Genomic DNA, 72,089 nt, shown 5'->3' with positions numbered 1-72,089 from the left:
AGTATTAGAAACAATTGTTGAAAATGTTTATTGCACATAATCAGGAGATAAGAACTACAGGGAATGGGGTATACACATTTATCTTGCCCTACAAGAAAAGAAAGATAGGGATAAGGGAAGGATGGGGTGTGAGTGAAGGGAGGGTACATTGAGGGAAGGAATAATCAGAATGCAAGGTATTAGGAAGAGGGAGAAGGGGAGTGATGGGGAGAAAAATTGGACATGTTCCAAAGTGAGGTAAAGCAATTAGTATTAAAACAATTGACTGAATAAATAACTGATAATAAATCAATGACATCTTTAGTTTGGGGAAAAGAATTTCAGTCTAAATTTCTTAGAGGAAAGTAACCTAGGGTAAAATTTGGCATAGATGGAAAAGTCAAAGTTTTAATGATAAATTTGATTTTATGATTGCTATTTAATCAGGAACTAGAACATGTATTGAAAGATATGTAAGCCACTTAAGACTTGCCTCAAAGCCAAAGTGAAATTATAATCATATTTGAAACCTGGTTTTTGGAACTTGCCATTTTTAGATGCTGTAGTTAAGTGTAGTTAAGTTAAGTGACTGTTCTTCTGACTCTAACTCCAGGTATGGGTGGCAAGAAACGCGATCTGAGCCTCCAATCCATGATGCCAGTAAGCTGGAGAGATGCTGGTGTGAACTGCAAAAGGTGATCTCATTGGAAAGGTTGGAGAGCTACTGTTCAGCCTGGGCTGAGGTAGGATTCTCCTGGCTCAATTTCCCCACTGACACCTGGCAAACCTTAAGCTTGACTGAATGCAAGTGGACAATCTAATCCTGCCTGGAATTGACATGAAGCTGAGGACATATAGCATCCCTGTTATGTCCCTACTCTTGGTGACAATTTCCTATAGTTTGTAAGCTTAATACCAGATCTATTAAACTATAGATTTTTGATAGGGGAATATCCAAGGTTAAGTCTAAAATTAAGCTATTAGGCATAGGACTTTAGATCAGCAACAATAAGTTAGGTTCCTTTAATTCTTAGTAACACTGTGGATACAATTAGGTCAAGAGCTTGTGAAGTTAGCAACATAAATACTATTTGTGTCTCAGTTGGTTAATATTAAAAAACAACTCTTTTGTTGCCCATATTGTAAATGCTTTAAAAAGAAGTATCACCTGACCAAAAGTTTGAATTGTTTTATCTGTTACAAACTGTGTTAAAAATGAAAAATTAAAATTAAAAAAATTTTAATAACTTCGTTTAAAATTTTTTAATATTAAAAATGTTTAATTAACAGTATCAAAAATGAAAAGGGGGAATTCATCACCAATGTACAGGAAATTAAAACAATAGTTAAGATCTATTTTACCCAACTGCATGCCAATAAATTCGAAAATTTTAATTAAATAGATGAACTTTCAGGAATATGTACATTGCCGAGATTAGTAGAAGAGGACATAAAAAACCTAAATAGCCTCATTTCAGAAAAAAGAAATTGAACAAGTCATCAATGAGCTCCCTGTGAAAAAATCTCCATGGACAGATGGATTTACAAGGGAATTCTATAAAACTTTTAAAGAACATATATGTGAGATTTATTGAGAACTGGAGAATTTATGACCAAACAAGAGATAAAGAACTAAGAAATTAAATCTATCTAAAGTTATATGAAAATGTACTTTAAGTCATTGTTGATTAGAGAAATATAAACCAAAACAACTCTGAGCTAACACATCAAACCTATCAGCTTGGTTAACATGACAAAATAGGAAAAGGATAAATGGTGAAGAAGATGTGGGAAAATTGGAACACTAATACATTGTTGATGGAGTTGTAAACTGATTCAACTATTCTGGAGAACAGTTTGGAACTATGCTCAAAGGGCTATCAAACTGTTCATACCCTCTGACCCAGCAATACCACTGTTAGGTTTGTATCACAAAGAGATCATAAAAACAAGAAAAGAACACACAAGTTCAAAAATATTTATACTGACTCTTCTTCTAGTGGCCAATATTTATAAACTGAAGGGATCCTCATCAGTTGGGGAATGACTGTGGTAAATGTTGGGGTAAATGAATTGTGATCTAGTACTACTGCTCCCTAAGAAATTATGAAGTGGGCGGAGGTAAGATGGCAGAGTAGAAGCATGGCTCTCTCCCTACAGCCTACAAAATACCTGTAAAAAATATCTCTAATTCTAGAACAGCAGAAGTCACAAAATGAGAGATGAACAAGATTTCCAGCCCAAGACAGCCTGGAAGACCAACATGAAATGTCTGTCACACCAGCTCTGGAGTGGAGAGCAGCCCACAGAGCACAACCCAGTCTTGGATGTGTGGCATGGCAGGAATAGGACTGGAGCAGGTCTCAGGGAATTGAATCTCTGGCAGCAGCTCTGGTTCCCAGATTATTCAACCCCAAAATGCCAAAAACAATCTCAAAAATCAGTGAGAAAGGTCTTCCCTCTGAGTGACAAGGGAATGTGGTCTGGTCCCCATCTTCAGGTGACAGCAGCATCGACCTTTGGAGCCCTCAGGATTAGGATCCTGGGAGAATCAAGGAGCTGATCTGGAACTCATCCCTGAGTGGCAGTCCTTGGGGGAGAAGGAGTGCTGACTGGTGTGGTGGAGCTGGTGGAGGCTATGAAAAGGGAATTCTACTTGCAGATCCTGGGTAGAAAAGCTTGTGATTGCTTCAGGACCAGAGCACAGGCTAGGAGAGGAGCAAACTCCACTCCCCTGATTGTGCCACCTTGGAGGAACTGAGAAATTACAGGTCCCTAAAGTATACCCTCCACTTGACAAAGGACTCGAAAGTCAAGTTACTGACTGGGAAAGTGCCCAAAAAAGTGGGAAAATGAAGATTATAGAAGAATACTTTCTTGATCAACAAGAAGAACAATGCATACCTTCAGAGGCAGGCATAACAGACAAAGCTTCTGCCTCCAAAACCTTGAAAATAAATATGAAGTAGTCTCAGGCCACAGAAGAGCTCAAAAAGAATTTAGAAAATCAAGTAAAAGAGGTAGAGAAAAAATTGGGAAGGGAAATTAGATCAATGCAAGAAAACTATGAAAAGCAAGTCAATAGCTTGCTAAAGGAAACCCAGGAAAATGCTGAAGAAAATAACAACTTTAGGGTGGAGCCAAAATGGCAGAGTAGAAAGACACACATACACATACCTCCAAACCCACAACCCATAGAACGACTACAAGGAAGTAACTCATGGTGAATTCTGTACCCAGAGGCCACGGAATATTGGAGCGAGGGAGATTTCTGTTCCAGAGGGACCTGCAAACCTCTCGCGGGGGGTCCTTTGCTCTGCAGACTGGGCACCGGGACTGGGAGCTGAGTGCAGCCCTGCCGCGGTCGTGGCACCGAGAGGAAAAGATCGGAGCGGGCTTCAGGGACGGGATTTCCAGTCGCCACGCGGGTTCCTCCACCCACAGAGGGACTTGCAAACCTCTCGCAAAAGGTCAGTCGCGCTGCAGACGTGGAGCCCAGCCCAGACCTGCAGTGGCCGCGGCACCAAGAAAAACAGATCCGAGCAGGCTTCAGGGACGGGATCTCCAGTGGCTGCACAAGTCCCTCCACCCACAGGTGACGGGGGTCGGTGAGAGAGTCTCTTTGGCGGGTTGAGAGGGGAGTAGGGTGCCTCCATAACTCAGCCCCCCCCCCCGGGAGGTAGAAGCTGAGAGGCGGCTGCAGACCAGGGCTCCCCAAGGGGGCAGGAGCCTGGATCCATTGTGGAAGGTCTGTGCAAAAACCTCCTGAGGGAACTGAGCCTGAGAGGCGGCCCTGCCCAGACCTGACCACCTGAACTTAATCTCACACTGAATAGCAGCCCTGCCCCCGCCAAAAGGCCTAAGGCTGGAAGCAGCATTTGAATCTCAGACCCCAAATGCTGGCTGGGAGGATCAGGAGGTGAGATGGTGTGAGGAGAATATTCAGAGGTCAAGTCACTACTGGGAAAATGCCCAGAAAAGGGAAAAGAAATAAGACTATAGAAGGCTACTTTCTTGGTGAACAGGCATTTCCTCCCTTCCTTTCTGATGAGGAAGAACAATGCTTGCCATCAGGCAAAGACACAGAAATCAAGGCTTCTGTGTACCAGCCCACCCAATGGGCTCAGGCCATGGAAGAGCTCAAAAAGAATTTTGAAAATCAAGTTAGAGAGGTAGAGGAAAAGCTGGGAAGAGAAATGAGAGACATGAAGTCAAAGCATGAACAGCAGATCAGCTCCCTGCTAAAGGAGACCCAAAAAAATGTTGAAGAAATTAACACCTTGAAAACTAGCCTAACTCAATTGGCAAAAGAGGTTCAAAAAGCCAATGAGGAGAAGAATGCTTTCCAAAGCAGAATTAGCCAAATGGAAACGGAGATTCAAAAGCTCACTGAAGAAAATAGTTCTTTCAAAATTAGAATGGAACAGATGGAGGCTAAGGACGTTATGAGAAAGCAAGAAATCACAGAACAAAGCCAAAAGAATGGAAAAATGGAAGATAATGTGAAATATCTCATTGGAAAAACAACAGACCTGGAAAATAGATCCAGGAGAGACAATTTAAAAATTATGAGACTACCTGAAAGCCATGATCAAAAGAAGAGCCTAGACATCATCTTTCATGAAATTATCAAGGAAAACTGCCCTGACCTTCTAGAACCAGAGGGCAAAATAAATATTCAAGGAATCCACAGAACACCACCTGAAAGAGATCCAAAAAGAGAACCTCCTAGGAACATTGTGGCCAAATTCCAGAGTTCCCAGGTGAAGGAGAAAATATTGCAAGCAGCTAGAAAGAAACAATTCAAGTACTGTGGAAATACAATCAGGATAACACAAGATCTAGCAGCTTCTACATTAAGGGATTGAAGGGCGTGGAATAGGATATTCCAGAAGTCAAAGGAACTAGGACTAAAACCCAGAATCACCTACCCAGCAAAACTGAGTATAATACTTCAGGGGAAAAATTGGTCTTTCAATGAAATAGAGGATTTTCAAGCATTCTTGATGAAAAGACCAGAGCTGAAAAGAAAATTTGACTTTCAAACACAAGAATGAAGAGAACCATGAAAAGGTGAACAGCAAAGAGAAGTCATAAGGGACTTACTAAAGTTGAACTGTTTACATTCCTACATGGAAAGACAATATTTGTAACTCTTGAAACATTTCAGTATCTGGGTACTGGGTGTGATTACACACACACACATGCACACATGCACACATACATAGAGACAGAGTGCACAGAGTGAATTGAAGAGGATGGGATCATATCTTAAAAAAAAATGAAATCAAGCAGTGAGAGAGAAATATATTGGGAGGAGAAAGGGAGAAATTGAATGGGGCAAATTATCTCTCATAAAAGAGGCTAGCAAAAGACTCATTAGTGAAGGGATAAAGAGGGGATGTGACAGAAAAACATGAAGTCTACTCTCATCACATTCCACTAAAGGAAAGAATAAAATGCACACTCATTTTGGTAGGGAAACCTACCTCACAATACAGGAAAGTGGGGGATAAGGGGACAAGCAGGGTGGGGGGGATGATAGAAGGGAGGGCATGGGGAGGAGAGTGCAATTCGAGGTCGACACTCATGGGGAGGGATAGGATCAAAAGAGAATGGAAGTAATGGGGGACAGGATAGGATGGAGGGAAATATAGTTAGTCCTATACAACACAACTATTATGGAAGTCATTTGCAAAACTACACAGATTTGGCCTATATTGAATTGCTTGCCTTCCAAAGGGAAGGGGTGGAGAGGGAGGGAGGTAAAGAAGTTGGAACTCAAAGTGTTAGGATCAACTGTCGAGTAATGTTCTTGCCACTAGGAAATAAGAAATACAGGTAAAGGGGTGTAGAAAGCTATCTGGCCCTACAGGACAAAAGAGAAGACAGAGACAAGGGCAGAGAGGGATGATAGAAGAGAGAGCAGATTGGTCATAGGGGCAATTAGAATGCTTGGTGTTTGGGGGGGGGGATAAAATGGGAGAAAATTTGTAACCCAAAATTTTGTGAAAATGAATGTTAAAAGTTAAATAAATAAATTTAATTTTAAAAAAAAGAAAATAACGACTTTAAAAATAGACTAACTCAAATGGCAAAAGAGATCCAAAAAGCCAATGAGGAGAAGAATGCTATAAAAAGTAGAATTAGTCAAGTGGAAAAGGAGTCTAAAGCTCACTGAAGAAAATAGTTCTTTAAAAATCAGAATGGAGCAGATGCAAACTAGTGACTTTATGAGAAAACAAGAAATTACAAAAGAAAGCCAAAAGAATGAAAAAATAGAAGACAATGTGAAGTATCACATTGGCCAAACAACTGATCTAGAAAAGAGATCCAGGAGAGACAATTTAAAAATTATGGGACTACCTGAAAGCCATGATCAAAAAAAAAGAGCCTACACATCATCTTTCATGAAATCATTAAGGAAACCTGTCCTGATATTCTAGAATCAGAGGACAAAATAAAAATTGAAAGAATCCACCAATCACCTCCTAAAAGAAATCTGAAAATAAAATCTCCTAGGAATTTTGTAGCCAAACTCCAGAGTTCCCAGGTGAAGGAGAAAATATTGCATGCAGCTAGAAAGAAACAATTCCAGTACTGTGGAAATACAATCAGGATAACACAAGATCTAGCAGCTTCTACATTGAGGGATCAAAGGGCTTAGAACATGATATTCTAAAATGCAAAGGAACTAGGATGAAAACCAAGAATCACCTGCCCAGAAAAACTGAGTATATAATACTTCAGGGGGAAAAATGGTCATTCAATGAAATCAAGCACTTTCAAGAATTCTTGGTGAAAAGACAGGAGCTGAATAGAAAATTTGACTTTCAAACGCAAGAATGAAGAGAAGCATGAAAAGGTAAACAGGAAAGAGAAATCATAAGGGATTTACAAAAGTTGAACTGTTTACATTCCTACATGGAAAGATAATATTTGTAACTCTTGAAACTTTGCTCAGCATTTGGGTAGTTGTAGGGATTATATACATACATATAGACAGAGGACATAGGGGGAGTTGAATAGGAACGGATGATATCTAAAAAAAATTAAAATTAAGAAGTGAGAGAGGAATATATTGGAAAGAGAAAGAGAGAAATGGAATGGGGCAAATTATCTTTCATAAAGAGGCAAGAAAAAGCTTTTTCAGTAGAGGGGAAAAGTGGTGAGGTGAAAGGGAAAAAGTGAAGCTTACTCTCATCACATTTGACTTAAGGCAGGAATAACATGCACACTCAATTTGGTATGAAAATCTGTCTTACATTACAGGAAAGTGGGGGAAAAAGGGATAAGTGGGGTGGGGGGATGTTAGAAGGGAAGACAATGGGAGAAGGAAGCAATTAGAAGTAAACACTTTAGGGGAGGGACAAGTTTAAAAAAGAGAATGGAATAAATGGAGGGCAGGATAAGATGGAGGGAAATATAGTTAGTCTTTCACAACATGACTATTATGGAAGTCTTTTGCATAACTACACATGTATAGACTATATTGAATTGCATGCCTTCTCAGTAGGGATGGGGGGGAGGGAGGAAAGGAAAGAAGTTGGAACTCAGGGTTTTAGGAATGAAAGTTGAGAATTGTTTTTACATGCAACTGAAAAATAAGAACTACAGATAAGAGGAGATGGGGATAAAGGAAGAGAGGAGTGTGATAGAAGGGAGGGTAGATTGTGGAAAGGGGTAATCAGAATGTATAGTGTTTTGGGATAGAGGAGAGGCAAAATGGGGAGAAAGTTTGGAACTCAAAATCTTTTGGAAATGAATGTTGAAAAGTAAAAATCAATCAATCCAGAACAAAAGAATGAATGAATAAATTTTTAAAAAACAAAGAAATGATGGACATGTGAACTTCAGAAAAACCTGGAAATACTTACATGAACTGATGTCAAGAGAATTAAGAAGAACCAGGAGAAATGTTGCACATAGTAACAACAATATTGTGCAATGACTCACTTTGATAGGTTTAGATCTTCTCATCTGAATGCAGATTGAAGCATACTATTTGCTCTCTCTTTCTCTCTTCCTCTCTCTCTCTCCCTCTCTCTCTCTCTTTCCTTCTCTGTTTCTCTTTTCTTGTGGTTTCTCCTCCTGGTGTTAGTTCTTTCTTAAAACATGACTAATAAGAAAATAATCTTGGGGAGGGAAGATGTGTTGGAAGGGGGAGAAACTTTAGGACTCAAAATTATATGGAAGTGTATGTTGAAAACTGAAAATGACATTTTTTTAACTGGGGGAATAACAAAGAAATTAGTAATAAAGATAAAAATCTTCTAGGAAAATAAACATTACAAGATATCAGAATCTTCCAGATTTTATAGTTTTTGTGATTAGTGTATATAATGGATCCAGTGAAGTTGTCCTACACATTTGAATTCACTCTATATGAAGGTATAATTTTGTAAAATATCGTATTTGGTTCCAATTCAATAAAAATATATGCAGGAAATTCAAACAATCCAACATTTCAGGGGATGCATTGTTTGTACTAATCAGGATTGAACTTTATTTTCTCTCATTAAAGAAACTATACTTATATTCACAGTATTCACAAAATTAAACTGGTGATAATATTTTCTAATCTTTTTGTGGTCTAATTCATAGTTGCTTATCTTATAAAATTCATCATAATTTAAATCTAAAGGTTTTTTTTTTACTTCTTGAGGTGTATTTTGTACTGCAAATAATTATTTTGCGTTTGACTAGCATTATTATCCAAACTAATCTACTTCTTGATCCTTAGGGCAATTATCATTATAAGAATGAGTGTCCATTTTCAACTTCCCTGAAATTAAATTTCAATTAAATCAGATCTTAAATTAAGAATAACCTCTAAATTATACTTAGAATATGTAGTCAGGATCCCAGAGACTCCCAATTTTTAAAATGTTTTGTTTTTTTTTTCCGGATAACTATACAACTAACCCAGTTGTATGATTTGCCTCTCATATTTGCGTACCCATATTTTCAACAGGAAATATACTATGTTTTAGGCTCCAGTTTTTCCTCCTGAAAAGAGTACATTTTAAAGAACAACTATTAATCTAAAAGCAGCATGGTGTAATGGGTAAAGGTCCTACCCTGCAAAGAACTGGTTTCAAGTCCTGTCTCTATCACAAAGCAGTTATGCAACCATGGGAAAGTTTCGTAAACACTTGGTGCCCCCACACAACTTTCGAAGACTTCACATTACACATGACTTACTCACCTGCATTGACCAAAGGAATTTCCCCCATGGAGCAATGCCTATACAGATTGAATAACAGATTCATAACCCTTCCCCAACTCAAAAAGGAACACATTTGACCCATTTCCCCTTTTTAATTGTCCCACTTGAAATAACAACCTCTGGAGAGCTGCTTCTTCAGGATGTGTGCTCAGAGATTAAAAAAAAAATTATAATAGCAGTGACAATTTCCAACCCATTTCTCATCCATAGGACTTTTGAGAACCTACAATATCCAGACTTCTAACTCATATATATAAGGATACAACTTTGGATAATATAAAAGCAGCTTACTTCCATTCACTTTTTTAAAAGGCATCATCATACAATCATTTAATTTTAATACCAAAAAGGGACCATAGAGAACATTTAGTCCAATTTTCTCATTTTACAGATGAGAAACTTGGGGCAATAAAGGTAAAGTCATTTGCTTAATTGCACACAGTGAGTTAGCAACAGTATCCAGATTAGCACCTGGATTTAGAGGTCTTTTTTACTCTGCTTTGTCACACTGAAGAGCAGGTATAGTGGTGTAAGAGAGATAGGATTTAACTTGGTGTAACAGCAAGGACCTTGACATACATAGGAGGGCCTGCTGTACAGGTTCTTAGATCTGCTTTTCTAAAAGGAAATCAGCTTTTGAGGGTTCAACAGACTACTTTAATCAAGCACATATATCATCCATTTGGTTCAGGGGAAAAGGTCAGCATCCTGAAATTCAGAGAAATTACAGAAAAATAAAAATCAACAGACAGGACTTCCAACTCTCTGACCATAAGCAACACATACGTAGTTACCGGAGAAAGAAGCATAACATCTGGGTTTTCAAAGCCACTGGAATGCTTAGCAGCTGTCCAGGGACTCATCTGGACAAACAAACACTTCCAGTGAGTAAGCCCCAAAGTAAAACCTCACCTCAGAGTATATAAACACTTTTCAGAACCAGAGGGCATCACAACCCTTTGAGAACCAGTGTCTCATTAGAAATTAACAAAAAAGTGTGGGCCTTCCAACAACAACAAAAAAATCTCCCCTAATCAAGTTTCCCTTCATGGACAGATGAATTAATGGTTGGGGAAACTCTTTAATTCTCATTAGCATTACACTTGGCATCTTAGTTCCTAAATTCATAGTACAGTCTTACTTCTTACAACCTGTGTGCCCTTGGGAAACTCACTTAACCCTCAGTTCCTCATCTATAAAGTGAGGAGGTTGGACTGGATGACCTGTTAGGTCAATTGTAGATTTACAGTTGATATCCTATGACAAACTTTGAACTTTCCATCTTTTTTCCATGTTTATAAGATCCAGCTACTTGTCACACAAACATAGATGTGTATTGTATAGAGTCTGGAAGCAAAAATCTTTTTTGTAACAAGCCAAGAGAAGTTCTGATAAAAATATTGCTATTATCATTAGTATTGGACCTGTGTGGCAAAGGTATGTCAGAAATTAAGGAGGCATGATTAAAATTTTTCCAAGGTAATGGAGTAGTTGTTTTGCTTTGAGCTATATTCAAGTTATAGTCTCCCCTCACCAAATAAACTTTAATTGATGGATTTTTTTCATTTGTTTCTAAGTGTTGTGTAAATCATTTTCTTTATATTTTTATATTTGTAAGTAGATTTGAAAAGTTTAAAATCTAAGCATTTGTTCACAAGGCAATGTGAAAAGGATGCTTCAGTCTATAAAAGTTCTGTAGATTGAAATTCTAGTCCTCTCCTTCCCTTTCCTGGTTACTAACACACACACACACACACACACACACACACACACACTCTTAAAAATTAAGCAAATGCAAAATGTAATAAATTCTTGTCAATTAACTTTATCACCTGGATCCTCTGGGACCATCTTACTTTCCTTATGGTCTTCCTTACATTTTTAGGTAGGGATGTAAGAACACTGGATAAACTGTAAACTCTTAAAGACAGGAATCCCTGCACATGTCTTGATAGCATTGCTGCTCAGTAAATGTTACTGAATCTTATCAACACACATCTCTCTCCCATTTCATAGTCCAAGTACTAGAAAAAAAAAATATTTATTCTTGATGCATCCACTTTCTCATTTCCCATTCATGTGTCATTCCTTTGCAACTTTCCAATATTATTGCTCCATCAATTCTATCTCTAAGGTTACCAATGATCTCCCAACCGCCACATCTTATGATCTTTTCTCAGGTCTCATAATTTTTTGTCTCTTTGTTTCATTGGACCCTGTTATTCCTTGACCAGTTCTTTATACCCTGGATGCGCTCTCTACTCCCTATATTTCATGACTTTTCACTCCTGGCTCTCTTCCTACTTTTCTCTTATTTTTATTTTCCTTTAGTGCGCTAGTATCTGTGTCCAAACCACTATGCCTGGGTGTGCTGCAGAGCATTATCCTAGGGCTTTTTCTCTTTATTTATACTCCTTCATTTGGTGATCTCATCAACTCAAATAGGTCAAATAGGTTAAAATATCTCTATACAGAGTAACCCAGAGTTGTATGTTGAGCCCCATTCTAATCCCATATGAACAGCAGTCCAATGGGACAGACCTATATGGATGTCCAACTTAAATTCAACATGTCTAAGCTCCTTCTATCACTTCTGGAAGCCAAGATGATGGAGGAGTAAACAGCAAATTGCTGTAGCTCTCCCATATTCACCTCCTAACAACTGTAAAATAGTACCCCAGCAAAAATCCTAAAACAGTAGAACCAGTAGAAAGATGGGACTGAGCAGTATTTTATCCCAGGAGGCCAGAAAGGAGGCCAGGAGGCCAGAAAGATCTGTCTCACTAAGATACAAGGGGAATACCATTCAGGATATGAAGCGTCCCAGCAATTCAGAAGCAAGCTTTTCCTCAGCAAACCAGTGAAAGATCTTGAACTCCAGTGTGGTGGAGCATGCAAACATCAACACCAAAAGCCTGTATACGTCTTAGCATAGCCAGGGGAACTGGCAGACTCCAGCTCTGAAAAATGCTTTGTGCTTACTCTTTGCCCCAGACAAACAGACATACTCTAGTAGTCAGCACTCTACTTACTTCAGCACAGCTCTAAGCAAACAGGCATCCTCCAGGGGCCAAACTTCCACATGTTTGAGTATAGTCCCAGGGAAATGCAGAAAAACTCCACCTGGCCTCAGCACACATGAGATGCCACCACTAGAACCCCAGGTCAACACCAAGTAAGCTTCCAGATCTCTATGACCTCCAAAAGCACTAGCCACCCTCAACATCTCACCCCCTCAACACAGCACCAGACAGGGGGGGTCCCCCTGGACCTCTGGGCAACATCACAACAGCATTATATAAACAATCAGTGCCTGCATCCACCTGCACAAGAAGACTGAGGCAGAGTTCCATTCACTCTGAAAGCAGCGATCAAATTTAAAGGAAGAGGGAAAGGGGAAAACAAGAGCAAGAAACAACAAAAAATAATCTGACCATAGAAAGACATAGTGACAGGGAAGACCAAGACAGAAAGTCAGAAGAAAACAAGAATGTCAAAACACCTATGAACAAAACAAGGAAGAAAAACAGGAAGCAATCTTAAACCCCAAAAGAACACATGGAAGAGCTCAAAGGGAAGCTTAAAAATCATATAAGAGAGGTCGAAGAAAAAAAAGAAAAGAGATGAGAGTGATGTGAGAAAATTATGAAAAGAAAAGACTTTAACATCTTGGAAAAGTGCTTAAAAAGTAGAATTGACCAAATGATAAAGGACATGCAAATATGTGATGAAGAAAATAATTTCTTAAAGAATACAAATGGCCAAATATGAAAGAAAGTACAAAAGCTAATTGAGGAAAACAATACCTTAAAAGTTAGAACTGGGCAAGTGGAAGCTAATGACTCTATGAGATATCAAAAACCAATCACATTCAAAAGAATGAAAAAATGGGAGAAAATGTAAACTATTTCATGGGGAAAAAACTGATCTGGAAAATAAATCTAGGGCAGACAATATCAGAATCATTGGACCACATGAAAAAACCATAATCTAAAGGAGGACCCTGGACAGCATCGTTCAAGAAATTATCAAGAAAACCTGTCTAGATGTCCTGGAACCAGAGGGCAAAACAGACATTGAAAAAAATCCACCAGTCACCTCAGTAAAGAGATGCCAAATTAAAAGCCCCAAAGAACATTATAGCCAAATTTCAGAATTGCCAGGTCAAGGAAAAAATACAAGTGGCCAGAAAGAAACAATCCAAATATTGGGGAGTCAAAATCAGTATCACAGAAGACATGGAAGTTGAAACATTAAATGATCAGAGGTTGAATTTGATATTTTGGAGGCCAAAAGGGCTACAACTACAACAAAAATCTGCTACCTGGAAAAATTAAACATAATGCATCAAGGGGAAAAGTGTTCATTCAATGAAATAGAAGGATTTCAAGTTTTCGTAAGGAGACCAGAATTACTCAAAAATTTGACCTCCAATATCAAGACCCAAGAAACAGATAAAAAAGAAAAAAGAAAACATAAGGGATTCAATACAGTTAAACTGTTTACATCTTTACATGGGAATTTGATACTTGTAATTTTTGAAAATTGTATCACTAGTAGTATAGTTAGAAGGTATATACATAGACAGAGAGTATGGGTATGAGGTGAATTTGAGAGAATGGCATAAAAATTAAGGTACAAGAAAGAGGAGCATATTGGATACAAAAAGGAAAGAAGTGGTGCAATGGGGTAAATGAATTCACATGAAAAGGCAAGAAAGACCTATTACAGTAAAGGGAAAGATGGGAGAGAGGGCAATGAGCATCATATTAACCTTATTCTCATTAGTATTATCCTCAAAGAGAGGATAATATACAAACTCAACTGAATATAGAAATGTATTACTGGACAGGGGAGTAAGAGATGAGCAGATTAAATGAGGTTGGGGGTACTGAGAGAAGAGAAGACAGATTAGGGGAGGTGGTAAACAAAAGTAAAACACTGGTGAGGAGGCAAAGAGGGAAAAGAGAGAGAGGACAAACAGGAGGAAGAGTAGGATGGAGGGAAATACACAATAATCATAACTGAGAATGTGAATGTGATGAACTCTCCCATAAAACAGAAGGAGACAGCAGAGTGGATTAAAAAAACCCAGAATCCTACAATATGTTGTTTGCAAGAAATACATTTGAAATAGAGACACACACATATAAAGTAAAGGTAAGGGGCTGGAAGAGAATCTATTATCCCTCAGCTAAAATTAATTATAAAAAAGCAGGGGTAGCCATCCTGATCTTAGACAAAGTAAATACAAAAATAGACCTAATTAAAAGAGATAAGGAAGGAAACTACATCTTGCTAAAAGGTACCATAGACAATGAAGCAATATCAGCATTAAACATATATGCACTAAATGGTAGAGCATCCAAATTCTTAAAAGAGAATCAAGTGAGTTGCAGAGTCAACAAAATTGTACTAGTGGGGGACCTTAACTTTCTCCTATCAGAATTTGAAAAATCCAACAAGAAAAATGAGAAACTAAGGAAATGAATAGAATATTAGGAAAGTTAGATATGACAGACCTTTGGAGAAAACTGAATGGGAGCAGTGAAGAATATACCATTTTTTCTCAGTGGTACCTATACCTACATGACATCTACAAAAAATTCAATATGAAATATGGCATGAAAACTTCAAAATCAAATTTAAAAGGCAAAAGTAGCAAACATATTCTTTTCAGATCAGAATACAATAAAAATCACATCCAACAAAGGACAGTGGAAATGTAGATTAAAAATTAACTGGAAACTAAATAATCTAATCCTAAAGAATAAGTGGATCAAAAACAAATCACAGAAATAACTATTGCATACCAAAATTTACAGGATGCACTCAAGGCTTATTCCCCTTATTTAGAGGAAAATTTAGTTCTCTAAATTACAGATATTCTTGTCCCCCCTCCCTGAAAATGTTCTCTTACTCCTAACTTCCCTATTTCTTTTGGGAATATCACTATTATTTGTCTTCCAGGACCATGACCTTAGAGTGATTGGTAATATTTCCCCTGACTCCCCATACCAATTAGTTGTCAAATATTTTATTTTTTAACCCCCCCCCCTTGTACCACACATCACTTCTTTTGTCTCATCTCACACTGCCCCCACCTTGATACCTCATTAACTTCCTCCTGAATTTTAACAACCTTTTTATTATTCTGCCACCCTCAAATTTCTCTCCTTTCCAATACATCCTCTACACAACTGCCAAGTTTATGTTCCTAGAAAACAGGTCTAACTTTGCCATAGACATGGTAAAGAAGTATGAATATTTATGTTTTGCCTCTAGGTGAAAAAATACAAACTGTGTTTGGCTTTTAAAGCCCTTCAAAATCTCTCTCCATACTACATGCCCAGGTTTATTGCACTTTACTCTCCTCCCTACTTTCTGTTGGGAGTATACAATATTCTATTACCTGTCTCCAATCTTTTGCACATTGCATGCATGAAATACATCTGCTCATCACCTCTGTCTCATGGAATATCTTGTACACTCTATGGTTCCTTTCAGTATCACTTCCTATAAAAAGGAATCTAATCTTGCCAGTTGCTAGCACTCTCCTCCAAGAACTTTATTTGTATCAACTTTGTATACATTTTTACTTAATGTTATCTCCCAATAAAACATAATATCCTTGAAGGCACAGACAGTGTTTGTTGTTGTTGTTTTGTTTTGGAGGGATTTATTTTGTTGTTTATTTTTGTTTGTCCTTGTCTTTTTATACCTGGTGCCTGGCGCATCATGTATTCTGAATAAATGGTTGTTGTTGGTGTCATTATTGAATGATAAAGCCTGTCTTTTGTAAGTGTGTCCCATGAGATAAGTTCCCCAGGATTCATTTAATCTTATACCTGCTTGGATGAGCAATAGCTCCTAGACCTAAATGCTTAAGAGCAATCACTCCATTCTTCCATTTCCACCTCCAGAAAAGCCACAAAGCTGTATTCAGACAAAACACAATTCCCTTACACATGCAACAGACTCGTTCTTGTTGCCATTTCTTATCATATTTCAAAGCAAAGGTGTTTAAAGACATTGTGTGTATTCGTCCTTCATTGCCAAAGAAGACCACGCCATCAAAGAAATGGTGACATGGCTTGTATTGGACTTTGTTTTGAGTGAGGGAAGGCTGTGCTGGTCACCAGCCTCACTTCTTCTCCAGTCATCTGAATCCAGTGACCAGATATTCATCAGGATGACTGGAGATGACCCAGGATGAGGCAATTGGGGTTAAGTGACTTGTCCAAGGTCACACAGCTAGTGAGTGTCAAGTGTCTGAGGTGAGATTTGAACTCAGGTCCTCCTGACTCCTGCACTGGTGCTGTATCCACTGCACCACCTCGCTGCCCTTACAGGTATTAATAAATCACAGAAAGTCACTCACTGCCCCTACGCCTTAATCTGAAGGAGAGAAAAAAAATGCTTATTCCATGGATACATTTCCTCTTTTCCAATTCATCACTCCACATTCAAGAATTTAGACATAAGTCATAGTAAATGGTCATGGCTTAATCAAGGCTCTAAGTAAAATAGAAACACAAATAGGCATCTAGGAAATAGGTCTTGGTTTGTTTTGCTCTGTTTTTTTTTTTCTTTTTATTCTTAGTAAAATACATAGCTCTATGGAAAAAAGATTTCAATTTATTCTTTATTATAGGAGAGTGATGGCTCCCTGGAAAGGGTACAGTAGAAAAAGTACATGATTTAACAACAAAAGATACCAATAAAATTTTAGTTTTTTAAATGAAATTAAAAAGAACAAGCTTTCAATTGCAAGCTGCAGTGATAAATATCCCATCCAGGAAAGACTGTGGGTCCTTTTCCATGATTTTCCCCCTTCCTTGGAGAGGTAATGAAAGAAAATATTAAAATAGAAAAATAAGGAAGCAGCTTCAACTTTATAAATTCCAGATAGGTAGGAGAAACAAAGATGACTTTCAAATAGTGTCAATTGTCTCCCTGACAATTGTCTCACTGACACCTCATAAGACTCTTAGTCTCTGGCCAGCTGATCAGTTACAGTCTACCAATGACTTTGCCTTAACTCCATCTATTCATATCTGTTTCATGATAAATCATCATTCTACTCCCCTTTCCACTCAGCAATGGAACCTGGCCCACATATCTGTACATGTTTTTCTGCATTGTCAGTATACCTCTTCAGAGACAAAGGGAAATGGAATGATTTTCAGCCTGTGGAAATATCCATGTTCCTTAACTGTTTCTCCTTTCATTGATATGACTTCAAGAAGAACAATTAAGATTTCTACTCTCAGAAAAGGAACTTCTCTGATATAAGAGAATCTAATTGTTCTTTCATCTTATAGTACAGTCATATATTACTCTAATAAGACCACTTTCCCTTTTGTTTTCTGGATAATGTATATAACCTTTACCATTTCCTGTGTCTTCCATGGGGAATTACATATTTTCCTCTATGTATTTTCTAGCAGATTTCCCAAAGTATGTATCTTGCTGGTTTCATAGCACTCTTTTGATTTATGTTTTTAACATAAAAGAGAAATGTCTGTGTAATATTGTTTTGTGGAAGAAATAGAAATTCTCATGGGCCCAAAGGATACCCATAAACTGCCTCCCCAGTCTTGGGGACTGAAGCGGAGACATGCAAAGTCCCTAATAACTTCCAAGAATCATGCTTTTGGGGCATATAGGATATATTGGGGTACATCACACCACAGAATAAAACAGAGACATTGACTCAGGATCTACCCACTAGACTAAGTCTCCTTTTGGGGTCATAGAATTCCCTGCCTAAAGCATCCTTGCCCATTCTATGTCAACCCACCTGCTTCCTGTGGATGAGAGGCAGAAAAGAAAGAGAAAATCAGACCCTTTAATAGGAAAAATTGTCGTTATGAATGTAAGCAACACTCAAGTAAATATTCATTGATTCAGGTCTTTTCAGTCCTGAAACACCTGTGTCATTCACAGAAAATACCTCTAAAGTGAATAGTAGGTCATTAACTGCATGCAATTTGAACTTGAGGCAAGAATCATTTTGCCAGTGCTCTACAATAAGTGTCTAAACATAATTACTTCCTTTGGTACTCACTGTAATAATATTAATCATGTGAATTCTCCTCATATTTTTCAGCTTTGTTTTCCATCAAAAGTGGACAGGTATTAGCCACCTCACTTTATTTAAAACTGTGCCTCAAACATACTCATGATCTTGAAGCTCCAAAAGTCCTTTCTCTACATACATCTGTAAAATGTAAAAATCTGTGTTATCTGTATACTTTAAAAAAAATGGAAATTGAGTGAAATGTACCATGGTTTTCAATTGCTTTCAATTACCATTAAACCTTTTGGAGAACGATTTGCATAATGTTTCATAAACATGTAGGCAGATTAACCTTTTTTAGTTAATTTATTCATTAGCAGTAAAAATTCCAAGCACCTCTTATGAGAAAATAATGTCTTGCTGTTAAATTACATGGAAACAAAGCAATTGGGACATATTTGCCTAAGTTCATACTGTGTCAGAGCACAGAAAAGTGGAGAGAGAGGAAAAAAAACTACTGGGTAGAAGAGTGTTGATTAAATTGCCAGTTTGTGAACAATTAGCAACATTACTAGAAGATTAGATGAAGTATTAATTAGAGGTGGGCCAAATGACTTCTGCATACATGAGATACCTTAAAACTCTGCAAAAAGTTAACACCAGTGAGTCACATGGCAGACACTTTTGCCTCTTACTCATAGAGCTTATCCATTTACAATGATACCCTCTGCCTGAGCTTGGAAGAATGCTGTATATTTCTTTTATTTCTATTAAACTAGGCTCTTGCCCATTACACATCAGGGACCACAGAAATGTTTCAAACACACAAATAATGAAATGTCTTAGATTCACTCCCAGTGGTCAGGAAGTCATGAACTGGAAGCTCAACTAACCACTTGATTATTCTGAAGAAATTCAACAGGTCAGTTGTAACTGTAGAAGCAATTACATGTGGGAGATGAGATGAGGGGTGAAAATGTTTCTGTTAACCCCATTTCTCTTTCCCAGTGGTTATAGACTTCTCTTGAAGACATACTTATGATGCAAGCATTTGATAGAACTTTTATTAGATTCTTGGTAGTAAGCTCATCTCTGGAGTGATCTAGCATGTACGCAACTGTATTGCTCTTTGAAGGAAGCTATACAACTTTAAACACTAAACACATGCACACACACATATATACACAGCACCTTTCTTTTGCCAAACCTCCCCAAGACATACCACTTCTGCATCTGCACCAGTATAACTAATTATCAATGAACATTTGTACCTAATTTGGGGTAAGGAAATCTTTTACTTGAAAGCTTTCTTCACCTTCTGCTTCTCTATTACATTTTTTCAGAGGTCCACTCTTCTTTCATATACTCCCTTGTGGCCTAGTTGGTTCTATTTGAGATTCAGTTCTTCCCTAGGCATTCTGGAGAAAAATCAAACAAAACAACATGATATTCCAAACCATATTGTATACTTCTTTTGAGACGTTTGCTATGTAGATTGAAGAAAAGCATGGAAAGACTTACATGAACTGATGCTGAGTGAAGTGAGAAGAACCAAGAGAACATCGTACACAATAACAACAACATTGTGAAATGATCAACTTTAATAGCCTTAGCTTTTCTAAGCAATGCAGTGATCTAATTACAAAAGATTCATGATGGAATCCAAATCCAGAGAATTAACTATGGAATCTGAATGCAGATTGAAGCATATGATTTTCTCTTTTTGGTTAGTTTTGTTTTCTTTCTTGTGGAACCTTTTGCACATTCCAGACTTCATGACCCCAAAATACCATGGGCAAATTGTAAGGTCAGTGAAAAAAACCTGTGGGACATGTGGAAGAGAGTAGAGTGGTTGGGATGGAGCCCCAGGACAGTAGAGGAGGTGGAGGAGCTGGTGGAGGAGGAGCACATGGAAGCAGCAGCAGGACACAGCCATCAGCAGCAGCAGTGACTGTTTCTGGAACTCTAAGTCCACAGATTGCCAAGGGATCAAGCAGCTAGCAGTACATCTCCCACTTCTACTGGAAACATGGAGCTACCTTGACAAAGAGCCCAAAAGTCAAGTAAATAGCAGGGAAGATGAGCAAAAATCTAAGAAAAGAACCAGACTACAAAATCTTACTTTGGTGACAGGGAAGACCAAAGTATACAAACAGAAGACAACCAAGTCAAAGTTGTTAAACCCAAAACCTCCAAGAAAAATATGACTTTGTCTCAAGCCATTAAAGAGCTCAAAAGGGATTTTGAAAAGCAAGTAAGAGAAATATAGAAAAAATTGGGAAGAGAAATGACAATGATGCAAGAAAATCATGAAAATCAAGTCAACTGCTAGCTAAAGGAGATCCAAAACAATGCTAAAGAAAACAATACTTTAAAAATAGACCAGCTGGGGGAGGGTAGAGAGAGGGCAGAGCCAAGTCCAGCCTTGGTCATGCAACAACAGCAGGAACAGGACCAGAGTAGGCCTCAGGGGTGATGTCCCTGGCAATGATTGCTGTTCCCAGATCCCTCAGCTCACAAACACCAAGGACAGGTTCAAAAGTCAGTGAGAGGGCTTTTTTACCTGAGTAAGAAGGGAACAGGGTCCTCCTCTAGTCTGGGATATAGGTAGCAGCAGTAGCAGCAGCTTCCATTTTTGGAGCCCTCCACCTGGGAGATCTGAACCACTGATTTGGTTCTCAGTTCTTAGTGGTCCTGGGGTAAGGAAGAGTGCTGGCATGGTGAAAATGGTGGAGGCTCTGGAAAGGGAATTCTACTTACAGATCCTGGGCAGAAAAGCTTTGGTAGCTCCCAGAACAGAAAGCAGGCCAGGAGAGGAGTAAACTCCTCTCCCCTAATTGTGCCACCTCAGAGGAACTGAAAACTTACATCTCCCCAGAGAATACCTTCCTCTTGACAAAGGACTCAGAAGTCAAGTAAGTGGTTAGGGCAATGGCAAAAGAGGGGGAAAAATAAGACTATAGAAGACTATAATATGGATGAATAGGTATTTCTTCCATCCTTTCAGATGAGGAAAAACAATGCATACCATTAGAGGAAGACATAAAATGTTTCTGCATCCAAAACCTCCAAAATAAATATGTAATGATCTCAGCTCATGGAAGAGTTCAAAAAGGATTTTGAAAATCAAGTAAGAGATGTAGAGGAAAAATTGGGAAGAGAAATGGGAGCAATGCAAGAAAATCATGAAAAGAAAGCCAACAGCTTGCTAAGGGAGACCAAAAAAAAATGCTGAAGAGAATGGCACCTTTAAAAATAGACTAACTCAAATGGCAAAAGAGAGTCAAAAACCCCAGGAGGAGAAGAATGCTTAAAAAAGCAGAATTAGCCAAATGGAAAAGGAGTCTAGAAAGCTCACTGAAAAAAATAGTTCTTTAATAATTAAAATGGAGAAACCAAGAAATTGCAAAACAAAACCAAAATAATGAAAAAATAGAAGACAATGTGAAATATCTCATTGGAAAAACTGACCTGGAAAATAGATCCGCGAGACATAATTTAAAAATGGGACTGGAGGCGGAACCAAGATGGCAGAGTAGAAAGATGCACATACACATAGCCCCAAACCCACAACCTATTGAACATCTGTAAAAAAGAACTCCCGGCGAATTCTGGAGCAGCAGAGGCCACAGAACAGTGGAGCGGAGGAGATTTCTGTTCCAGAGAGCCCTACAAACCTCTCGCGAAAGGTCCTTCCCGCTGTGGATGTGGAGCTGAGCCCAGCCCTGCGTTGGCCGCGCAGCACCAAGAGAAGCAGATCCAAGCGGGCTTCGGGGACAGAATCTCCAGTGGCCACGTGGGTCCCTCCACCCACAGGTGATGGGGGTCACTGAGAGGGTCTGTTTGGCGGGTCGAGAGGGGAGTGGGGTACGCCCATAACTCAGGCCCCCTCAGGAGGCAGCAGCAGAGGTGGGAGCAGACTGGGGCTCCCCAAGCAGGCAGGAGCCTGGATCCATTGTTGAAGGTCTCTCCATAAACCCCCTGAGGGAACTGAGCCCGTGAGGTGGCCCTGCCCCCACCCTGAGCACCTGACCTTAATCTCAGACTGAATAGCAGCCCTGCCCCCCCCCCCCCCCCCCCCCCCCCCCCGCCAAAAGCCCAGAGGCTGGGAAGCAACATTTGAATCTCAGACCCCAAGCGCTGGCTGGGAGGATCTGGAGGCTAAGCGGGTGTGAAGAGAATATTCAGAAGTCAAGTCACTGGCTGGGAAAATGCCCAGAAAAGGGAAAAGAAATAAGACTATAGAAGGTTACTTTCTTGGTGAACAGGCATTTCCTCCCTTCCTTTCTGATGAGGAAGAAGAATGCTTACCATCAGGGAAAGATACAGAAGTCAAGGCTTCTGTATCCCAGCCCACTCAATGGGCTCAGGCCATGGAAGAGCTCAAAAAGAATTATGAAAATCAAGTTAGAGAGGTGGAGGAAAAGCTGGGAAGAGAAATGAGAGACATGCAGGTAAAGAACGAACAACAGGTCAGCACCCTGCTAAAGGAGACCCAAAAAAATGCTGAAGAAAATAACACCTTGAAAAATAGGCTAACTCAATTGGCAAAAGAGGTTCAAAAAGCCAATGAGGAGAAGAATGCTTTCAAAAGCAGAATCAGCCAAATGGAAAAGGAGGTTCAAAAGCTCACTGAAGAAAATAGTTCTTTCAAAATTAGAATGGAACAGATGGAGGCTAATGACTTTATGAGAAACCAAGAAATCACAAAACAAAACCAAAAGAATGAAAAAAATGGAAGATAATGTGAAATATCTCATGGGAAAAAAACAACTGACCTTGAAAACAGATCCAGGAGAGACAATTTAAAAATTATGGGACTACCTGAAAGCCATGATCAAAAAAAGAGCCTAGACCTCATCTTTCATGAAATTATCAAGGAAAACTTCCCTGACATTCTAGAACCAGAGGGCAAAATAAACATTCAAGGAATCCACAGATCACCACCTGAAAGAGATCCAAAAAGAGAAACTCCTAGGAACATTGTGGCCAAATTCCAGAGTTCCCAGGACGAGGAGAAAATATTTCAAGCACCTAGAAAGAAACAATTCAAGTATGGTGAAAATACAATCAGCATAACACAAGATCTAGCAGCTTCTACATTAAGGGATTGAAGGGCGTGGAACAGGATATTCCAGAAGTCAAAGGAACTAGGACTAAAACCAAGAATCACCTACCCAGCAAAACTGAGTATAATACTTCAGGGGAAAAATTGGTCTTTCAAAGAAATAGAGGACTTTCAAGCATTCTTGATGAAAAGACCAGAGCTGAAAAGAAAATTTGACTTTCAAACACAAGAATGAAGGGAAGCATGAAAAGGCGAACAGCAAAGAGAAGTCATAAGAGACTTACTAAAGTTGAACTGTTTACATTCCTACATGGAAAGACAATATTTGTAACTTGAAACTTTTCAGTATCTGGGTACTGATACTGATACTGATACTGATACACACACACACACGCACACACACATAGAGAAAGAGTGCACAGAGTGAATTGAAGAGGATGGGATCATATCTTAAAAAAATGAAATCAAGCAGTAAGAGAGAAATATATTGGGAGGAGAAAGGGAGAAATGGAATGGGGCAAATTATCTCTCATAAAAGAGGCAAGCAAAAGACTTATTAGTGGAGGGATAAAGAGGGGAGGTGAGAGAAATACATGAAGTTTACTTTCATCACATTCCACCACAGGAAGGAATAAAATGCACACTCATTTTGGTATGAAAACCTATCTTGCAATACAGGATAATGGGGGATAAGGGGATAAGCAGGGTGGGGAAGATGATGGAAGGGAGGGCATGGGGAGGAGGGAGCAATTTGAGATCGACACTCATGGGGAGGGACAGGATCAAAAGAGAGAATAGAAGTAATGGGGGACAGGATAAGATGGAGGGAAATATAGTTAGTCTTATACAACACGACTATTATGGAAGTCATTTGCAAAACTACACAGATCTGGCCTATATTGAATTGCTTGCCTTCCAAAGGGAAGGGGTGGGGAGGGAGGGAGGCAAAGAAGTTGGAACTCAAAGTTTTAGGAACAACTGTCGAGTACTGTTCTTGCCACTAGGAAATAAGAAATATAGGTAAAGGGTATAAAAATTTATCTGGCCCTACAGGACAAAAGAGAAGATGGAGACAAGGGTAGAGAGGGATGATAGAAGAGAGAACAGATTGGTGATAGGGGCAATTAAAATGCTCGGTGTCTTGGGATGGGGGCAGGGGACAAGGGGGGAGAAAATTTGGAACCCAAAATTTTGTGAAAATGAATGTTAAAAGTGAAAGAAAGAAAGAAAGAAAGAAAGAGAAAGAAAGAAAGAAAGAAAGAAAGAAAGAAAGAAAGAAAGAAAGAAAGAAAGAAAGAAAGAAAGAAAGAAAGAAAGAAAGAAAGAAAGAAAGAAAGAAAGAAAGAAAGAAAGAAAGAAAGAAAAAGAAAGAAAGAAAGAACGAAAGATTATGGTACTGCATGATAGCCATGATCCAAAAAAGAGCCTAGACTTCATCTTTCATGAAATTATCAAAGAAAACTGCCCTGATATTCTAGAACTAGAGGGTAAAATAAATATTGAAAGAATCCACCAGTTACCTCCTGAAAGAGATTCAGAAAGGAAAACTCCTAGGAATATTGTAGCCAAATTCCAGAGTTCCCAGATCAAGAAGAAAATATTGGAGGCAGCCAGAAAGAAACAATTTGTCTATTGTGGAAATACTATCAAGATCAGCACAACTCCTGAATCACACTGTACAATTCTCCCATGTTATATATTGCAGATATAGACGTGTGCATATATACTTCTATTAGAACGAATGCAAATATAACCTCAATTCTATATTTGTACCCCAAGTAGTAACAGTAACTGATGCATAATAGGTAAGAAAACTTGGATTTGTGTCCTATAAGGAGTAGTTGAAGGAACTGGAAATTTTTCATTTGCAAAAAAGAAGACAAAGTGAATATGCTAGCTATCCTCAAGTATCTGAAGGACTGCAATGGCGGAGAATTAATATATTTATTTTGCTTAGCCTTAGTAGCAGAATTGTTAGCAGCTGGTGGAAATTTCAGAAAAGCAGATTTCAGCTCAGTCAAAACAAACTTTTAATATGAAATCTGTCAAAAAGTAAAATAGGATACCCTGATAGGCAGGAGACTTTTCTATGACTCAAGGTTTTGAAGTAGATTTGTCATGACTCCTATAAAATACTGTGAATCTATAGAATTTGCTGTCTCTTAATTATCTAAAGCATTCCGGGGTATGGTAGGTGATGGAGAAAAGGGTTGATGTGAGTTATGAGAGAACCCGCTTTTGTTCAAACATTTCTATTCTGTTTTATAGGAGAATATGACCAGATTAAAATAGGTAAAGTAGTTTATAAAATAATTCATTGAATCTAAAAAAGTACTTGATGGAGCAATTCTCATGAAATACTTCATTCAAAAATAAGTATTGCATTCATAGTAAGACATCACCAGCTTCTTTTAAGGATTCAAATTTAAAAGGGGGGAAACGAGATTGTTGGTTTGCCTTTCTCTCAGAGCAAAAGTTTGGGAGGGAGAGAATCTGTAGGATTGCACACCACTCAACATTAGAATAAATAAAATCAGAAGCATTTATTAAGCATCTACTGTATTCCACGGATCATGCTACACACTGAGGATACAAAAACCAAAACAGAACAAAGTAAAAAAAAAAAAAAAACATGTCAAAAACTCTCCTTTCCCCCAAGGAACTCACAATTTAATACACAAGTATATATGTATACACACGAACATACACACACACACACACTCACACACACCTATATATACACATACAGGATAAATTGGAGACAATAACAGAGAGAAGGTGCTAGCATGGGGGGGTGTGGAAGATGTTTCAGGAGACACTTCTTGTAGAAGGTAGGGTTTTATCTGGGATCCAAAGAAAACCAGACAAGTGAAGAAGCAGAATTGAGGAAGTTTAAGAATTCCAGTAATCAGAGACATCCAGTGAAACTGGATAATGTCAAAATAAGAATGTTTTGTTCCAGGAATAGCAAGGAGGCCAGTGTCGCAGAATCAAAGAAAACGTGGAGAAGAGTGATGACTGAAAAGAAAGGAAGAGGCCTTTTTTATATTTTGTCTTTCAGGTAATATTAGCTACTATATTTTACTAAAGGTGTAAGCAGTAAAGCATAAGGTGGGACATGATAAGACCTGCACTTTAGGAAAACAAGTTTAATTGTTGAGTGGGGGATGGACTAGAGTGAGGGGAAGCTATAGGCAGGGCAATCTAGTAATAAGCTATGGCAATAGTCCGAGCATGAAATTATGAGAGTCTTTACCAAAGTAGTAGCATGGTCAGAAAAGGAGTATAAAACATGTGAAGGTAAAATAAACTCTGGATTGTTGAATTCACTTGTTTGCTATTCTCCCCTGTCTGGTCTATTCCTTGATCTGCTTTTCTATTTTATACAATATTAAATTTTAACAAAAATGAATATTTTCCTTTGTTTATAAAACAATTTTTCACATTTAAAAAATAATTGCTTTTCAGATTCTCTTCCTTCCTACGTGCCTATACCTGACCCTAAGATGGCAAGACATTTATAACATGTAATTATGTAAAATATATTTCTGTATTAGCCATGTTCTGAAATGCAACACAGATCAATAAAACAAAAATAAAGAAAGTGAAAAATAGTATGTTTTGATCTGCATTAAAACTCCATCAGTTCCTTCTCTGAAGTAGGATTGTATTTTTCATCATGAGTCCTTGAGAATTGTCTTAGATCATGTATTACTGAGAAGAGCTAAATTTTTCACTGTCAGTCATTGCACAATATTGCAGTTATTGTGTACAATATTCCCTTTGTTTTAGTCACTTTACTTTGCATTGGTTCATGAAAGTCTTTCCAAGGTTTTTTTTTTGGTTTTTTTTTTCTGAAATCACCCTACTTCTCATTTCTTATAGCACGATAGTATTCCATCACAATCATATACCACAGTTTGTTTAGTCATTCCCCAATTGATAGACATCCCCTCAATTTCCAATTCTTTGCCACCACAAAAAAACTTTTCCTATAGATATTTTTGTATCTGCAGGTTATTTTTTCCCTATTTTATTATCTCTTTGAATACAGAACTTATAATCTATTGCTGGATCAAAGAGTATGCATGGATTGATTGCCTTGTGGACATAGTTCCAAGTTCTTCTCCAAAATGGTTGGATCAATTCACAATTCTACCAGTAGTGCATTAGCATTCCAATTTTCCCACATTGCCCCCCAAATTTTTCATTTTCCTTGTTGGTATTAGGCAATATGATATATATATAAGGTGGTACTTCAAAGATTGTTTTGTAATTTGCACTTCTCTAATTAGAATAGTGATTCAAAGCATTTTTTCAACATAACTATAGATACCTTTGATTACTATGTCTGAAAATTGTTTTCTAGTTTTCTGTTTTCTTTGTATTTTGATTTCCTTGATTTTGTTAGTGCAAAACTTTTTTAAATTTTAAATAATCAAGATTATTTTACATTTTATGATACTCTATATTTTCTTTGGTCCTAAATTCTTCTGTAATCCATAGATCTGAAAGATAAACTACTCTATTTTTGCTTTTGCTTTCTCTAAGATCATGATTGCTACTTATGCTTTTTTGTTTTTACTTCAGCTGAAGGATAATAGATTCTACTGCAGCACCTCTCTCTCTCTCTCTCTCTCTCTCTCTCTCTCTCTCTCTCTCTCTCTCTCTCTCTCTCTCTCTTTCTGTGTGTGTGTATGTGTCTTTCTCTCTTTTTCTCTCTTCTTTCAATGTGTCCCTCTTTACAAGGGCTTTGCTTCTGATCACCACCTTCCTAAATTTTGCATCCGTTTCATTAGTGCTCTCCTCCTTAGCCTCCTCCCTTCTGTTTTCCTATAGGGAATTGAAATTTCAACTCTTATCCACTATTCCCTACATGTCCCCCTCTTGTGTGCCTTTTTTAATGTGAGATGATTTACCCCTTTCTATCTTTCCTTTGTCCTTTCTTTCAGTGCATCTCTCTTTCTCACCCCTTGATTTTTTTATATCATACCATCAGTAATGGTAATTTAAAATGGAGAGATCTGTCTTATTCATTAATAGGCTTATGTCACTTGCCTCAGTCACATGAGTCTGAGTCACATGGAGCATGAGGTGGGAGAAGCTTGCTGAATGGGTAAAACAGGAAGGGTGGAGCAAGAAGAGGCAGAACTAGAGGAGAGCTGAGAGGAAGTTAGTCTTGAGAGCAGTCAGAACTGAAGGATCCATGCAAGTTCACAGCTGGCTGTGAGTGTAAGAAGGGCATTTAATTTAAGGAAAGCTTGTTTGTGATTTATTATTTGCTGGTGTTGTCCACTACATTGTTATTGTGTATAGATTTTGTTGATGCAATGGATTTGGCTTTCTAGTGTCTGAATAAATGTTTTGGTTCTGCCTTCCATGTGGAGAGTCTGTGGTATTTTATGTTTCAGAATTGTGCTGGGATATTCATGACCGTGGTGGGCGCTGTGAATATCACATTGGCACTACACCATCAAAAACCAATTTATACTCACACCCTCTTTCTTTGTATTCTCCTTCTAACTACCCTGGTAGTGATTACAGGTCTTAAGTGTTCCAAATATCATCTTCCCATGTAGAAAAATAAACAGTTTAACCTTATTGAATCCCTTTTATGTATCTATTCAGTCCTGTATTTGAAAATCAAATTTTCTGTTCAGCTCTGATCTTTTCATCAGGAATTCTTGAAAGCCTTGAAAATATTTTTCTTCTGCCCTGTAAAGGATTATATTCAGCTTTACTGGATAGGGGATTCTTTCTTGTAATCTTCTGTTTCCAAAATATAATATTCCACACCCTCTGATCCATTAATATAGAAGCTGCTAAATCCTGTGTGACCGTGATTGTGGTTACATAGTATTTGAGTTGTTTCTTTCTGTCTGCTTGCAGTATTTTCTCCTTGAACTGGAATTTCTGAAATTTGGCTATCTATTCCTGGGGTTTTTAATTTTTTGATTTCTTTCAGGAATTGATTGGTGGATTCTTTCAATTTCTGTTTTACACTTTTATTCTAGGATATGAGGAAAATTTTCCTGATAATTCCTTGAAATACTCTGGCTGTGCTCCTTTTTATCATGACTTTCAATTATTCCAATAATTCTTATATCACATTCTCTTTTATCTCTTTTCCAGCTCACTGCTTTTGCAATGATATATTTCACATTTTCTTCTATTCTTTCGTTATTTTAATTGTTCAATTATTTCCTGATATCTCATGGAGTCATTAGCTTGCCTAATTTTCATTTTTAAGGAATTATTTTCTTCAGTGAGCTTTTGCACCTTCTTTTCAATTTGATCAATTCTACTTTTTAGTAGTTCCTTTATTAAGTAAATTTTTGATCAATTCTACTTTTTAGGTAGTGTTTTCTTCTGTGAATTTTATACTTTTTTTTTTTCATTTTCATGCTTTCTTCAACAACCGGTTGACTTTTTTCATGAATTTCTTGCACTTGAGTCTCTCTAGTTTTTTCTCCAATTTTTCTTCTACCTCACTTATTTGATTTTTAAAATCCCATCTGAACTACTCCAAGATTTCTTTTGGGATCTCACACCATTTCACATTTTTCTTTGAGGCTTCGCATGTACTCATTATGACATTGTTGCTTTCTGAATTTGTGTTTTGGGTTTCGCTATCACCAAGGTAACTTTCTATGGTTATATTTTGTTGTTATTTTTGTTTGCTCATTTATTCTAGCCTCTTTCTTGAATTTTAACTTTATGTTAAAGTTGGGTTCCACTCCTGAGATTGTTCCAATTTTCAGATATTTCATGGCACTCTTTTCAGAGCTAATTCTGGTGACCTGTATGTTTTCCTTTTTTTTGAAGTGCCATGATCCTAGAAGAGGGTCACTTCTGCCCTGGCATTTGTACTAGTTTGTAAATAACCAAAATCACTCTTTTCTGCCCTGAACTTTTGACCAGGAGCTTCATTCCTCTGTGGCTTCATGCTCTAATATGCTAGTGGTTCTCTTCTCCCTGGGACTGTGAATCAGGTCTGTTACTGCACATAGTGACAGAAAAGTTTCCTCTATAAACTCCTTCTGTCCAGTTGTCCAATCGCTTTTACCATCTATGGTTTAAGAGCTCAGTAAGTTGCTGCTCTGGACTCAGTTGCTCTCAGGCTTCCACTGCCACTTCTACACTTCCAGGTTAGTGGGGTCTATTGTTGGTTTGTGTCTGGATTATGGGCCTCACTTCTTACTTGCTGAAATACAGCCTGCTTCTGGGTTTCTCAGACTACCTATGCTGGATTGCATTGCACTCTCACTTCAATGAATCAAACATTTCTGTTGACTTTCTAATTTGTCTTGGGATGGAAAATTGTTTCACTCCATCATTTTGTTGACTCCATGCTCCAGAATTCATTTCAAGAATCTGAAGGAGATGCGGGAAAGTTTGGGGGAGCTCTTGCCTTACTCTGCCACTTTGGCTCTGGAAGTCATTACTAGATTGTTTTTAGTCATTATTATTTTACAACATAGTTGGAAGTTTGTAAGTACCTCTTTTTTCATTTCTCTTGATATTCTAGATCTTTCATTTTTCCAAGTGTACTTTATTTTAATTCTTTAATTAAGTTCTATAAACTATTCTTTTGATAAGTAATTGGCACATCATTAAGCTTGCATATCAACATTGGTAGTACTGTTATTTTTATTACATTGGCACTGCCCCATCATAGTACTGAAAGTTCCTCTAGCTATTTAAGTTGCTTTTTATTTTTTTTTATTAGAAATAGGAGTGGGATCCTCCATTCAGTGATGAATGTTGTCAGGTATGATCCTACTTTTCACATTCCAGTGACGTTGACTCCTGTAGATCATTATGCAAACTCCATTTCTATTTACAATGAACTAATTTCTTATTCTATATACTTCAGCTCTCCCACTCCTACATTTTGACAACATACCAATCGTTTCTTTCACTGTGCCATCGAGAGTGCATGCTCCTTAGGTAACAAACTTCCCTTCATCTTAAAACTTTTCCTTTTCCAATCCTTCCATCTTCTGACTGTTACTGAAACCTGGTTTACTCTTGATTACACAGCCTCCATGGAAACTCTTTACACTACTGGCTGTACCTACACATTCTTTTTTGGCTCACTGCTTGAAGCAGGGGAGTTAGTGTACTCCTTGCTCCTCATTGCCACTTCCAAATTTTTCCCCTACCTCTATCACTTAGCAATTTCTATCCCTTTGAGCTTTCTCCTAATCTGCCACCCAATTTCAGTCATGTTAACTATTTTCCTCCCTCCTCAGATTTCTCTGCTTCCTTTATCAATGAGTTTGGTACCTGAAATTTTTCACGTTTTTTATCCCCCCCCCAACTTTTGCTTTCATACTGGGAGACTTTAATATACATACTAGAGATCTTAAATACTCTAACTAGTCAGGCCCTCAACCTACTCACTTCTCATGATTTACTCCTCCACTTCACCCAAGCCTTAAGTGAAGATGTTTATATCCTTGATCTTGTCATCAATCACAAATGTACCACCTCTATTTGAGAATTTTTAAATCCCTTTTATCTCATCATAATTTATTGGTTTTTCAATTCTTCTTCAGACTTCCTTTAAGTAAATCTTGTTCTTTGTCTGCCCCATAATTTCCAATACCTTCACCCTTTGACTCCCCCCACCCACCCCAGACCAAAGCCCCTTCACTAGCAAATCTCTTCTCTTTTCTCTGTCCTGACCCTTTGATGAACCAATTCAAATCTATACTGTCCTCCTTTCCAGAGTCCCTCCTCCCGAAATTATTTCAAATTTCACTCAGCTAAGCCTCAGCCTTGGTTAACTTCTACTACTTGCTACCTTAGTTCCTTCACATATGCTATTGAATAAAGATGGAGAAAAGCACACAAAAATTCTCCAGTGGGTGCATCACAAATTTATGTTGTGCTATTTCAACTCAGTTCTCACAGTTTAGAGGTAATCCTAGTATACTTTCCTGGTCAACTCCCTATCCCATTTTCCATAGCAGTTGTCCCAATTTTTTTAAATTTCTCCTCCAGCCTTCCATGGTTGAAGTCGTTTAGCAGAGAACCTTGCTTCATATTTTATAGATCAGAAATTAAGATGATTTTTGGTGAGATAATATTAATTTAAATGGGAAGATATTTCCCATCCATTAATAGGTTCATGTGACCTGCTTGGATCACATGGCCTGCATCACATTAGTCTGAGTCACATGGAGTCTGTGGTGGGAAGAATTTACTGAAGAGTAGAACAAGAAGAGGAGGAGCTAGAACAGAGCTGAGAATAAATTGGTTAGTCTAGTAAGAGGTAGGAAGGATGCAGGCAAGCAGATAGATGTCTAGTGTGAGTGAAAGAGCTTTGTGATTTTGTTTAAGGGGGCTTGCTTGTGATTTGTTTAATGGATCTGGTTTGTGGGAAGCCTAAAGGGGGAAAACTTGGGGATGGTGCTGTCTTCTGTATTGTTATTGTGTATAGATTTTTGTTACTGTTATGGATTTGACTTACTGTTGTCTGATTAAATGTTTTGGTTCTGCCTTCCATGTGGAGAGTCTGTTGTATCTCATGATTCAAAATTGTGTCGGGGTATTCATGACCACTGTAGGCAGTATGAATATCACATTGGTGCTACAGATGCATATTTTCCCTTCTTCCTCATCTATCAGTCATACGCATGACTTCTGCAACTATCTCCTCTTTCACCAATCTCATATGATGAGGTGACTTTGCTCTTTATCAAGGATAACCCTCCTACTTGTTCAAGTTACTCTACTTCATTTTGTCTTTTCCAAAAGATTGCCTCTTCTGTCATCTCTACTCTGTTAATTAATTTCAATCTTTCCCTTTATGTTGACTCATTCTTTACTTTCTGCAATCATACCCATTTCTCCTTCAACCTGAAAAAAACAATACTCTCAATTCTTGCATGTTTACTATCATTTTATAGATCTTCTGCTCTGTAGCTAAACTCCCCAAAAAGGCCACATACAATAAATTTCTCCACTTTCTCTCCTTACACTCTCTTTTTAAACCTTTACAGCTGGATTCTAATCTTATCATTCCACTAAAAACTACTCCTTCCAAAGCCACTGAAGTGGTTTTTTGTTGTTGTTGTTGTTGTTTTTTTTGTAATTTGGCAAATCCAATGGCCTTTTCTCCACCCTTATTCTCCTTGACCTTGCTGCAGCCTTTGATATTATCAAACACGTTCTCCTCTTCTCTCTCGGTTTTTAAGACATTCATTGTTTCCTGGTTCTTATTTTTCTTTATCAGACTATTCCTCTTCCTCCTTTGACACATCATCTTCCATATCATATCCTCTAATCATAGAAGTCCCCCAGGGTTCTGTCCTGAGCCTTCTTATTTCTCACTCCACACCATTTTATTTGGTGATCTCATCAGCTCTCATGGATTTAGTTGTTTTCTCTATACTGATGATTCTCAACTCTATGCATCCCGCCCAAAACTCATAGCTGATTTCCAATCTGACATCTCAAACTGCTTTTCAGACATCTTGAACAAGATGCTTAGTTCTTAAGCATTAAGACTTAAGCACTAATATTAATTATTACTATTAATATTAATATTCCCTAAAGAGAACCCATCATCTTCCCTCCCAACTTTCCTCCACTTAGTCTATCACTCTAAAGGGCAACAATCTCCTCGCAGTCTCTCAGACTTGCAACCTGTGAATCATCCTGGAACCCTATTCCAAGTGCTGAAAAAATTCAAAAGATAGCAACTTCGTATTGAGCTTTGAGGGTTTATTTTTTAATCTGAAACTTTGTTGAAACAATTGCCTTAATTAGAAACTTTGCTGATTCCCAAATGTGTCCATAGTCTACCACATCTTCTGCTGCATTTTCCATTACTTCCTAGGCCTAGGTTTTAGGTGCTAAAGGCAGGCTCTATGCATTTTGTGGACTCTTGGAAAGTTGGGTTTTTTTTTTTTTGTTTTTTTTGTTTTTTTAATAACCACTAAACATTTGTAACTGAATCTTAAAATATTTACTAATATAAGGAAGTAAATAGTCTTCAGACTTATATATGGATTAAGAAGAAGGAATGAAAATACATTTACTGAGCATATATAATATACTAGACACTGGATTAAGCACTGGGGAGAAAAATGAAATTTAAAAAGATAGATATATAATCCTTCAAGAATAGGGAAAGAAAGCATGTATACAAGATGTCAGGGAAGAGTTTTTTTTTTTTTTTCAGCTGTTGATTTGATTACGTTTTTCACAGCCAGATTTGGAAGAGGATAGATAAATGAATCTTTGCAGTAGCAAGGCATGAAGATAGTCAAAGAAAGAAGAAGAGAAGAAAGGAAGGAAGAAAAGAAACCTTAAATTATATTTCAAGGACAGTCTTGCAAATAGAAGTATTTTACTAGTCGTATGGGCTTGAAATCTCAAAATCACTATTTATAATTTCCTCTCCCTCACTCACAGCCACATTCAATTATTTTGCCAAGCACAGTTGATCCTGCCTCCAAAAATATGTCTTGTATCCATGCCCTTCCTTCTATTCTTATGGGTTTTGTGGTGAGCTCCCGTTTGTTCAATCCATGCTTTGCCTTCACACTGCTACCAGATTCATCTTCCTACTACACCAGTCTAATCACATAACTCCTGCTCAAAAGCCTTCAATGGCTTTATGTTGCTATTGACGTATTGATTAAAATCCATTCCCTTAGTCTAGGTTACCAAACTCACTAGAATTGTTTTCAACTAATTTTTCCAGTTACGTAGAATATTAATCTATTTCACGTACTCTACATTTCAAGTCAAGTAGACTTTTTACCGTGTCCCAAATACATTCACTATCCTCTTGACACTGGGAAGCTTTTCTCACACTTTTTATCTCATTACTGGAATGCCCTAATCTACCATCTCAGCCTACTCTCATACTATCTGTGTTTCAAAGTACAATTCAAGTGTTACTTTCTCTGAATTCCCCATGCCCCCAAAGCACAAAGTATTCCTTTTACTTCATATGATTTATTACACTTTATCTTGATCTTCTGAACTTACCACATTCAATTTATGTTATATTTATCAATGAGTATGTATTATTGTCTGGACTAAATTAATTTTTTTGAGGAAAGAGACTTTGTCAAATAATCAGTGAGTACACAAAGAGCTCAACCTACTGAATTAAAAATAAATACTTTTGCTCTCAACAAAAATAAGGAGACTTAGAGGGAAAGCTAATGAGATCAGTTTTAGACATGGTGAGTTTGAGATAACTCTGGGATATACAATTGGAGACAAAGGCCTGGGTCTCAGGAGAGAGAAGTCTGAATATGCAGATTTAAGAATCTTGTGCATAGAGCTAAGAGTTGAATCCATGGGGTCTGATAACAGTAAAGAGTATTTAGGGAGAGAAGGGTAGAATTAAGAAAAAAACTCTTGGGTATGTCCAATCATAGGGAGCACAAATATAAGGACTGATGATCCAGCAAAGGAAACAAAAGAGGGCAAATTAAGCAAATAGGAAGAGAAGTATAAGGGCACTTTTAAAAAATTGGAAAAGAGGGTCTACTCAATAGTGCTAGACACTCCAGCGAACTCAAGTGGGGTGAAGGTAGAGAAAGTGCCAATGAATTTAGCAGTAAAGAGATGCTATTGGGTTTGTTTTGTTTTTTTGCTGACCCTGGAGAGCACATTTTCATTCAAGTTACAAGAAAAGAAGCCAGATTTCAAAGGGATAAGATGTGAAAAGTAGATGAAAAAGTGTAGGCAACAAATATAGGGTAAGAGTTTTTATGGGGAAAGGAGGGAAAATATATATTGAGAGTGTAGTGGGATATATTGTTGGATTATTTTTTAAAGATGAAAGATCTAGAGAGGGCAGAACCAAGATTGTAGAGTAAAAGCAGGGACCTGTCTGAGATCTCCATCCAAACTCATCAAAATACCTGTAAAACTGATTCTGAACAAACTTTGGAACAACAGAAACCACAACATGACAGAGTGAAACAGATTTTTCAGCCCAAGACAATCTGGAATGTCAACAGTAGTAGTCTATTGCTCTAGGAGTGGAGCAGATTACAGCCCAGTTTGGGCCAGATGCACACAAACAGGACTGGAGGAGGCCTTAGGGCACTGAATCACTGCACCATGGTTTTCAGACTTCTCAACCCACAATCATAAAGACATCTTCAAAGGGCAGTGGGCAAGGTCTCTCACCTAGGTGAGAGAGGGAGGTTGTCTGGCTCCAGACCCATGGTGGTGGCAGTCATTGCTGCAGCAGTGATTGCTTCTGGAGCTCTCTGCCTGCAGAAGGTGGGGGAATCTAGTGGCTGATCTAGGTCACAGGCTGGGCAGAGGTGGTGGCAACTGTGGAAAAGGAATCTTACTCTCAGACCTAGGGCAGAAAAGAGTGCTTGTGGTTGCTAACAGACCAGAGAGGAAGTCAGGAAAAAAGTAAACAATTCTCCTTTGATTACTTCATTTTGGAGTAGCTGAGAATTTACAGGTCCCTGGAGATATCTCTGAAAGTACTTGCACAAAGCCCTTGAAACTTGGGGCACTTCACCCTCCAATTAACAAGGTGTTCAGAGGTCAATTAATTGGCTGTGACCAAAAGGGGGGCATAGAAGACTATAGAAGACTATTTTGTCGATGAAAAGGTATTATCTGACTATGAGAATGATCAAAGCATATAAGCAGAGGAAGACATCAAGACATTCTACATCCAAAGCCTCCAAGAAAAATGTAAAATTTTCTCAGGCCATGGAAGAGCTTAAAAACATTTTGAAAAACAAGTAAGAGAAGTAGAGGAAAAAATGGAAGAGAAATAAGAGTGATGCAAGAAAATCATGAAAAACAAGTCAATAGTTTGCTAAAGGAGACCTTCAAAAATGCTGAAGAAAATAACACTTTAAAAAAAAGACTAATTCAAATGGCAAAAGACAACCAAAAAGTCAATGAGAAGAATGCCTTAAAAAAGCACAGTTGGTCAAATGGAAAAGGAGGTCCAAAAGCTCATTGAAGAAAATGATTCCTTCAAAATCAGAATGGAACAGATGGAAGATAATGAGTTTATGAGAAATCAATAAATTATAAAACAAACAAATTTTAAAAATAGAAAAGCATGTGAAATATGTCATTGGGGAAGATGGCAGAGTAGACAGACAGACACACACACACAGAGGGCCTCCCCAAACAGCCCATAAAATACCTGTAGAGAGGAACTCTAAACAAATTTTGGAGGAGCAGAAGTGGAGGACAACAGAGTGGAGGAGATTTCCAGCCCAGGGTGACCTGAAAGGCCCACAAAAATATCAGATGCACCAGAGGCAGAGCAGAGGCCAACCCAGCCTTGGTCTGGCAGAGCACAGCTCCCGAACAGCCCTCAGGAGCAGAATCTCCAGTCACAGAATCCCCAGTCCCAGCAGCAGCAGATTTGAAGATCCCTGAACCCACAGGCGCCAAAGGTCAGTGATGGGTTTTTTCAGCTGACCAAAAAGGGAGAAGGGCCTTCCATAGCTCTGGAGTTAGGCAGCGGCCCACAGAGGCCACATCAGGCAGGTAGCAGCAGTTCTCAGCCCCTAAATCAGCCTGCATACATTGTTGGAGTGTAAAAACCCCTGGGAGCATTGAGGAGCTGAGTCTTGCCTCTGCCATGTGTGGAGGCCCTGGTCTTTGTCTTACACTGAATGGCAGCCCTGCCCATTCAGCTTATCTGAAAATCAGCCCCCAGTGATGACTTGGTGGAACTGGAGGTCAGGTGGTTGTGGAGAGGTAACTGCTAAGATTCTGGGCACAAAAATTCCTCTCTGCATCTAGAACAGTACACGCGTGATAGTGCCACTTTGGAGGAACTGAGATCTCACAGATTCCCAGAGTATACCCTACTCTTGACAAAGGACCCAAAAGTCAAGTAACTGGTTGGAAATAATGCCCCAAAAAGGGAAAAAAATAAGACCATAGAAGGTTACTTTCTTGGTGAACAGATGTCTTCTCCTATCCTTTCTGATGAGGAAGAATGCTTAACATCAGGGAAAGACATAAAAGTCAAGGCTTCTATATCGAAACATCCAAAATAAATATTCATTGGGCTCAGCCCATGGAAAAGCTTACTTGACTTTGAAAATCAAGTAAGAGAGGTGAAGGAAAAACTGGGAAGAGAAAAGAGAGAGATGCAAGAAAAGCATGAAAAGCAGATCAACACTTTGCTAAAGGAGACCCAAAAAAATGCTGGAGGAAATAACACCTTTAAAAATAGGCTAACTCAATTGGCAAAAGAGGTTCAAAAAGCCAATGAGGAGAAGAATGCTTTAAAAAACAAAATTAGCCAAATGGAAAAGAAGGTCCAAAAGCTCACTGAAGAAAATAGTTCTTTCAAAATTAGAATGGAACAGAAGGAGGCTCATGACGTTATGAGAAACCAAGAAATCACAAAACAAAACCAAAAGAATCAAAGAATAGAAGAGAATGTGAAATACCTCACTGGAAAAACAACTGACCTGGAAAATAGATCCAGGAGAAACAATTTAAAAATTATGGGACTATCTGAAAGCCATGATCCAAAAAAGAGCCAAGACACCATCTTTCATGAAATATCAAGGAAAACTGCCCTGATATTCTAGAACCAGGGGAAAAATAAATATCGAAAGAATCCACCGATCACCTCCTGAAAGAAATCCAAAAAGAGAAACTCCTAGGAACAGAGTTCCCTGATCAAGGAGAAAATATTACAAGCAGCTCAAAAGAAACAATTCAAGTATAGTGAAAATACAATCAGGATAACAAAAAAATCTAGCAGCTTCTACATTAAGGGATAGAAGGGCATGGAATATGACATTCCACAAGTCAAAGGAACTAGGATTAAAACCAAGAATCACCTACCCAGCAAAACTGAGTATAACACTTCGGGGGAAAAATTGGTCTTTCAATGAAATGGAGGACTTTCAAGCATTCTTGATGAAAAGACCAGAGCTGAACAGAAAATCTGACTTTCAAACACAAGAATGAAGAGAAGCATGAAAAGTTGAACAGCAAAGAGAAATCATAAGGGACTTACTAAACTTGAACTATTTACATTCCTATAGGGAAAGACAATATTTGTAACTCTTGAAACTTTTTTCAGTATCTGGGTAGTCAGTAGGATTGCACACACACACACACACACACACACACACAGATAGAGAAAGCACAGAGTGAATTGAATACGATGGGATCTTATCTTAAAATAATGAAATTAAGCAGTGAGAGAGAAATATATTGGGAGGAGAAAGGGAGAAATGGAATGGGGCAAGTTATCTCTCATAAAAGAGGTAAGTAAAAGACTTTTCAGTGGAGGGAAAAATAGGGGAGGTGAGAGAAAAAAACATGAAGCTTACTCTCATCACATTCGACTAAAGGAAGGAATAAAATGCATACTCATATTGGTATGAAAACCTATCTTACAATAGAGGATAGTGGGGGAGAAGGCGATAAGCAGGGTGGGGGGGATAATGGAAAGGAGGGCAGTGGGAGGAGGGAGCATGCTTGAGGAGGGATAGGATCAAAAGAGAGAATAGAAGAAACGGGGGGAAGGATAGGATGGAGGGAAATAGTCTTACACAACACGACTATTATGGAAGTCATTTGAAAAACTACACAGATATGGCCTATATTGAATTCTTTGCCTTCCCAAAGGGAATGGGTGGGGAGGGAGGGATGAAGAGAAGCTGGAACTCAAAGTTTTAAGAACAACTGTTGAGTATTGTTCTTGCAACGAGGACATAATAAATACATGTAATGGGTTATAGAAATTTATCTTGCCCTTCAGGACAAAAGAGAAGATGGGGATAAGGGAAAGGAGGGATGTTAGAAGGAGGACAGATAGGTGATATGGGGTAATTATAATGCTCAGCGTTTTGGGGTGGGGTGAGGGAAGAAATGGGGAGAAAATTTGGAACCCAAAATTTTGTGGAAACGAATGTTGAAAACTTAAATAAATTTTTATAAATAAATAAATTTTAAAAAAAGAATAGGAGGAAACAACACATAAAGGGGATCTATTAAAGGGGGAGCAGGAAAGAAAGGTGCCCACCCAAGGGGAAGAAGGGGGAAAAGAACTTCAGAGAGTTAAGTTGTTAATGTAGTGGAATATGACTGGGATCATAGAATGTGAGTGTTGTGAGAATCTTTGAGATGATCAGGTCCCATGGTCTTGTTTGTTGTCATATCTGCAGTTCTCAGCAGACTAAAAGGATGGGGTGAGTTAAATAAGGTGAAAGACAAGAGAGGGAATGGGGACTAACCATGTAATTTCATTAATGTAGGTTAAACCTGGATGAAGAAGTTCCATTTTCCAATATAAGTTGCCAGTTTATAGCCTTAGAGCAGGGGATCTTAATGTGGGCTCCATGGGTAGATTCCAGGGAAGAGGTTCTTTAAATTTGGGTAGGGAAAAAGTACATCTTTATTTTCACTAATATCTAGCTGAAATGTAGCATTTCCTTCTATTATGATTTAAAATAAAATAATATTATAAAAAAAGAAAAAAAAAGAAATATCTCATTGGAAATATCACTGACCTGGAAAACAGATTCAGAAGAGATAACTTAAAAATCATTAGCCTACCTGACAACCATGATCAAAAAAGAGCTTAAACATCATCTTTCAAGAAATTATCAAGGGAAACTGCCATGATATTCTAGAACCAGAGGATGAAATAAAAATGGAAAGAATCCACTGATCACCTTCTGAAAGAGATCCCAAAAGGAAAACTCTTAGGATTATTGTATGCAAATTCCAGAGGTCCGAGGTAAGGGAGAAAATATTACAAGCAGCCAGGAAGAAACAATTCAAATACTGTGAAAATAGAATCAGGATAATACAGGATTTAGCAACTTCTACACTAAAGGATTTAAGGTCTTGGAATATGATATTCCAGAGGTCAAATGAGCGAGGCTTAAAACCAAGAATCACCTACCTAGCAAAACTGAGTATAAACTTCAGGAGGGGAAATGGAATTTCAGTGAAATAGACAACTTCAAATCATTCTTATTGAAAAGACCAGAGCTGAAAAAAAAATTTGACTTTCAAATACAAGCATCAAGAAAAATATGAGAAGGTAAACAGGAAAGTGAAGCCATAAGGGATTCATCAATGTTTAATTGTTTACATTCCAACATAGAAAGATGATATGTGTAATTCATGAGACCTTTTTCAATATTAGGGTAGTTAGAGGGAATATGCATACATGCATACATACATATATACGTGTGTGTACATATATATGTATGTATGTATGCATATATGTATAGATAGATGATAGATAGATAGATAGATAGATAGATAGATAGATAGATAGATAGACAGATAGATAGATAGATGGATGGATAGATAGATGAAGGGCACAGGGTGAACTGAAGATGAAGGGAGAATGCATAAAAAATAAAGTGTTGAGAAGAATGTACTGGGAAAAAATAGAAAGGGAGATATGGAATCTAGTAAAGCATCTCACATAAGAGAAGCAAGGAAAGGCTTTTACAATGGAGAGGAAGAGAGGGAATATGAGAGGGAATAAATGAGCCTTACTTTTATCAGACTTGGCATCAAGAGAGAATAATACACAGTAAATTTGGTATGGAAATCTATCTTAACCTACAGGAAGGCAGGGGAAAGGAAATAGGAGAGGGAAGATAATAGAAGGGACAGTAAATTGAGAAAAGGGATAATCAGAAGCAAGCACTGTTGTGGGAGGACAAGTCAAGAGAGAGAATGGAGTAAATGGAGGACAGGAAAGGACACAGGGAACTGTAGTTAGTCTTTTGCAACATAATTATTATGGATGTGTTTTGCATGGCTGCACATATATGGCCTACATTGAATTGCTGGCTTTAACAACGAGGGTGGGTGGGTAAGGAGGAAGGGAGAGAATATGGAACTCAAAACTTTAAATATGAATGTTAAAAATTGTTTTTGCATGCAAATTGGAAATAAGTTAGACTGGCAAAGGGCAGATTGGGGATAATGGTACACACTGTCCTGGAGTGGGGGAGGGGAGAGATGGGGAGGAAATTTGAAACTCAAAATCTTGTGGAAGTGAATGTGGAAAACAAAATAAGTGAATTACTAAAAATTGGTGAAAGATCTAATCATACCTATAAGCAACCAAGAAGGATACAAAGTCCATGTAATCAGACTTCAGTGTTAGAAGAGCAAGGAAACTTTGAATAGTAGAGAGAAAGATTCTATAATGAACAGGGCAAGCTGCAGGAAGCATTAATAGAGAGAGGATAATGAGAATAGAATGAAAGAGAGGAATGTTAAGAGTTTTTGAGATACGGAATTAGGGGAGAAAGCATAAGATTCTAAGCATAAGCCTACAGTAACCTTAAATCCTACAATCATTTTTTTCATTACCAGGAAAGTATGAATTGAGATATTTTACTGAGAAGGATTGGTCTGGGTAATTTGAGGAGAGAACTTTAGAACAGCCAACTACTCAAGAGAACAACAGAGAATCAGACAAGGACAAGTAAACTAATAATTGGCTCATCATATAAAAGACTCAGCTGAGACTGGATAAAATAATTTTGTAGTGGACCCATTCAATACAGTGAATCTATTTCCTCAAGCACTTCTCTAGGTTATGAGCAGGAGTAGGACGCCTAGTGGAGAGAAAGAATACAGATTGGGGTTTAAGGTTTGGAAAGGAATGAGTAATGACAGGATAAAGGAGCTTGGGATTCAAGGGTAGATGACAATTGAAAGAAGTTTAACACTGCAAGGTATACTAATGAACTCTAGAGCCAGAAGTTTGAAGAGAAGAAAGTGTTGTTTGCAAAACAACAACAAACAAACAAAAAAACCCTCCCTGCACCTGGAATTAGAGGGCTTAGGTTTGAAACTCAGCTCTGCCAGTTAATGTAAACATAAACCATTCACCCTAACTTCTCTAGGGCTTAGTATCCTCATCTAAAAATTAGGTTAATAAAATTTACAACACAACTCAAAGAATGAATTTGAAGATTAAATGAGATAATGGATATTAAGTACTATGAAAATACAAAACTATGTACTTAGTTGTTTTTTGCCATTCTATAATTAGATATGACTTCTAAATGTGACTCAATAATGTAAGCTAATGGAATAAAAATCAAATTTTATATTTGGTCTAAGTTCACACAGAACTTATGTCTTTGACCCATTGTCATCTAAATCTGTGTGGTTATATTTTTAATGCTCTAAAATAAACCTGGTACAACAGGGTAAAGGTAGGCAAATGTTACAATGGGCTTGTCTGTGAGAAACTACCTTTCTTTTTTTCTTTCGTTCTTTCTCTCCTATGACTCTACAGTAAAGGTACTGATTCATTTATCATCTGCACACATGCTACTAAGAATTTCTTTTTGTTTTCTGAGTAAAATGACAGTGGATTAACTTTCTGGTTCATTAGTTAAAATATTTGAATCTAGAATAAAGGGCATGGTGCAAATTATTTAAAGCAAATATAATTCATTACAGACTGAGTTAATATAGAATAAATAATAAATAAGGGGTAACTACTAACTTGAAAGATTTTTATCACTTACAAAAACAAACATTGGCTTCCTTAAAGAACTAAACTCCTTCCAGAAATTGAAGCTGTAATTAGCTTTGTAGGATTTCATCAGCAGGTAAGTGGTCCAGGAGATAGAGTGCTGGGCCTGTAATCAGGAAGCCTCATCTTCCTGAACTCAAATCTGTTCTCAGACACTTACTAGCTGTGTTACCCTGAGGAAGTCATTTAACCTTGTTTGTATCAGTTTTCTCATCTGTAAAATGAGTTGGAGAAGGAAATGGCAAATCACTCCATTGTTTTATTTTGAGTTTTCTTTGCAACATAACCAATATGGAGAAATGTTTCGCCTGACCTCATTTGTATAGTCAAAATCACATAGTTTGCCTTCACAAGGAAAGGGTAAGGGTGAGAGGGAGGGAGAGAATATGAAATTCAAAATATTAAAAAGTGATTATTAAAAAGTTTTTATATGTAATTGGGAGATACATAATGAAATAAATAAAAATAGTTAAAAAGAGAACCAACTATGTTCAATGCATTATAGGAAGACATTAATGGAACTGACATTCTATGACTTCCCTCTCCTCATTCAAGTAAGGAAATTACGTCATCTATTATGGGAAATTTTGGGTGTAGAATAGTGGGTTAAGAACAAAAGAAAGGGATTAGAAGAATCACTATAGAAATAAGATAGGAAACCATAAGAAACAAACAAGAAGGAGTTTTGAGCAGTGGCAAGGTCCCAGCTGTACTTATATATTTTAAATTTGTATTGTTAAATGAGATCAGTCCCATGACTTTTTCCAGTGACATATGGCATGACTGGAGGAAAAAAAAAATCTAAGGAATCAGACTGTGGATAGTACCCAGCAATAGAGAATAGCAAGAAATTATTGTTGTTAATAATAGTTAGCATTTGCATAGCACTTCAAGATTATCAAAGCACTTTACGTTTGTGTGATATTCACCAAAACTTTGTCAAAGGAATGCTATTGTTATACCCATTTACAGATAAGAAAACTAAAGCTAGGACAGAAAGCCATGAGACCACATGATTCTACAAGAGTACAAAGTCAATCTTAAAAAAACAACTTCTGACTAGTAAAAGCCATAAGGACATTAGGGGTCTAGTCTAAGTCAGTGATATTTAAAGGACACTAATAATACTTGAATTCTTTTAGCACATAACAACTTATCTTAACACTTAGTTAACAACTATGTATTAGAGTGAGTTGTAAGTATGTGATGTTTTAAGAAAGTGAAATTTTATGATTTAGCATTTTGGAAGTAGTACAGTTTCAAGATGTGGTGAGACCTTATTGAAGATATTTTACAAAGTGCTGGAGATGACCAATAATCAGGTAAACAGTATATGTGATTCCTAAAATACAAGAATTAATCTAAGATAACAGCGTAATTAGTGAAATAAGCAATAGATTTTAACTTTGAGCTCTTACTTTCAATCTATTCCATTTAACAGGGAGAGACCTTATGGATTCATTAGTCTGAATTCATTTTTGAAAAAAAATTCAAATTCATCATTTGAAATGAGAGCTGAGTTCAGCAGAGGTGAAATACCTTGCCCAAGATCAAACACAGAAGATGGAGATATAAAACTGTCATATATAAATTAACACATAAGTACATAGGAACTGTATATATTAATAAAGACCTAAGGAAGGCAAAAGTACTTCAAACTGAAGGATAATTCAAGCGGGCATTATCTCATCAATTGATTCACATTTCCTAAACACTTACTATGTGCTGGATGCTGTGCTAATCACTGGGAATACAAAAAAGGGGCAAAAGACAATCCTTTTCTTCAAAGAAGTTACAATATTAAGAGAGAGACAACATACACACAAATATATACAAAGCAAGTTATACAGAGGATAAAAAGAAAATGATTAATAGAAGGAAGCTAGTAGAATTAAGAGGGGTTGGGGAAGGTTTCCTGTAGAAAGCAGTATTTTAGTTTGAACTTGAGGGAAAAGAAATCCCATTGACATCAGCAGTTGGAGCTGAGGAGGCAGAGTGTTCAAGGCACGGTATGTCTCAGAGCAAATTCTCTGAGTTGAGAGATGGATTGTCTTGTTCATGAAACAGCCAACAGGCCAGTGTCTCTGGATCAAAAAGTACATGTTGGGGAGTAAAGTATAAGAACACTTGAAAGGCAGGAGGGAGCTAAGTTATGAAGAGCTTCAAATGTCTAACAAAGCATTTTATATTCAATCTGGAGGCTATAGGAAGACACTGAAATGTATTGAGTGGGGGAGGAGTAACATAATTGGACCTGCACTTCTAGAAAATCTCTTTAGCTAAATAGTGGATAGATTAGAGAAGAGGGTGAGAACTGAGGTAGGCAAACTCACCAGCAGGCTAATGAAATAATCTAGACATGACATGATGAGGGAATAGACTAGAGTGATGACAGTGTCAAAGGAAAAATGTGTCATATTTAAGAGATGTTTCCATTGTGAAATTGACAGGCTTTGACAACAACTTAGATGGTGCTGGAGGGGGCAGAGGTAAGAGGTAGTTTCTAGGTTGTGAGCCAGAGAGACTGGAATGATGATGTTGTTCTGTTGTTTGGTTGGTTGCTCTCCGTCTTCAAAGAGGACCAAAATGGCATCACCATTGTAAAGTGAAGTTTCAGTGTGTCCGACTGTGGCTGATCAGACCAATGGGATCTCGAAATGCTCTATCACAGGTTGGGCACAGATAGTCCATATGAATATTTGGAGTGGATATCCCAAATTTGCACATCCTGCAGTTTACTTTGTGCTGTCTCAATTCTGCTTTGCTCAAAAAGCACAGCACCTTTTCTTATGTGGGCACACCATGCTAAGCAGCGCTGTGCCAGTGTCTCCCATGTTGCACAGTCGAACCCAAAGTTCTTGAGAGAGACCTTGAGAGTGTCCTTTCATTGTTTCTTCTGGACACCATGTGATCGCTTGCCCCATGCAAGGGTACATTTTGCATTCAAACAAGGTGGCCAGTCCATTGGAGTTGCGCTCTCTGAAGCATAGTTTGAATGCTTGGCAGTTCAGCTTGAGCAAGGACTTCAGTGTCTGGTACCTTATCCTGCCAAGTGATCCTCAGAATCTTTCCAAGACAGTTCAAATGGAAGAGATTCAGTTTCCTGGCATGGCACTGGTAGACTGTCCATGTTTCACAAGCATATAACAATAAGGTCAGCACAACGGCTCTGTAGACCTTCAATCTGGTAGTCAGTCTAATACCTCTTCTCTCACAAACCTTTCTTTGGAGCCTCCAAAACACTGAGCTAGCTCTGGCAATGCGTGCATCAATCTCATTGTCAATGTGTACTTATTCACAGCATTCAAAATTTCTCCGTTGGTTGTAACCCATGGTTCCATGTAAGGGTGGTGTGTGTGTGTGTGTGTGTGTGTGTGTGTGTGTGTGTGTGTGTGTGTGTAAATAATTATATATATATGTAAAAAAATTATATATATATATATATATATAATATTTTGCTTGATCCTTACAATTCTAGAAGGTAGGTGCTGTTATTATACCCATTTTCCAGATGAGAAAACTGAACTGAAGCAAATGACTTCTGCTGGTCACACAGCTAGTAAGTGTTTGAGGTGAAACTTGAACTCAGGTCTATCCTGATTAAAAATCCAATGCTCTTTCCAATGCAGCAAAAGTCAGCTAAGAGGGGAGAATGGTTTCAAAAAGAGGATGGACAGAGGAATCTTTTCATATGGGCTGATGGAGCACCTTTGTTTCTTTGGTGTTAATCATTAGGCCAAAATTAGCAGAAACAGCAGAGAACTGATCCATACTTCGTTGCATCTTTAGCTTCAGAGGCTGCATTGAGTGTACAATCATTTGCAAACAGAAAATCATGCACCAACACTCCTTCCACTTTAGTCTTGGTTTGTAACCTTTTCAAATGGAAGAACTTACCATCAGTACGGTAGTTGACCTTCATGCTGTGTTCATCCTCATTGAAAGCATTTGTCAACATGGCTGAAAACATTATGCTAAATACATGACAGTAAGCACACAGCCCTGTTTCACTCCACTGGTTATTTGGAAGGAATGAGAGCTTTGTCCATTATCCAAAAACCAGGTAAATATGCCATCATGAAATTGACGTACAATATTGATGAACCTCTCCAGGCAACCAAATTTTGACATAATTTTCCATAAGTCCTCATGACTAAAAGTGTCAAAGACCTTGATCTGACCTACAAAAGTTGTGTACAGACCTCTGTTCTGCTCCTGGCACTTCTTCTGGAATTGTTGGGCAGCAAACACCATATTGACTCTTCTCCGGCCCTTTCTGAAGCCACACTGGCTCTCAGGTATATGCGCATCTCCCAGGTGAAGGATCAGACTACTAAGGAGGACTCTAGCAAGAATTTTACCAGCAATGACTAAGAGAGAGAACCCTCTGTGATTGTCACAGAACAATCTATTCCCTTTACTCTTATGGAGATGCACAATAGAGGCATTCTTGAACTCCGAGGGGATAACCTTCTTTTGGAAAATTTCAGTCAGCTTTTGTATGAGCAATGGTCCCCCTACCTTGTAAATCTCAGCTGGAATTGAATCAGCAGCAGGTGCTTTGTCACGTGAAAGGAGCCTAATGGCCCTCAAAATCTCTTCTTCAGTTGGAAGTTCAGCTAAGGGGGGATTGACTTCAACCTGAGGTAAGCAGTCAGTAGTCTCAGCATTGATTGATGATGGTCTGTTGAGAACACTATGGAAGTGTTCAGTCCATCTCTCTAGGATCATGTCCTCATCACTAATCAATGTGGCTCCATGAGCACTGAGTAGTTTTGATGCACCATAGGTTTCTGGTCCATAAATAGCTTTCAGGGAATCATAAAAGTATTTTGGATTGTTACTATCAGGATAAAACTGAATTTCATTTCTTAGTGAGCCAGGAATCCTGCATCTTTCTAAATTTTGCTTGTACTTTGCTTTTGATGGAATTAAATGCTGCTTATGAACCATCCTGCTGGTAAATCCTGTGGAGTTCTTGTTTTTCATTTAGCAGCATCTGAATTTCCCCATCATTTTCCAGTCCTGGTGTTTGCAAGTGTTCTGACCCAAATGAGCAAATGCAATGCTGTACACCAAATCTCTGACAGCTGCCCACTCCTTTTCTGCTCTACTGTTGCCAACTGTGTGTTGGCTCAACTTTCCCTCCAAGTCAGCAGCAAAGTATTCATGTTCAGAGAAGAGCTCTAATTTGTTGACATTAATTCTTCTGATACTCATTTTGCCTTGGGAGCAGTGCTTTTGATGGATGTAAATATTTAACTTGGAAAGGATAAGTCAATGATCAGTCCAGCACTGTGCACCACATATTGCCTTTGTCACTCTTACATCTTTACTGTCTCTTCTCCTTACAATCACATAATTTATTAGATGCCAGCATTTGTTGTAAGAGTGCACCCATGAAAGTTTTATTGCATTTAGGTAAATGGAAGACAATGTTGGTGATACGAAGGTCAAGCGATAAACAAGTCTTCAGCAGTAAATGACATTGCTATTGCTGTTTCCAACTCCATTCCTCCCTAGGACTTTCTGCCAAGTCTGGTAATCTGAGCCTACTCTAGCATTAAAGTCACACAGAATTATAAGCTTGTCCTCTTTTGGCACACTAATGATAAGGGTCTCTAAGTCTTCCTAAAATTTTTCTTTAACTTCATGAGGGTTTGTCATGATGGGAGCATAGGCACTAATGAGCTTAGCATTTTCCTGCGAGTGGCAATCACATTGTCATGAGCCTGATGGTCAATCCTTTTGGCAGGCATACCAATGCTGATTAGATTAGTTTTGCTTGCAAAACTCATGCCAGCTTCACACATTTCCCTTCACTAGGCGCACTTCAGTAAAAGGTGTATCCACCTCCAACTTCAGTAAGCTGGCCTTCATTTGCCAACCTTGTTTCACTCAGGGCTGCTATTTTGAGGCAATACCTGTTGAGTTTCCTTGCAACAAGAGCAATTCTTTTTTCAGGTCTACTGGATTTTGTGTTGTCAATTAGTATGTGCACTTTTCATGTGCCAATGGTGACTGCAATCATCTTTGCAGATGTTTTTATACATTTTTTTTGTGTTTGGAAAACATAGAGGGATTCTCCGCCTACCATGGTAATTAGGCCAAGGTTGGGTAAGCAGGCAATGTTTAGGGCACCTTTTCTAGCCCCCTTCCTCACACCAGGAGGTGAGAAGTGAGATCCTTAAAAGGCTGCTCAGAAACCCAGGGGGCTGCCAAGTCCCATTGCTGCTTCCAGTGAGAAAGGACTCTATGGTCTGGGCTGCCTGTGTGTAGGGTCGTGACTACAGCTCCCAGTGTATCTGCACCTACTGTTTCATCACTTGCCTGTCACCACAGGCCTTTGAGGCATAATAGTGAAATGATATAGGTGATATCTTTTGATTTGGGAGTAAATTGGATTTAAGTGAGGCAGCGTCACAAGAAGTCATCAGTCTCACTCTCTCCTCCAGAGTCATCATAGTCCAGTGGCAGGACAGAGTCAAGATGGCTGGTGATGGCTCAGGATGCAGTGAATGACCTTGGCATCTTCATTGTCCAACCAAACTCTAAGCACTCCACATCAACTGCTTCATCTTCCTTCATGGCCTTTGGAACAAATTGTTCTCTTCTGCCCATTCCACCAGATGAAGTCTTCACATGTTTGGAGTAGACACCCCCCTAATTCGCCAATGAACCTGAGAATCCTTAGTTACCCTCAACCTAGTCTGGCCCATCAGCCAAAATGGCTTACCAGGTTGTGGCCACTGCCCATGCTACAGCTTCTTGGAGTCACAGGCGAGAGTTAGGTGGAACAGGTGGACACCAAAGATAGAAAGAGCCCTCAAAAGGGCTTGGCAGTCATCACACCAAAGTTACTGGTCCTCCCTGAACATTCCCTACACCTATAGTAACAGGGAAGGTAGGAGGGAGAAAGTGTTTAAGTGGAAAGATGAGTTCCATTTTGTACATATTGAGTTTAGGTATCTACTGGGCATCCAGTTAAAGATGTTTGAAAGGTAATTGGAGATGAGAGATCTGAGGTCAGCAGAGAGACTGAGGTGGGATAGGTAGATTTGGGAAACATCGGCATAGAGATGATAAATTCAGGGGAGTTGATGAGATCACCAACTAAAGTAATGTAGAGAAAGAAGAAAAGAAAACCCAGGTCAGATATTTATTCTCTTAGAAGTTGAGTGAACAAAGAAGACATACAGAAACAAATTTTTCACATCAATCTCTAAAATCTGTTAAAGACGATGACTCTGTTGGGTAATATTTTCTTCATTAAATGAAGTACTGTAATAATATAACATGTAGTAAGTGTACACATGAATAATATCACAATGAAAACTTCCCTAATAAATTTTTTTAGAGAAATAGTCTGGTATAGTAAAAAGAGAATTGGATTAGGACTCTAGAATGAATTTGAATTCCAACTGCACCATTAATAGCGATGTGGTCAAGAAAAACTCACTCAACCTCTGTTGGTCTCATCTGGAAAATGGGGTTAATAATACTTTCCATGTATACCTGCAGCATTAACATGGGACCTGGAAGAGAAAACAAATGTAAATGTATGTGTTAAACTATAAACTTATATGGAGCTATATTAAAGTGTCATTTATGAATGTTTTGTTATTGAAATCACCAAATACTGGAATATGTTTCCATTCCAACACCTAGAAACTGATAGGAGATTGAAACAAGATGCTATGGAGAGTAGTATTTTTTTTCTGTTGCTTTGTGGCTAGAAACAGGGGGATGTCCTAGATGACCTCTGCAAGTCCTTTCCAGTTCTATGACTTCAAAATAAATTAAAGTTTTATGTCTAAATTATGCACAGCCATCAGTGGACCTGGAAGACAATGAGGATAAAGTCTGTGCTCAGCCTCTCCCAGCAAGTATTTATGCTTCCTCCTCATTTCATGCATAACTAATTTCATATAGCAATTGGTAATCGCATCTTGGTAATGGCACCACAGGCATCACACAAAACAGTTTCAGTCATGGATGCAATCCACTGTAAGTACAACTAAAAGCTGGTTCTTTGGTGGAAACATCCCTGCTTTGTGATTGCCTTAATCCCCTGCTACCCCAACCAGGCACCAAAAGTGAATGAGAAGTGCAAAGTTCAAAGTTTAGATTTTTGTGACCACTAGCATTAGCCAGCAATAGATATAGCATTCTGAAAAATTATGAAATACTGCTTAGGTGAATTTTAAAGGACATTGAGAACATTTGCATTATGTTAACATCATGCATTAACATCACTATTTTCATCAAAATGGTTTTGTCCTGATACCCATCAATATGAAATCAACCAAAGCATCTTTGAGAACAATAAATAGTACTTTATCAGAGAGTCACCTACGTGTTTAAAATATTAAAATCAGTGGTTTCATTTCACTTGTCTCTCATGCAACAAGGATAATGATTTTTAACAAGGCTATTTGGAAGAGTAAATTGATCACTTGTTTCTCATTCATATTAGACAATTTTTACTGTCTCATAGCACCAAGACATGAATTATTTCATGTTATCTTCACAGTGGTTTAGGTAGACAGAAAAGATATTGCAATGTTCTTTTTTTCAAATAAAGAAATAGGAAAATAGAGAAGTTAAGTGATCTGCTTAAGATCATGCATCTACTTTGTAAAATAGGCAGAAACAGAGAAAAGTCTCCTCTTTCTCAGGCCTACATTCTATTGAGTAGATTATTGTGACCAATTGCTTTGGGTCAGCACCATGGAGCTCACTTTTAGAGTCACCTCATAGAAGTGATTCCTAGAAGATCATGCTGTCTTGTGCTCCATTTCTGCAGTGATGATGCATGATCATTGGCAGAGGGCAATGATAATATGTTGGTTTATAAGTATCCTGATGTATAACTGATTCGTAGCAAGGTATAGTGAAAAGAATACGCTATTTAGAGTCAGAAGATATGGGGTTGAATTGTTCTATCTGTCATCTAGCTATTGATCAATTGATCATCATATGACTTTGAGCCCATTTCTCAGTATCAATTTCCTTATATAAAGGAGATTAAACTAGATAACCTACACGGCCCCTTTCAGCTCGAAATCATATGATCCCACAATTCCATGTTTTCATTTATAGATTGGAAAAGCATGCCAATGACTCATAATTTTGAAATGATAAAACTTTTGAATCCTGAGGGAGAACAAGGAAATGTACACACTCTAATTGGATCATTGGTGTCTTTGTTAGTATAAGTGGACAGATAATTTGGGGAGATATGGTAGGATCTTAAAAGAACATAGGATTAGAACAGAAGGGCAACTTTAGCATGGAGAATGATACTTTTTTGTGAGCAATATAAAAACATATAGCCCAGTGTTATGTATTGGGGTGGGGGGAAGTGATATCACTTGGCCTGAGGTCCATGTTTTGCAGGTTGAATAGGCAGCTTGACCAAGGGCAGAACCAATTATACAAAGTTCACCTAGTAGACTTTTGTTCAAGAGCAGAAAACATGAATAGACATACGGAGTATTCTAGAAGTCACAGTTTAGTTTTAAGCTATTAATTCTTGTTGCTGGAGGGGAAAAAATCATTTCCAGGGTACCAAAAAATGGAAATTTTCAGATAGTAAATGAGAGAAATAGAATGTCTAAAAGCCAAAGTAAGCAATGATTGCAGGTCAAAATTCGAATATAACTTTTATTTTGCTTGGAATTGGAGGTTGGAAGAAAGGTATCCCCCCAAAACTTGCTTTAGACAATGTCCAGTGGGTGATAGTGGAATGTACCAAGACTGGTGAGTTAGGAATGTAATCTGTGAAGCAAGTAATCACCTTGGCCTTAGAATTCTGTATCCATAATAGAGGGATGAAAAGGTAGATTCTAGAAGGAATAAGATGCAGTAGTCTGGCCAGTTAAGGGCAGAACATGAACTAATATTATCTCAAGCTCTAGTAGAAAGGAAGGCTAGATGATGAAGTAAAAGTAGGCTCGATGTCTGATATTGATGCTTTGGGACCAGAATTAAACTATAATAATCTTGCAATTTGTGACATTCTTAACCTTTTCATGTTATAGCATCCTCCAAAAATGATAAATTTCATATATCATTCTTTTCAGTAAATCCTTTTAAAAGTCATCAAAGAGTATGGCATCGTGCTTTGGGAAAACCAAGACAAAGGAAACAAGAAAAAAATATTATGAATCTTTCCTCATGGCTAGGACCAGGAACATTGAAGTAGAGGAAAGGAGATAGTAACTAGAACCCAATAAAAGGCTTTGCATAGTCCCAAAAATAAATGAGGCAAAAGAAATACAATTATGACAGCTAGTGATGATGGAAGAGGGAGCAACAGTGCCTTAATACTCTTGGTAGGACCAAGTAATTTGTTCTGTCCATAATTCCAACATATGGATTAACCCTTGAATCCATTTATATATGTCACAACCCAGGTACTTTAACTTGAAAGCTCAAACTTTAAGCTGAAATATAAATGTTTTCCAATTTCATCATTTCAAACTCTATTAATTACAGCCAAAACCCTGGACTGACTTTTCCAACTTTTTTTGTCCAGCCAATCTAGAAATATATGTAAGATTCAGATACTTTGGCTCTGTCTTCCAGTTTTCTTCACCAAATAAGAGTGACAGGAATCTATTAGGGCTCAGCCATAATGCTCTGAACAGCTTCATGACGACTAGACTAGATTTTTGGTATAGGAAGAACTTTTACTTAGTTTCATTAGTCCTCTGAGGTCCATGTGTAACCATTAGGTCTTGAACAATATTACTACTTAGAGTAAGACAGAAGGTTTCTTCATGAATTTCAGAATGCTGTTGGCCAAGAGTAACTTTAGACTACAACCAAACAATCAATGCTTCACATTTGACAATAATTGCAATCCCTTTCAGATTTTAATTATTCTACTTATTCATCTTTCTTATTAAACTTTCATTATGTTGGCTCAGATCCAGTTTAATCTCAATCCCATACTTGCTTTAAAACTGATAGATATATGGAATTTCTATAAAGTTCAATTGCATCAAAACATCTTATATCCTGTTCTGGGTGAAATTAGTGCTATGAAGTAGTGAGCTGGGCACAGTAACAGTGAAACTATTAACTACCAAACTTACTGAAATATCTCTAACATTCGAGTTTTACATAATAATATTAATCTGATGTTATTTCATTTCCTCTTCAAATCAACACTATGAAGTAGGGACTTTTATTATCCCCATTATATAGATGGGGAAACTGAAGCACAGGTTAAGTGACGATCCCAGAGACAAATAGCTGCTAAATGTCTACAGGTAGGAACAAAATTAAAATTTTTCTGATGTCAAATTCAGCACTCAATTCAGTATTCTACTTAGCTATTTTGAAAGGGATGTTTGCTTGGAGCAGAACCCTTCTCCCCAAACTCCTGCAAATAACTGAAAAAAATTACTCTAAACAAATTCTGGAACAACAGAACCCACAAAGTAATGGAGTGAGGGAAATCTCCAGCCTGGACAGCTTGGAAGGTCAACAGGAAGCATCTGTTGCACTAGACTGGGAGCAGAGTGTTGTGGAGCACAGTCTGGCATGGGCCATGCCAGCACAGATAGGGTGGAGCAGGCCTCAGGGAACTGAATCACTGGCAGTTATGACAGTTTTCAAACTTTTGAACCACAAATGTCAAAGACTGCATAGAAGGCTAGTGGGAAAATGCTGTTGGACCTGAGTAGGGGAGGGGTACAGTCCTGCTCAGGTCCAGTGACAGCCACAGGACTGAGGAGGAGGAAGTGGGGGCACTAGTAACAACAGCAGCAGTAGTAACTTCTGGAGCTTCGAACTCACACATGTTGGGGGTTTGAGCAATTGATACAAAACACCTGAAGCCTTGGACACTATACCCACCCACACCCACTCCCCTAACTCCACTGGAAACAGATTCCTGCCTTAACAAAGAGGTAGAAAGCCAAGCATTTGCCTGGGAAGACGAATAGACAGAGGGAGAAATGTCAGATTACAGAATCTTACCCTGGGGACAAAGATCAAAACATACAATCAGAAGACAACAAAATCAAAGTTAGTACATCCAAAGCCTCCAAGAACAATATGAATTGCAAAGGAAGAGCCAACATGGTGGAGTAGAAGCAGGGACCAGCTAGAGTTCTCACCTTCAAAAAATCTGTAAAAATTAATCTAAACAAATTCTAGAGCAGCAGAAAACACAAAATGACAGATTGAAGGAAATTGCCAGGCCAAGACAATCTGAGAGGTCAACAGGAAGTGTCTATCACACTGGACTGGGAGCAGAGTGCACTTTGGTGTGGGTTGCACCAGTGTGGACAAAGCAGAAGCAGACTGTAAGGTACTAAATCACAAGCAGCACCTGCTGATTCCAAACTTCTTAACCCACAAACACTAAAGACAACTTCAAAGGTCAGTGGGAAGGATCTCCCACCTGCTGAGAGGGGACCATGATCCAGCCCCAGCCCCAGCCCTTCCCTGGCCCTAGTCATAGGACAGCTGAAACTATTGCTTAAATAGAGGTTACTTCTAGAGACTTCAACTTTACAAAGTCCAAAGCTCAAGTAATTGACTGGAAAAATGAGCAAATATGGAAAAAGAAACAATCTATATATTCTTATTGTCTCAGTGAAGACTTATTTTCTTATGTCACTGGTGACGAGGAAGATCAAAAAAATATAGCCAGAGGAAAACAAACCAAAGCTCCTGCATCCAAAGCCAAAAAGAAAAATATGAATTGGTCTCAGGCCATGGAAGAACTCAAAAAGGATTTTGAAAATCAAGTAAGAGACACAGAGCGATAATTGGGAAGAAAAATTAGAGTGATGCAAGAAAATCACAAAACCTTCCTGTTCATCATTTCCATTACATTCATATACCGAAACTTGTTCAGTAATTCCCCTATTGATGAGCAATATCTTTCTTTTCAGTTCTTGGCCAACACAAAGAGAACTGCTATAAATATTTTTGTACGTATGGGACCCTTTCCCATTTTTATGATCTCTGAGATACAGTCCTAGAAGCAATGTTGCTGATTCAAAGGGTATGCTCATTTTTGTTGCCCTTTAAGTATAGTTCCTAATTGATCTCCAGAATGGTTGGATCAGCTCACAGCTCCAACAACAATGAATTAGTGTTCCAACTCTGCCACATTTTCTCCAACATTTATCATCTTCCTGTTTTTTCATGTTAGCCATTCTGATAGGTGTGATGTGGTACCTCAGAGTTGTTTAGATAATCAATAGTATTTTAGAACATTTTTTCGCATAACTATAGATGGCTTCAATTTTTTTCCTTTGAAAACTGCCTATACAAGGCCTTTGAACATTTATCAATTGGGGAATGACTTGTATTGTTGTAAATTTGATTCAGTTCTCTATATAGTTTAGAAATGAGGCCTTTATCATAGATACTGCCTATAAAAATTCTTTCACAGTTTTTTGCTTCCCTCCTAATCTTGGTTGCATTGTGTTCTTTTATGCAAAAACTTTTCAATTTCATATAATCAAAATTATCCATTTTGCACTTCATATTTTCTGTCTCTTCGTTGGTTATAAATTTATCCATTCTCCATACATTTGTCAAATACACTATTCCATGATCCCCTCATTTGTTTATGGTATTAGACTTTATACCTAGATCATGTGTCCATTTGGACTTTATTCTTGTGTGCAGTGTCAGGCATTGAACAGGAAGAGTTCAGAAAGGCTTGAAAGGACTTATATGAACTGATACTGAGTGAAAGGAGCAGAAACATGAGAACATCATACAGAGTAACAACAACAGTATGCTAGGAATTTTTCTGCTAGACTTAACCTTTCACAGCAATGCAAGGAACTAAAACATTCCCAAAGGACTATTGAGGCAAAATGCCATCGACATGAAATTGGAGTGCAGAAGGAAGCAGAATATTTTTTCTTGTGCTATGTTTTGGTTTGTTTTGATTTTTTCTCATAGTTTCTCCCATTCATTTTAATTTCTCTATGTAACATCATTAATGTTAAAATATGTTTAATAAGATGTATAGAAATAAGCATGTGTAGAAACCATATCAAATTGCATTCTGTCTTGGGCAGGAAGGAGGGAGAGAGGGGGAGAAAATGTAAGATGTGTGGAAGTGATTGTAGACAACTGAAAACAAATAAATTAATATCATTTTAGAAAGAAAATCATGTAAAACAAGTCAATATCTTGCTAAAGGAAACCCAAAAAATGCTGAAGATAATAACACCTTGAAAATTAGACTAAAGCAAACAGCAGAAAAGGTCCAAAAAAGACAAGGAGGAGAAGAATTCCTTAAAAATCAGAATGGACAAATTATAAAAAGTGGTCCAAAAGCTCACTGAGGAAAATAATGCTTTAAAAATTGGAATGGAGCAAATGGGAGCTATTGACTACGAGAAATCAAGAAATTATAAAATAAAAAGAAAAGAATGAAAAAAATAGAAGACAATGTGAACTCTCATTTCAAAAACAGCTAACCTGGAAAATGGATCTAGAAGAGAAAATTTAAAAAATTATTGGACTACCTGAAACCCATGATAAAAAGAGTCTAGACATCATCTTTCAAGAACTTATCAGGGAAAGCTACCCTGATTTTCTAGAACCAGGGAGAAAAATAGAAATGGAAAGAATGCACTGATAATCTCCCGAAAAAGATCCCAAAAGGAAAACTCCAGGAATATTATAGTCAAATTCCAGAGCTCCCAAGTCAAGGAGAAAATATTACAAGTAGCCAGAAAGAAATAATTCAAGTATCATGGAAACACAATCAGAATAATACAAGATTTAGCAGTTTCTACTCTAAAGTACTGGAGGTATTGGGATATGTTATCCCAAAGGTAAAAGGAGTTAGGATTAAAACCAAGAATCACCTAACCAGAAAAACTGAGTATAATACTTCAGGGGAAAAATGGAACATCAGTGAAATAGAGAACTTCCAGTCATTCTTGGTGAAAAGACCAGAGCTGAATAGAAAATTTGACTTTCAAATACAAGAATCAAAGGAATCATGAAAAAGTAAGCAGGAAAGAGAAACCATAAGGGACCTATTAAAGTTGAACTACTTGTATTCCTACATGGAAAGATGATATTTGTAACTCATGAGATATTTCTCAGCATTAGGATAGTTGGAAGGTGTATACAAAATTAAGGGTTGAGAGGAATGTATTAGTAGAAAGCGAAAGGGAGAGGTGGAATGTAGTTAATCATCTTATATATAGGGGCAAGAAAGGGTTTTTACAATGGAGGGGAAGAAGAGGAAGATGAAAGGGAATAAGTGAGCTTTCCTTTCATTGGATTTTGTTTCAGGAAGGAATAACATACACACTCAACTGGGTATGGAAGTCAGTTTTACCCTACTGCAAAGCAGGTGGGAAGGGGATGAGGGGGCAACAATAGAATAGATGGCAGATTGGGGGAAGGGTTAATGAGAAGCAAGCACTTTTGCAGAGGGACAGGTCAAAGGAGAGAACTGAATAAATGGAGGTGAGACAGGATAGAAGGAAATATAGGTAGTCTTTTAAAAGATAGAGGTCTTTGGCAAGACCACACATGTAAAACTTAAATTGAATTGCTTGCCTTCTCCATGGCTGTGAGTGGGGAGGAAGGAATGGAGAGGATATGGAACTCAAAGCTTTAAAAATGAATATTTGAAGTTATTTCTTTTACATGCAACTAAGAAATAAGATATATAGGCATTGGGATATACAAATCTATCTTGCCCTACAGGAAAATAGAAGGGAAGGAGATAAGGGTGGTGGTGATAGAAGAGAGGGCAGATTGGAAGAAAGGGAATCAGAGAATACACCCTGGCCTGGGGCAAAGGTAGGGGGAAGATGGGGAGAGAATTTGACATGCAAAATTTTGTGAAACTGAATGTTGAAAACTGAAAATAAATAATTTATTTCAAAGGGTGGAAGGACCTATTTGGTACAAAAATATTCATAACAGCTCTCTTTGTGGTGGCTAAAAGCCGGAAATCAAAGGGATGCTCATTAATTAGTGACTGGCTAAGTAAGCTGCGATATATGATTGTAAAGAGATACTGTTGTGCTATAAGAAATAACAAACAGGATTATTTCAGAAAAAAATGTGGAAATACTTACAGGAACTGATGCATGGTGAAAGGAATAGAACCAGGAGAACATTGTACACAGTGACTGCAACATTGTTCAATGAAGAATTGTGAATGACTTAGCTCAAACATCTCAGCAATGCAATGATCAAAGACAATCCCAAAGGACTGATGATGAAGCATGTTCTCCACCCCCAAGGAAAGAGCTGATACTTTTTGAATACAGAATGAAGAATGTACTTTTCACTTTTTCTTTCATTTTTTTCTTTTATTTAAGTCATTTTGTACAAAATGACTGACATGAAATGTTCTACATAATTATATATGTGTAGCCTGTATCTGAGTGCTTATCATCTCAGGGAGAGAGTGAGAGATAAAATTGGAAACTCAAAACTTTAAATAATTTTTTTAAATAGGGAAAAATAATTTTTTTAAAAAAAGAAAAATATGAATTGGTCGCAGGCCATGGAAGAGTTTCAAAAGGTTTTTGAAAAGCAAGTAAGAGAAGTAGAGGAAAAATTGGGAAGAGAAATGAGAATGATGCAAGAAAATCATAAAAATGTGTCAGCAGCTTGGTAAAGGAGAACCCAAAAATACTGATGAAAATAACACCTTTAAAAATAGATTAACATGACTGGCAAAAGAGGTACAAAAAGCAAATAAGGAGAAGAATGCCTTATGGAGCAGGATTGGCCAAATGAAAAAGAAGTTTCAAAAACTCACTAAAGAAAATAATTCCTTAAAAATTAGAATGGAACAAGAGGAAGCTAAAGACTTTGTGAGAAATCAAGAAATTACAAAACAAAACCAAAAGAATGAAAAAAAAATAAGACAATGTGAAATATCTCATTGGAAAAACCATTGACATGGAAAATATATATCTAGGAGATATTTTTTCTTTTTCCTTCAAATTTATTTATTCTTTTGTTTTCAATTTTCAACAATCACTTCCATAAGTTTTAAATTTTGTCCCTCTCTCTGCCCCCTCTCTCCCCAAGATGGCATGCAATCTTAGATGTGCTCTACTCATGCATTCTTATTAAACACATTTTCACATTACTCATGTTGCACAGAAGAATTCAAAAGTATGGGAGAAAGCATTAGTAAAACTGAACATAACCAAATATAGCAAAAGAGAAAATAGTCTGCTTCATTTTGTCTTCTGATTCCATAGTTCTTTCTCTGGATTCATTTTGAATCATGAGTCCTTTGGAAATGTTTTAGATCCTTGCATAGCTGTGAAAGACTAAATCTATCAAAAAATAGTCCTTGTATACTGTGCCTGTTACTGTGTACAGTGTTCTAGGAGAGATAATTTAAAAATTATTGGACTACCTGAAATCCATTATCAAAAAAAAGAGATTAAGTATCATACTTCAAGAAATTATCAAGAAAAAGTGCCCTGATATTCTAGAAACAGAGGGTAAAATACAAATGAAAGAAATCCACCTATCACCTCCTGAAAGAAATCCTAAAAGGAAAACTCCTAGGAATATTGTAACCAAATTCCAGAGTTCCTAGGTCAAGAAGAAAATATTACAAGTATCCAGAAAGAAACAATCCAAGCATTATGGAAATATAATCAGGATAACACAAGATCTAGCAGCTTCTACATGAAGGGCTTGCAATATATTATATTCCAAACATTAGAGGAGCTAGGATTAAAATCAAGAATCACCTATACAACAAAAGTGATTATCTTGCTCCAGGGGAGAAAATGGAATTTCAATGAACTAGAGAACTTTCAAGCATTCTTTGTTTTTTACTTTCAAGCATTCTTGATGAAAAGATCATAACTGAATAGAAAATTGACTTTCAGATACAAGAATCAAGAGAAGCATGAAAGGCAAACAGGAAAGGAAAATCATAAAGGAATTATTAAAGTTGACCTGTTTACGTTCCTACATGGAAAGATGATATTTGTAATTCTTGAGACGTTGCTAAGTTTTAGGGTAGTTGGAGGAAATATATGTAGATAGACACATAGATACATAGATACAAAGATGGCACAGGCAGAGTTGAATATTAAGGAATGATATCTAAAATATAAAATTAAGGGATGAGAGAAGACTATATTGGGAGGAGAAAAGGAGAGATATAATATGGTAAATTCTCCCACATGAAAGAGGCAAGAAAAAGTTTTCACAATGGAGGGGAAGAGGGAGGACATGAGAGGTAATGAGTGTATTTGACTTTCATCAGATTTGGCTTAAGGAGGGAATGACATGCACTCAATTGGGCAAACTGCCCTACAGGAAAGTAAGGGGGGAGGCAATAAGGCTGGGGGAGATGATAGAAGAGAAGGCAGATTGTGGAAGGGTGTAGTCAGAATCAAACATTTTTGAAAAGCAATACAGTAAAACTTGAAAATAGAATTAGTGGGATGTGGGATAGGATAGAGGGAGATATTGTTAATTTTTCACAACATGACTATTACGGAAGTGTTTTGCATAACTACACATGTATAACCTGCATTGAATTGCTCATCTTCTCAATGAGGGCGGTTGGGAAAGGAAGAATGAAGAGAATTTGGAACTCAAAGTTTTAAAAACAAATGTTAATTTTTTTTACAAGCAACTGGGAAATAAGATATGTATGCAATAGGGTATAGAAATCTATCTTGCACTTAAAGAAAATAAAGGGGAAGAAGATAAGGGGGAGGTGTAATAAAAGGGAAGGCAGAGTGAGGATAGGAATAATCAGAATGCATGTCACATTGGGGTGGGGAAGGGGAGTGATGGGGAAAAATTTGGAACTCAAAATCTTGTGCAACTGAATATTTAAAACTGAAATTAAATTAATTAACTTTTGAAAAGAAAACTTCCCTTTACCACTATTAGAAGAGCTGAGAGCAATAAGGACAGGGAGACAGAGAGAGAGAGAGAGAGAGAGAGAGAGAGAGAGAGAGAGAGAGAGAGAGAGAGAGAGAGAGAGAGAGAGATATTTAGAAAACAAGAGCCATCATTTTCTGTGTTAGAAAAGAATAGTAGTGACTTTAGAGATTTGTGAGGTTTTTACTCTAGATGAATTTATTCTCTCTCCAAGGAGAGAGTAAAATGGAACACTTTTATTGTGCCTCAAAATGATTCATTTTCTTCAGTAAATATTCTCTTTAAAAATTTCTTAATTTACAGAGTAATATCAGTCCAGCCTTGGTAAATTTTTATAAATTTTGAGATTTGGGCATATATCAACTTTTATTTTAAAGGTTTTAGCTTGGTACAATTAACATCACTCAGTCTAACTTTTTTATCATTATAAGTTAAAAAGAATCCCAAAGGTGGTTCTCAAGGCAAAATGCCTTCCACACTCAGAGAAAGAAATATGGAAGTCACTCACAAAATGTAGCAGATCATGTTTATGTATGTGTATGTGTTTGTGTATCATGTTCTGATTTGTTATACGATTTCTTTCATTTATTTTAGTCTGACTACATAGCATGACTATAGTGAAAATATACTCAATAGGAAAGTATATGTAGAATCTATACAGAATTGTATGCAGTCGTGGGGAGAGAGGGGGGTAGTGGGGGGTAGGTGGGAGGGGATAAAATCTCAATTGTATGGCAGTGATTGTTAAACATTAAAAAATAAAAAACTAAAAAAAAGAAAGGAACATTAAAGATTATCTAGTTTATTAGATTCATTTTGCAGATGAGAAAATGTGTAAAGAGGAGAAATAAATGACTCAATGAACCTAAAACTCTTCCAGTTTCAACATACCTTTGTTTTTTTGATTAATTAAAAATTTGTACAACTAGCTAGGGAAGGACCAAGGTAGGCCTTGATAATTAATTTCCACATTCCAAAATGTTTCCTTTTACCTCAAGTCTTCTCTCATTACTGTTACACAGAGTTCTTTATTCAAGGAAGATTTTTATTTGTACGGTAAATAGATGTTTTTCCTTTAATAATTAATCCTTTTCCTATTCTAAACCAGAATTTCCTAACTTGCTGCTTAACACTCATGCACAGTTACCTCAATAAGGCCCAATTTTTTATTGATGTCCTAATTGCTGCACATCCGTTCTATACAAGGAGTCAGATTGTAATTGGTTTTGGATAAGTTTAACAAACTCTTTTACTGTCTGGAAGAGAATATCAGAGGAAAATAAAAAACAAATAATGCAGTAAGAAAATGCCTGAAGATTATAATTGCATTTATTAATGGTTGGCATTCTTTGTTCAGATCTAATAAACTGCAAACAATTAAAAAAATAAGTTAAAAAGAACACAGGATAGAATTTTGAGTTTCCTTTTTTCTCAGACTGATGTAAGATATAAAGGGTTAAAGGCCTAATTAGGCAAGCAGCCTGGAATTCTGAGCAAGGAATCACAGTACTATAAGATTTGGAGCTAGTTAGCAGCGCACTCAGAGGTCATAATAGTCCAACCCCTTATTGTATAGATGAGGAAATTGTTACTCAGGAACACTGAGTGAATTGTTCAGAATCATACAGGCATTAAGTGGCATAGCCAGTAAAGAACTTAGGTCTTCTGGGGGGCAAAGCCAAGATAGCAGAGTAGAAAGACACACATATACCAGCTCTTCCCCCACAGCCTATAAAATACCTGTAAAAAAAGACTTTCAACAAATTCTAGAGCAGCAGAAGCCACACAACAACAGAGTGGAGGAGATTTCTAACCTGAAAGGTAACCTGAAAGGCCAATGGGAAACTTCTGCCACATCAGACACAGAGTGGAGCCAAGCCCAGCCTTGGTCACACAGCGTGACTCTGGGAGGAGGATGAAAGCAAGTCTCAGGGGTGGAATCCCCAGTTTCAGTAGCAGAAGTTCACAGATACCTCAAGCCACAGGTGCCAAAGGTCAGTGACAGGGTTTTTTTTAGCTGGCCAAGAAGGGAGAAGGGCCTTCCCATAGCTCTGGCCTCAGGCAGCAACCACAGAGGCCACATCTGGCCAGCAGCATCAAGCTTCACAGCACCCCTTACAGCAGCCCGTATCCATTGTTGGATCATAAAACCCTTGGGGACTCTAAGCAGCACAGTCTTACTCAGCCCTGTGTACAGGGCCAGCCCCCATCTAATAATCCTGGGGGGTTTGAGCAGCTGATCTTTATCTCATACTGAATGGCAGCCCTGCCTTGTAGCTTATCTGATTCTCTGACCCCAGTGCTGGCCTTGGCAGAACTGAAGGCCAGGTGCCTATGGAGAGGTAACTCTATTACTCAAATTCTGGCCACAAAAATTTCTGCTTGATCTCAGATCAGTGTACACGCTTTGATTGTACCACCTTGGAGGAACTGAGATCTTACAGACCCCCAGAGTATACCCTACTCTTGACAAAGGACCCAAAAGTCAAGTAACTGGTTGGGAAAATGCCTAAAAAAGGGGGAAAAATAAGACTATAGAAGGTTGCTTTCTTTGAACAGATAATCTTCTCCCATCCTTTCAGGATGAGGAAGAAAAATGTTTACCATCAGGGAAAGACCTAAAACTCAAGGCTTGTGTATACAAAACATCCAAAATAAATATTCACTGGAAAATCAAGTAAGAGAGGTAGAGGAAAACTTGGGAAGAGAAATGAGAAAGATGCAAGAAAATCATGAAAAGCAGGTCAACAACTTGCTAAAGGAGACCCAAAAAATATTGAAGAAAATAACACCTTAAAAAAATAGGCTAACTCAATTGGCGAGAGGTTCAAAAAGCCAATGAGGGAAAAATGCTTTAAAAAGTAGAATTAGCCAAATGGAAAAGGAGGTTCAAAAGCTCCCTGAAGAAAATAGTTCTTTCAATATTAGAACGGAACAGATGGAGGCTAACGACTTTGTAAGAAACCAAGATATCACAAAATAAAACCAAAAGAATGAAAAAAATGGAAGATAATGTGAAATATCTCATTGGAAAAACAACTGACTTGGAAAATAGATCCAGGAGAGACAATTTAAAAATTATGGGACTAACTGAAAGCTATTATGGAAAAAAAGAGCCTAGACATCATCTTTCATGAAATTATCAAGGAAAACTGCCCTGATATTCTAGAACCAGGGGGAAAAATAAATATTGAAAGAATCCACCAATCACCTCCTGAAAGAGATCCAAAAAGAGAAACTCCTAGGAACATTGTAGCCAAATTCAAGAGTTCCCTGGTGAAGGAGAAAATATTGCAAGCAGCTAGAAAGAAACAATTTGAGTATTGTGGAAATACAATCAGGATAAAACAAGATCTAGCGGCTTCTACATTAAGGGATCGAAGGTTGTGGGATATGACATCCCAGAAGTCAAAGGAACTAGAATTAAAACCAAGAATCACCTACCCAGCAAAACTAAGTATACCACTTCAGGGGAAAAATGGTCTTTCAATGAAATAGAGGGCTTTCAAGCATTCTTGATGAAAAGACCAGAGCTAAAAAGAAAATTTGACTTTCAAAGACAAGAACCAAGAGAAGTATGGAAAGGTAAACAGGAAAGAGATCATAAAGGACTTACTAAAGTTGAACTGTTTACATTCCTACATGGAAAGACAATATTTATAACTGTTGAAACTTTTTTCAGTATTTGGGTAGTTGATGAGATTACACACACACACACACACACACACACACATACATCACAGAGTGAATTGAATAGGATAGGATCATATCTAAAAAATGAAATTAAGGGGTGAGAGAAATATATTGGGAGGAGAAAGGGAGACATGGAATGGGGAAAATTATCTCTAATAAAAGAGGCAAATAAAAGACTTCAGTGGAGGAAAAAGGGGAGAGGTGGGAGAGAACATGAAGCTTATTCTTATCACATTCGACTCAAGGAAGGAATAAAATGCACACTCATCTTGGTATGAAAACCTATCTTATAATACAGGAAAGTGGGGGAGAAGGGGATAAGCAGGGTGGGGAGGATGATGGAAGGGCAGGGAATAGAAGGAGGCAGCAATTAGAAGTGAATACTCTTGGGGAAGGACAAGGTCAAAAGAAAGAATAAGAGAAATGGGGGCAGGATAGGATGGAGGGAAATTTAGTTTGTCTTACACAATACAACTATTATGGAAGTCTTTTGCAAAACTGCACATATTTAGCCTATATTGAACTGCTTGCCTTCCCAGAGGGGATGAGTGGGGAGTGAGGGAGGAAGAGAAGTTGGAACTCAAAGTTTTAGGAACAACTGTGGAGTATTCTTCTTGCATACAACTAGGAAATAAGAAATACAGGTAATGGGGCAAAGAAATTTATTTTGACCTACAGGACAAAAGAGAAGATGGGATAAGGGAAGGGAGGGATGTTAGAAGGGAGGACAGATTGGTGATAGGGATAATTAGAATGCTCTATGTTTTGGAGTGAGGAGAGGGGAGAAATGTAGAGAGAATTTGGAACTCAAAATTTTATGGAAATGAATGTTGAAAACTTAAATAAATAAAAAAAGAACTTAGGTAGTCTGATTTGAAACTGGTACCTTTAGTTCAAAAAAATGGAAGTAAATTTTCTCATTTTTAAGTAAAATATTCATTCTACTTTGTAAATGTATCATTTCACTTTTACCTAATAACATACACAGATATGCAGGTATGCATACACAAACATACACGCAATTTTTCGGCTTCTGGAAAACTTTTTCTCATATAATTTGATTACATGTATAAAGTTCCTAAAGATACTTTTAATGTTTCCTTACTGTGAAGATCTGAATTCTCCTTTACTGCTATTACCTTCTATCTATTATTTATGTCATTTTTATTTTATATCTGTCTTGTTTGTACACTCTTGCCTGCATATTTCCCTCATTAAACTGTTGGTCCAGTAAAAACAAAGCCTGCCTTTTACCTTTCTTTGTATACCCAGTGCTTAGCGGGGTGAGCAGAACATAGTAGGTACACTATAAATACTTGCTGACTGACAAAAAAAGAATGTATTCACCAAATTAACTTTCCTGTCACTATTTCCAGGGACCATTCCTAGAAATGGGGTATTCATTTGTCTTCTCACACAAAGTCCAAATGACCACTTACTAATTTGATCCAAGAAGGCAGACAATCTAAAATATTCAGGACAGATGGAAGGAAGGAAGGAAGGAAGGAAGGAAGGAAGGAAGGAAGGAAGGAAGGAAGGAAGGAAGGAAGGAAGGAAGGAAGGAAGGAAGGAAGGAGAACATCTCTGGAGCCTGAATTGCCCAGTTTAATACCTCTTCAACAAGCAAACCAACTAGTTAGAGTAGTTACCAAATTTCTCTTTGACAAAGAGAACTAGGATTGGAGTCAAATCATTAAAATTTGAGCTCCAGCTTCACTGCCTACTAGCTTTGGAGAAGTCATTTAATCTTTTTGATTCTTCATTTCTTTATGTGTTAAACGAGAATAACAATATATGTTCTACATCAGAACTTATTGTGGACATCAGATAGGAATGTGCATTTTGTAACCATCAAATGCTATGCAAATGTGAGCTGCAGTGATTATTCACTTTATGCTATGCAAAGAGGATTGGAGTTCAGCAAAACCCTGGAGAAACAAGCATATTGAGAAGTTATTTCACAATAAATATAAGGTCACAGCATGAACATTTTGAGCTATTTTCCAGACATTTCATTTTCCATAAAATGCAAAATGAATTTTGCCAACCACTTCCCTTAAGGGGAAAATTAATCCATTACTTCAATTACAATTAAATCATGAAAGCATACTTGGTAAAAGTGATTTGATGTCCACAAGACAGTTGAGCCTCCTTAGCAAACTTTGAGAACATTTCTTTAAAGGAGGTAGCATTCCACCAAAACTTCATCAATTTTGAATCTAAAAATAATCATGGCTCTGAAGAAGATAATGGTTTCAAACTGGAAAAATAAGTTCTTTCAGAATCAAAGTCTACTGTTTGCTTTCTAAAGCTTTCCAAACAGAAAGTGAAATCTTTGCCTAGAGTATGGGGTATGAGGAGCAAAAATACTAAAGTCAAGAGATGCAAAAATAGATGGCAAGTTGGCGTCAGTCAGGAAGTCTTGGATTCAGTTCCTACCTCTAAAACTATCTGTGTCATCTCTCACACCATGCTTCCTGTTATGCAGCTTCATGATCTATCATCCTTTACTGCTCATCTTTTCTCAACCTTCCTTCCATATTGCATCTGTTACCAGAGTCTTTACATGTTAATTTTGTCAACTTCTCTCAAATACTTGCTCTTCTCTGCTTTGATACCATTCCCCCTTGGTGTAAGCTCCTATCACCTCAAAAAACTCAGGTGGTTCCTTATCACCTCAAAGTTCAAATACGCAATCTTCCATTTGCCATTCAAAGACTTTCATAACCTACCCCCTTCATCTCTCCAGTCATTTAACATCTTGCACCTTCCCTTCATTTATGTATTCTGTGATCTAGTAACATTAGCTTCTTGGCTGTTCCATGAATAAGACACTCCATCTTCTAACTCTGGGCATTTGCATTGCCTCATTTCAGGAATGTTCTTCCCCTCCTTATCTCTGCTTTATCTGCTTTCTATCTTCTCTGGCTTATTTCAAGCTGCAGTTAAAATCTCACCTTCTATGGGAAACCTTGTCCAAACCCTCTTAATTCCAGTGCCTCCCCTCTGTTTGTTAGTTTATTTTTTGGCTTATTTGTACGTAGAGGTTTGGCACATAGTCTCCCCTATTAGACTGTCAGCTCCTTGAGAGCAGGGATTCTTTTTTACCTTTCTTTTTATCCCCATCACTTAACATAGTATGTGCTTAATAAATGCTCTTTGATTGGCTAAATTTCCTCATGTGCAAAATGGGAGCTTTGATATCCATAACATCTGTCTTATGGTGGTGCTATGGGATTGAAACAAATGAATTAACATAAAACACTTCATAGAAAGATTGTATTTCTGGTAGATGTTATTATAATGGACTATTTTAATTAATCACTATTTTAATGAATCTTCTATCTCTGTGATAGGTGTTCCTTGCCCAGGTTAGGAAAAAGTTAACAGAAGAAGTATATCTTTGAACAAATTACATTTTTGCTCATTGCAAGCAAATTTAATAACATTCTGTGAATATCATAATGAATGTGGGTATAAATAAATATACGTTTGTCAAGTATGTTGTAGTTCACGAAACACATGCATTCTGTCCTCACCACAATTCTGTAGCCTCTACTCACAAAGCTAATTAGTAACTATGAGGAAAATATTTGGAACCATGTTTCCTGTATCTTCTTCTAGTGTTCTATCCAAAATGAAAGAACAACCAAACCAATGTTGAAGACAAAAGAGTCTGGGATGATCACAAGCTAAGCTTCATGTAAATTAACTGTGATGGCATGAGTGGAGAGTTGCGTAGGCAAAGCAGCTTTCATTGGCAGAGAAGAAATACTGAACACACAATTTGAGTGGAGTTAAATGAGAGCATTAGCATCTTTTCCTTCTGGCTTCTCTCATACATCACCTTCTTAGTGCCTTTAAATCAAACCAAAAGTTGCCAAACCAAATTGTCCTCATGCTGTCCCAGGAACATGGTGTTGAGTGTTTAAAATAGTATAAGTGCCACCACCACCATAGGCATAAACAACTTGTCTATCTTACTGTATTGTGCATAAGTACAGGAAGACCCCTCTGTCCTTACAAATACTTGTTTCCTAAAGCTTGCTATGGGTGTCTTTTGTCTTCTTGTTCAGGATTCTCTTATATTGGACTGGCCAGATCCAAAGGGCAAAAGAAAAAGACTTTTCTCCTACTTACTAACTTAACTATTTTTAAAATAATAGCTAATGCTATCTTTTTCACATACAGACAGATATCTTTCTTGATGAGAAATGCTATGGTTTTTATCAAATTTGTTCCACAACAGAGGCCCCTGTCTGCCATCCTCAAATATCATTATGGCAAAGATCCAGTTTTCATATTAGAAGGCAATCAACATAGAATCAATAGGAAGCAATTTTTACCCAATAATTAATTGAATTTCCTAGGGAAAATGGATGTGCCATAGTTTAGTAACTTGTGTTTCAAAAATGACTCTGCCTTATTACTTTGGCTAAAGCTCTCATCACCAGTTTTGAAAACAGGAAACCACATACATGTTTAATCACTCAAACAATGTCATGGAAGGATTAGGGAAAGGTTCTACTAAAGCTTGGAAAAGGAAAGGTAAATGTTTATTGGGCCAGATAGTGACTAGTGTTTGAGTTCAACCTGGTTACCAGGTAGTTATTATAGCATGTATGAAGAAAAATAACAACAACAACAAAAGGGAGACTTGGTGTGTGTTATGAAAATACGAAGAGCACTGGATCAAGAATTAAAGGCAACAAGAAACCAGGAAGTCAAATCATGTGACCCTGAAAAATCACTTAACTCTGTGATGAATTATGAGTTCAGAAAGCTGCATAAAAATAATAGTCATTATAATGATGATCATGGGTAGTATTTATATAGCACTTAAAAGCTTATGAATTACTTTGCAAGTATTATCTAACTTCATCCTCACAGCAACCGTGAAATACAGGAGCTATTATTATTCCCATTTTATAGGTGAGACAATTGAAGCAAAGATTAAGTGACCTACCCAAGTTCACCCATTAGTAAGGGTCAGAAGCATTATATGAACCTAAATCTTAATGTGAAGATGCAGAAATCCAGATTTCTCTGGACTAACCCACCTAGCTTCCACTAGTGATGAAATGTGCCTGTTATTCCTTGGCAAAAAATGTTGATGCTGTTCAGTTGTGTCAATTGTATCAACTCTCCTTTACTCCATTTGGGATTTTATTGGCAAAGATACTGGAGTGGTTTGTCATTTCCTTCTCAAGCTCATTTTACAAATGAGAAAACTGAGTCAAACAGAGTTAAGTGACTTGCCCAGGATCACACAGCTAGTAAATGTCTGAGCCTGGTTCTGAACTTAGAACTTCCTGGCTCCAGAACCTAAAGTATTGGTTCTAATCCCAAAGTAATCAGCTTTCAGATAAAGACTAAAAGCTTACAATTACACACTTAATCTTAGAAATAAACAATGTGTTGATGTATTTTGCATTACTACACATACTTGTTTTAATTAGTTCTTCTGTATAGAGGAAGTAGGGTGGGTAGACTATTGGACAGAGATATGTATATGAGAAAGAAAATATTTTAAAAAGCATAGAATAAAATAAACATAAATGTACAAGGGGACACAAACAAATCAAACAATTCTGTTGCTTTTTGATTAATTTCTTTATTTACATAACATATGGTTCTTCAAAGAACAATATTTAACAAAGTTTCATTTTGTTATACAAATCTCTTT

General features: G+C 37.6%; 1 long non-coding RNA gene across 1 annotated transcript; it reads right to left on the bottom strand.

Moving 5' to 3' along the window:
• Positions 1–19,332: 19,332 nt before the first annotated feature.
• On the bottom strand, positions 19,333–64,787 carry LOC140514388 (uncharacterized). Its single transcript, XR_011970586.1, has 3 exons — positions 64,525–64,787; positions 51,279–51,354; positions 19,333–19,648 (listed from the first exon to the last, which is right to left on the bottom strand). It is a non-coding gene; the product is annotated as an uncharacterized lncRNA (long non-coding RNA).
• Between the last annotated feature and the right edge of the window lie 7,302 nt (positions 64,788–72,089).

Source organism: Notamacropus eugenii, chromosome 7 (assembly GCF_028372415.1).
Source record: "Notamacropus eugenii isolate mMacEug1 chromosome 7, mMacEug1.pri_v2, whole genome shotgun sequence".
Lineage (NCBI taxonomy): Eukaryota > Metazoa > Chordata > Mammalia > Diprotodontia > Macropodidae > Notamacropus > Notamacropus eugenii.
The sequence above is the reverse complement of the archived record's forward strand: the minus strand, read 5'-3'. Positions and strand labels throughout refer to the sequence as shown.